Source organism: Rhipicephalus microplus, unplaced genomic scaffold, assembly GCF_043290135.1.
Source record: "Rhipicephalus microplus isolate Deutch F79 unplaced genomic scaffold, USDA_Rmic scaffold_18, whole genome shotgun sequence".
Classification (NCBI taxonomy): Eukaryota; Metazoa; Arthropoda; class Arachnida; order Ixodida; family Ixodidae; genus Rhipicephalus; species Rhipicephalus microplus.
In genome coordinates, this window is record NW_027464591.1 from 634,255 (window position 1) to 706,343 (window position 72,089).

The window sequence follows — 72,089 nt, forward strand, 5'->3', positions numbered from 1 at the left end:
ACACGATCCCCGTAATCGTGCACCACGTATATCCCAAAGTCTATAACACTGATCTACGCCAGTACTGTAGCTGCAGAGCCACTCTTGACCATATCCTATGTAAATGTCCAGCATTATTCAGCGATTCTTAGATGGCGACCTCCAATGAAGACATTCGGGCGCATTGGCAGAACGCGCTGCTAAGTGGGGTCTGGAGGAGCAACTTTGGGCGATCGAGCCGGCCAAGAAAGCTGCCGGGAGGCACGGCCTCTTCGTTAGCTCCTATATAGGTGGGAGCCCCACCCAGAAATCTGCCGGAAAATAGTAAACTGTACTTCTCTCTCTATAAGAGTGTCTTCTACAAGCGCATCATGATTTTGGGAAGTTAACCTTGATCAATTATTATGATTCAGAAGCAAACAAATAGCCTTACTTAGCATTCATTGATGTACCTGTGTGGCAAACATATTCTCGCTTTGCAGGGGTTCGCACAAGTTAGAGAAGATGGAGTGTTCTACGTCGACCACATATTGCCCTTATTAAGGCCAGGTGTAACCACCGTCGAGATCATCCTTCCTGACGAAAACGTGGACGAGTGGCTGCTCCAGTTGGCTAAGGACGATTTGCGTCATTACGTTTTCATGACGCACTTTGGCGTGCAACTGCTGGAACAAGGAAGGTACCACCGTCAGGTCACTAAGCTACCACTGCGAAAAACTGTTGAGAATAAGTGATAGGCACGAATGGGCAAAGCGAAGGACGCTGAACTTCAATAAGTGTTATTAGGTGTAGCGGCAGCGAGTTAGATTTTTTGTGTGCTTCTTCCAAACACGCCAATTGATAACTTACTTCAGGTTTGGCGGCTATTGACGAAATGCGCTTAACAGAAGTAAAATTGCTATGAAATCGATACCTATACTTTATGTTAAGGTATTTTACATAAATATGATATCGAAGCCTATGTCTCAGTACTATAAGGGCCAGTTAATTGTCAGGATACTTGTTAAACTCATTGAAACAGCAGGTGGGTTTCATGACAGCAGCTAGCGCCGTTTCGCCTCCTGCAGGCTGAGATGGCAATCCTGATCTTTTTTCTATGTGGCTTCTGCAGTCCGCTTCGGCAGTGCGACGAATGCTGAAGCACAAAATTTCAATATAAGCGTATCGTGTTGTGTTTGGCGTTACTAGTATGTGATTACACCCAGAAACCTGTAAGTTTTTCGCTAGCGGCGTATCTTGAAAGCAGTCGCTTAGTATTCGTTTCCATTGAGCCCGTCAGCACACCACACCTCCATTTGTATTTTCATTTAGGACACTAATTATTGAGGATTCTGATCACCCAAACGCTTCGTCATTTCATGATCCTCTCAGAACGGTTCTCTGGTACAACGGCGAGATCCAGCACATGGCGCTATTGGTACTGACGCTGTTCAACAATGGGCGCCTGCACTTCATCACCGGTAAAACTGACGTGCTGTTCAGCTTCGAGGTGACTGTGCTCGACAGCGCCAATGTGGGTGGTGAAGGAGAGCACGGGGAGAGCCATGGCGCCTATAGGGAGCTGCTGCCTCAGATCCTGCGCTCCATATTTCTTCCCATGGTGTCCAGCCTGATGTGCAGCAATTTTGTGCTTTTTCCAATCACCGAGCGGGCACTGCAGGTATAGCTTGCCAAACTTTTATTTTTTTAGGGGGAACGTGGCAATAAGAATGATTAATTTGGTCAAAATGTACAGTTTTTCAATTTATCTTTTTCTGCAATCCTGAGACCATGTTTGTTTATTGCATGGGGATTTATTAGACCAACGTAAGTAAGGTAAGTCAAGAAAAAAAAGCATTTTATTAGTGTGCTCTCATCAAAAACTATGACAAAGTGGAGCTTCAGAAAATGAATATCTGCAGCTTTCCTTTAGCACACAGTCACCATACTAAGCATAATTAACACAATTGTAGAGAGGAGATATTCGAGCTCCAGATAGCATTAACGCTGCATTTCTACAATAAAAATAGTCCCTACTTTTTTCCTATATTGGTTTTCTTAGCCTCTAGCTCCAATTTCTGAGACCTGCATTTTCTCAGCTTCCATTTTCTGAGCAGTTTCTGTCAATGAACTCTGAGCCATTCCACATCATATGAAGATATAGCCATTTTGTTTTCTTCACCTACTTCCTAAGACATTTGTGAGTACCATAAAGCTTCCCACATATAGGTGTACATTGTACAGATTTTTATATTTGGTTTGTTGTGAAAAGTCCGAGCAAGAAAATATGTAGAAGACAAAAAAAAATTTATGTGTCTCTTTGAATATAAAAAAAGCAATAGCATCATGGCACAGCACAAGGCCTTGTGAATATTATGTAAAAAGTTCATCACATTGTTTTCATAAATGATAAAGACCTTCATTGCAGCTTGCCCCCTAATTTCTACCATCTTACAAGATAATGCGTGTGAGACACTGCTGAACACATGACTTTTTTATATATTGCTTGTTCTAAGTATGAAGTGGACACAATATTTTTCAAGCAGCGCCTTCCTAGTAACGCATTTCAATTTCGTTTGAGATAATGAGTATTAGTATGTAGTGCTTTACACGCCTTTAGTAGGCCTAGAAGACGGGAACAGAAACAGTCTTCTACGGCACAAAACTCATATGTCCCCGCAAACGTTAAAAATGAAGAACACCTTGTGATGATGGTTATTTGCAGGCGACGAAGAAGCGTCTTATAAATGCCCGAAGTATTTATTTCGAAGGGCAAACCACACCCACCGCCACCACGTTTCCGAAGTTCGAATAGTTTTACGTCCGAAAACCATGGTATCATTAAGACGAATTCTGTAAAGCAGGGCTCTTTCGCCCAGAATATCTGGACTTCCTAAAGCCAAGTGCATGGCCCTACGGCGTTTGGACTTAACAGAAATACAACTACAGCGGGTGGAATTCAACCCTCACGTTTTCTTCGCCTGCATGAACGCAGTTTATTCGGGATGCAGAATGCTAATGGGACGTGACCGAAAGGCTGATTTTGGACATACCACTTGTATTCAGTGTGCTTTACTGGTGAACCAGCGATCAGTCAGCTGCATTAAATTACAAGCCTCGGTAATGCGGGCTGTAAACATTAACTAACAAAAGAGTGCTCTTTATTTTGTGCATCTGCCATATTGATGTCCAGGTGTGGCTCGGCGTTTTACTCTATGGATACTCTAAAGAACGAGGAGCAAATGCACCTTAATGAAAAAAAGTACTGGAGGTCACACCTTATATACACCGATTCTATAGTGTTTGACTGAATGGCTGTATTAAGGGAAATCGACAGGGTGTGGTGATTTGTTGTGGCTTGGCTAGACATGACGAGATTACGTGATACCACGCGAAATTCTGAAAGAAAACTTTGCAATAGCATTGATTGCTCCGACTTTGTGGGATCTCCGCGCTCAAAACACGTGCGTTCGGGATGCTGAATGTGGATGGGACGGGACCGAAAGGCTGAATTTGGACATACCATTTGTATTCAGTGTGCTTTGCTAGTGACTGATCGGCCAGCTACATTAAATTACAAGCCTCGGGAATGCGGTCTTTTAATCCATAATCTGTCCAGATTACTGGAAGGGTAAATTAGGCTACTTGTTTAGGAGTTAAAGATATGTCCCTGCGTCAAATTATGTTTAGAGGTTCGGATGAGCAGCACTGCCAAAAATGTGGGATAAAGAGCGTGCAAGTAAAATATAATCGGATTAATTTAGCGTCAAGCGCGTAAGCTGGCCCCCAAGGACTACGCTAAATAGTTTTAAAAGTTTAAAAATTCAAAAAAATATCACAGGTTCACCCGTGTGGTGCAGACACAAAGAAGCTCTACACTGTATGTTGGTCATATTTTCTAGGTATACTTCAACGTTTTGCTTTGCGAAGGACACAACACGCACTTTCAAACTTACAGAGCGTTCATGCTTAGAGAGCGGTCATACCCAGCCATAGCTATGAGGTTCGCAGTTACGGCGAACTTGAATACGTGCCCATTGTTTCCCACTTACAACTAATTCTGCTAACAGGGTGTTTCGCTCGGCTTCGGCTACACTGTATAGCTCAGGGCGTGAAGCTTTATGCGTTTCTCCTCGCTGGAAGAGCACTTAAAGCTTGCTTCATTGTTTTTTACTCTCAGGTGAAGCACCTGCATATCATTACGGGAATTGGGCCGTTCCTCTACTGGATCACCAATTTCCTCTGGGATTTTATGTTTTACATGGGCACCGCCATTTTCATCTTGCCGCCCATTGCTTACTTCCACGCCGACTCGCTGGATTTCAACTACATTCGTAAGTCCTCGAGTTACGTAGGTTAGGGTACTCCTTCGCCCACACGCCCATAGGGCGTCTTCGCTCCTCTTCATGTCTTTGGCAATAATTCAAATGTAGTCTAGATAAGCAGAACCTCCACATGAAAGAAACTTTCGTCGATTATGAGTGGTTGTTGGGTCTATAAGTTAAAGGCGGTTGCCCGAGTCAAAGGCAGTTGTTGTACCACACACGCTATGATGTTTTGTGCCCATATTTCCGGGTAGAAGAGAGTTAACGTACATTTGCCTTTCAGAAGGTTCGTTTATTTATTTGTAGGTATTTGCGCACAGTGACATTTTGATTATAAGGCCAAATAGCATTATATTAAATGCGAAGAGTTTCTTAGCGAACTTCAGCGACTTTAAGCGAATCTATCTATCTATCTATCTATCTATCTATCTATCTATCTATCTATCTATCTATCTATCTATCTATCTATCTATCTATCTATCTATCTATCTATCTATCTATCTATCTATCTATCTATCTATCTATCTATCTATCTATCTATCTATCTATCTATCTATCTATCTATCTATCTATCTATCTATCTATCTATCTATCTATCTATCTATCTATCTATCTATCTATCTATCTATCTATCTATCCGCTTACGCTGGAGGGCACTCGTGTTCACCCCCTTAACTTGGCGTGAACCAAAATTAGCATGGAAGGATAAGATGGTTTGACGAATAATAGGCGCTGCTGAGGACCTCAATAAAGTCACAATTTTGTCACGTACGTCGTCAAAAACGTCCCGCCGGACAGTGGCACATTACCCACGGGCGGGTATGTGCCGCTGGTGTGTGGGTTTGTGCCACAGGTGATTGACACTTAGTGTCTACCGAGGAACGACGCGAACACACATGGGCAATTTTAACGTGCGAGCGTTAAGAAATACCCGAAATCGGTAGCGTCAACCCCACAAATGCAAAGAATAAATGTCAGTGCCCCAGCTGGAATCGAAACCAAGCATTCTGCGTAGCAATGAAGCATTTTACCACAGAGCTACGCGAGTTCTCGGAAATACTTTTCAAATAGACGTTAATCTTTATGAAACGTCAATAGTGGTTGCAGTGCTGCCTACCCAATTAACATTACACATTTGCTCCTTTCACCTCTCCATCACGTCGGGTCAACGTTAATTGTGGTTGCCATCCGCTGAAGTTGATTCATGTGGCAGTGTTCAGGGCCAGCATCCTCGCGAGCATCACCGCTTCATATCAGCTTCTGGTGTTGCTAATGCGTATGTTCCAGTTGGCATCGTTGCGCAAGTGCAAATAACTTCTTATATAAACATCTGCAACTGTTCAACATATGTCTGTGCGTGCAATGTTTGCACATATATTTAGCGTCACTTCATGACGTGTCACACAATAAAATTGCAACGCAGTCACCTTACCTCCACATGCTTCGCATAACGTTGATTCCCAGGTGCACGAGATCTGCCATATTTTTAATATTAAAATGTAGATGACATTGCTATAAATAAATATTAAAAAAGAGACCTTTATTCAGGCTACCCATTGAGGTCATTGTACACATACGTGGTCGTAAGTTCATTTTGCAATTATTTGCACTAGTGGCCAAGAAAAAGCAAGTTACATTGTGCAAAAAGATGAAACGCACTTATTGCGTAGCCATTTTTCTATGTGCTTCGTAAGCTTACAACTGACCACTTAGGATGTTCGACAGCTATTTCGCCGTGACACGTTCCAAGACCACAGTCAAAAGTTAAGCTCAAATGAACACAGCCACAAAAATTTACGCACGTTTTCAAAACCTAAGGTATGTGTCTATTCATGTAATAATAGAATATGACTGGCTGTAGAGAAAATAAATATTTATTTTAGGCCAATGAGCAATAATTACTGAAACACACACAAAGACATATCAATTTTTTTTCTTCAGTTATAATGTCCAGTGCTGTAGAATCCGGCTGTATGAATTTGATTCCTTTTCGTACAGTTGATAATTCGCGTCCGAAGAGGCTGCAGGGCTTTCACCCTCTGCGGCCTTTACTGTAAGCACACATATCAAATTGCTCTCGGTTTAAATAACTTCCCAGGGTATTGCGGCGCATCCTCCAACCAGTACTAATCAGTGTTGTTATCTTAATCTCTCTCTTCTTGGCTTGCAGAACTCATATTTATATTGAATATACTGCATGGCTACGCTGCGCTACCGTTCATCTACATATGTTCCTTCTGTTTCGACAACCCTGGCTTCGGATTCTCTGCGCTTGCCATCTCTACGTTTATAATATGTGAGTAGGCAATTAGCTTTGCACTGTCGCAATGTATGGGGCATAGCTAGCCTCAGTTTAAGTTTATTTCACAAATCAGGCACAGCTAAGCTTCAACTAATCCGCGAACACTCCTTTGATTTGAAGTGTACCATGGGTTCACGAGAACATTTATGCTGCTTGTGATTATTCTCTTCATGCTAGAAAAACTTGCATATGATTGAAGATGCGAGCTCCACTATACTTTGAGAAGAACATGGTGTGCCTAATGCCCACACACCAATAACGTTAAACCAGTTCTCTTTCAATTAGGCTTCTCTATGTATAGACAAGAATTTATGGATCCACCAATTAGCGGCCATATTTTGCCAGGAAATCCGGTTAAGCTAGCCGACTGCAAAGAAAGTGTTTGGTTCAATTTTTTCTCATGATTACCAATGGCCGCCAATTTTGAGACGTTCTTATCAGCTGTTAGGCCTTTTTATCCTAAAATACACACTAACAATACGACCAGTGGAAGACGACGGTGAATGGGCATTGGTATTGAGGTATGGTCTATGCCACAAACACGACTGCGAAGTGACCGAGGTGATTAATTTGTCTGCGTGATTTCAGAAAACAGAATTCTCCGCTTCTGAAAAGTATTTCTTTGGTCGCCTGCGAAGACACGAACCGATCTTATGGTGCCAAAAGGGTTCGTATTTTCGATGAGTGCGCGCCTACTTTTGCGGCACAAAGCAAATGCAGTGATATTGTGCAGCTGGCGTGCGTCTCCGTCGGCCTCACCAGCCTGAGTTAAAATGATGCGCTGTTTGGGTTTCAGTGGTATTTGTATCGTCACCGTAACAGTGAATACTGCCAATCTCGCCTCTCCACCGAACAAAAGTGCCTCTATGACAGGGTTAAGCCGGCACATAACTGTTCGCGTATGATCGGACGCCTGCAAATGTGCATACTTTGCGTGATCGCGGAAAACGTGTGGATTCCAGACTTACTTTTCAAGCTTTTTGATATTTCTGTTTTCTTTTGTTGTTTGTCACACTGACTTTGTAAATAACCACAGCTTTAATCATGGTGTTCGCTGACAAGATAAATTTCGTCACACTCGTAATTACACACATATTGTGTGCAAACAAATTGTTCACGTCGAACCGGTTAATCAAGAATGCTCATATCTGTCTATCGTTCATGTCCAGCGTCACTTTGCTGCACGGGTGCCGTGTTCATGGAGCACTACGCGGAAACGCTGAACAACGTCCCACTCGTGGTCTTCATCGAGACGATACTCCAAATGGCGCGGCTTCTGCCTTCCTACTCGTACTCGCGTGGCATGACCAAAGTGCTGCAGTTGGCCACCGAAAACGCGGTGTGCCAACGCGGTGGAGAGGACCTCGAGACTGCCTGCCAAGAAAAGTCTGTCACCTTCAAGATGTCACTGCTGCACTGCTGCAAGCGTAAGAGATTTCGCACGTCACGCATAAATGAAATATAGGTCTTGCCTTTTGTTTGCACATTCTGGAAAGTACACTGTGCAAAAAAGTTTTGTAAAGAAAACAAAAGTTTCAAGAACCCTTTACTAGTGGAAAATTTAAGAAACTAAGCTTGTCAAGTGCGTGCCTCAAATACAGCTTTTTTTGCAGCGAAAGCTGTATGTATGGCTAGGAGAAATGAGAAGTCATCTGGAAGTGGGGTCACAAGCGTCCTCCATTGGCTGTATTATCAGTTACGCCGTTTGCAATCACGTGCGCCATTGGCTGGGTTCCGAGTGACATCGTTGCAGCCGTGGTGCCAAGCCCACATCCAACCGTTTCTCCTGAAACATCCGGTCGACTTGGTTCGCGATGTCAGATGCTTGCAACAACGTGATGTTTCGGCGTCAATGTGATGATAGCAAGAACACGTTCACTGCTGCAAACGCCGCTTTCGGCGGGAGTTTCTCCTGCGGCACATTGGCTTTGGCTGCGACGTCTGTGACCGCCTGTGGTTCAAGAACTACCACTTTCGTTAACGCATAGCGTAACGAATTTACCAGCTTATTACATTCCACCATGACCGTCATCGTGCGAGACACAGTATGCCGCATGTGAGATAGACACTGCGATGAACCCGAGCGAAACGCGTGTTGAATCTCATGAAGCTGCACGAACATGTAAACTATATTTGTGGAACTCTTCAATGTCACGTCGGGTTGAACCCATTGCTAAACACAGGGGCCGCACGTTTCAGGTTTCGCTTGTTAACCATTTGCATGGAGTGCTGGGGCTGTGATTTTTTATTGCTTCCTGTCATTTTAGGGGTAAAGCTCCTTAAGGCGTAGGCCGGTCGTCACCTGTATGTTTGCATGTGTGTAGTAACCACCTCACACCATACCCACGGAGTGAATGATGATGAGTGGGGCGAAGCTTCGGAGGTTTTTATCGGGAAACCATGAACCCTCTGCTGGCCGCGTCCGTCCGTCATCTGTCTGTCTGTCTGTCTGTCTGTCTTTCTTTCTGTCTGTCTGCCTGTATGTATGTATGTATGTATGTATGTATGTATGTATGTATGTATGTATGTATGTATGTATGTATGTATGTATGTATGAATGTATGTTTGTATGTATGTATGTATGTATGTATGTATGTATGTATGTATGTATGTATGTATGTATGTATGTATGTATGTATGTATGTATGTATGTATGTATGTATGTATGTATGTATGTATGTATGTATGTATGTATGTATGCTTTACGCACGGATGGACGCATGGATGGACGGATGGACAGACGCACAGACGAACCCATGGAAGGACGCATGAACGGACGCACGGAGTACAAACGGATGGACGGACACTCAGAGGGACGCATGGATGGAGGGACGTATGGACGGATGAACACACAGATGCAAGCACGGACGCGCAGACAAACGGACAGATGCTTGGACGGACGGATGGACGCACAAATGGATGGACAGATGCACAGACGGACGTAAGCGAGAACAAACAGATGCACGGAAGCGCGGACGGACTGATGGACGCTTCACCCCACTCATCAATATTCTCTTCGTGGATATACTGTGATTTTTTTCGTCACATTAAACGCGACGGTAACTGCACGTAATCGTGACACAAGACTCACGTTCCGGTGCTGGCCCCGAATGTGAGTCTTTTGCCACGATTGGTTGATATGCGTTCAAATCAGTGAAACATTTGAACAATCTGCATATAAAAAACGCTAATAATTGATAAGTTCAGCATTGAGTGAGCATGAGGTAATTAAAAGTAGTACATGCAAATTCACATACGACCGGCGCACCTCTGAGGGGCACTTATGTAGGGCTGCTGACACCAGCTCCTTCCTACTATGACGATGCCACCATTTAAATCTTAAATGAACGGATGTTAGCGGATGGATTTATGCGCTCCCATAGTTGAGTACTGAGTACTCTAAATTGTTAACCACTACTAATAAACACGCTTTGGATAGATACAAGTTTATTACACCAGGGACGGCTTTATGCTCTCTCATGGTAAAGTATCAAGTGCTCTTTTGATACATATTTTTTTTTTCTAAACACGCTTTGCTTTTGTCCATAAGCCACCGTCAGAAAAATGAGCTAAGGCCGCGCCTCTATTTCTTTCAATGAGGTGCTGGCTAAGAATAGCTAAAGAAATCTCTTAACATACTGAATTTCTTCTCTTTTTCTATGCGTGCAGACATCGCTGAACCTGACCCTTATCGTTACGCAATCAGCCCTCTGGACGTGCACTCGTACTCTGCTTTTTACGAGGGGCTCACCTTGTTTCTGGAAGGGCCGCTGCTTTTCGGTCTGCTAGTGTACGCCGAATACTACTTGCTGCGCCAACTCGACCGACACTTGACTGCGCCTGAGGCCGAAAACAATCTGCGCCTCCTAGTCCCGCCTGCAGAGCAAGGAGTCATCGGAGGATTATCGCTCTCCAAGGTATATATGAAAGACGTTCTGTCGGGTGCGTTACGCTGGAAGTTCTCAAAACCGTTCATTAGTGGCATGAGTACCGAGCAAAGTTCGTGTTCCAACTCCAAGCACTTCTGGTTGGGTGCGGGCTTGTGGTTTTGAGAATAATCAGAAGTCTCGTAGAACACAAAACTGGAACGAAGGTTATGATGCTGGCTGAAGGGAGCAGTAACTATGATACACGCTGTATCACAGTACAAGTTTGCTTAATATGTTGGCCAAGTCCCATTCGCCCTTAAATAATGTCAATGTATTTAAGGACTTCATTAATAAAGTGCACGGTTTTTTGTTATGAGCATCTGGGATTTTCGAAACACCAGATGAGGCAGATCTGAATCGCGAGATTTTTGCGACGTGAGTTCTGAGATCCGCTTCCGCACCACGATCAAACGCTAAGTCGACCACGAAAATACAACAAGGCCCTTGAACGCCACGGGAAGTTTCACTGCCGGTCAGCAGAGCCCATGATTAGGGACGTCTGCATTTTTTAGGGATGAAGCTCCTTAAATTTTGCCTTGTCTTCTGTTGTGGTCGCGGCATGCAATCGCTGCTATAGTCAGATTATGTGAAACTAAAAAGAAAACTTTTACAGTGGACGGCAAGGTAAAAGATCACTGTTACCAGTGAAAATAACCTATCGAGAAGAGTTGATTTCTTGTAAATTGTGCCTAAACGTCGAGGCTTCTCAAGCAAACCTGCCACACAAAAGCACACGTCGAGAACTATACATCTCTCATTAATTTCTCATATTTTCCATCATTCTGTATATAAGTTTCCATATTTAAATAGTATAGAGCACCGGGTAGTCTAAATCGCTAACCACGTTTTCTAAACACAAATGTTTTGCGGGCCTCTGCCAGCAGCGGTGGGACGGCCTTTGCTCTCCCATAGAAGAGTACCAAACACTCTGAATAATGAAACACTTTCGCCATACACACATCTCGGCACCATTAAGATGGCGCGTTCTCGTATTCGCTTTCATGCACCCTACACTCTAGCAATTTCCCAAATCATCCTTGAATGACCTAATACAACTAGAAGGCGAAATAAATTTACACTTATATAATAATTCACTGATGTATCTTTACTTACATTACATGAATAGATGCTCGGGTAACGTATGGTTACTCACACATACGATGCCCAGAGCTTCACTGACTGGCCATTATTCATTTCGTGGAGATGGCGCTGTCTCCGTTTTTGGGAGTGGAAGCTTGCCAACGCTGGTAACAAACTCGGACTAAGCAGAGATGAAGCACACTGGTCATAATTATCGCATGGGGGCCGCATGCCAAATCATGGTCACACTGTCGCCGGTGTACCGATGCCAACTAGGTGCTTGGTTCATGACACCGAAATTCCGCTACGCCACTTTTAACAACTTCCATTGTCAACAGCAGATGTCCATTTTCAGTCTTTCGGTTCAGTAGTTCTTCCACTTCGTGTACGTGCTTCGCGTCTATCACTTTGTGTATGCCCTTTTGGTCTATGCTTCACCTCCGGTTTTATACGTGCTAAGGTAAGCATCGTCGTGCCTGCCCTTTTGGTCTATACTTCACTTCCGGTTACAACTGTGCTAAGGTAAGCATCTGAGAGAACCTCGGTCAAAAATTGTCGACATCACGGGCCTGATGCACTGGAGCGAAAAGTATGTGTAAGTGGTCCAAGAAGACACTTCTTATCATGCGGATTGCTGCGTTGTAGAAAAGAGCAGGGGCCGAATTCACAAAGCTTTCTCTTTGGCTACGCATTTTCTTAGCCAGAAATTCTCTTATCTGGAGGGATTACTATAGCGCGGGTATGAATTTAACTTATTCGGCACTTAAGAGGGCAAGGAGGACACACGATAGGCGATGAAACGACAAGGAAAGAAAGAAGCGTGTGCCGATAGTATCAAGGTAGCACGCAAAGCGTCTAGCATCGAGAGTATACGATGATAGCCGAAGATTTGCTGCATCTAAGTTTCAGTTCCGCGAGCGTCTGCTACAGCGCTTACGGGATGCCGCGTACGTTGTAATAGACGTTTTGGTGGGCTGTGCAAAGCCAATCACTCGCCTTTAATCAACGACTGTAGCTAAAGAAATAATTGCTCGATGGCCTTAAGCCACCGAGCAATCCATGAACTATCTCGCCAAGTACAAGTAAACAACACTCCAGGTGCACCACATAAATCAAACAACACATAAATCGATGCATGCAATGTATGAAAATGTGCCTCGAATGTCTTCCCCTATTTAACGCGACCAGTTACCTTACATTTCATTGAAGCTGCACTGCTACTTAACTAACTCGGTGCAATCTAGCCCGGTATAGTGGTGAACGTAAGGGTGTTTTGTACCTATAGTCAAAGGTAGCCTTTGTTACAATATTCTTATTACAAGACACATGAGCAACTTTGGTGCCTGCAGACGAATTGTGCGGAAATAGTTAACAGGAGTAATCAAATGAAATTGTGAGCGCGATTTCGCTGGTTTCATGCACCACAGCATTTCTATAAAGCCGGAATGCGAGAACGTGCATACGCTTACGCTTAGGTATATGTCTACGTAAAATGACGGAGACTCGTCGGGAGGTGTCTCAGTGCTAATGCTTTTCACAAAACACGGTGCAAATATTTCGTCCAGCGTTGTTTGAGTGCGCAAACAAAGCAAGGGACGTGTATACGAGTCTTGAGGTCGAGAGACGTTATCACACGTGCGAAAAGAACGAAAAGAGGGAGAGAGAGACTCTCGTTTCGGCTTCGCGAAAGCTTGAAATTGATAGATAATAAAGACAATTGATAGATAATAAAGACAATTTTCTGGCCCAGCAGACGTCAGGGAAAGTCTCTGCAAAGCAGCGTCAGATGCTCGGAGAGCATAAAAAAGTGGAGTACGCGTTATATGGGAGTGACAGCCACTCAGAAAGCGAGATGAAGTGTGACTGTCCTTAGGTGTGAGAATCAATGCTAATTAAGTGAGTTGAGTTAATGAGCCAAAACTTTCCTAAATAACGATAATGGAAGCAAACTGAGCATTCATCTAGTGAAAGTGATACTAGTGACAGTGAACTCACAATAGTTGATTAGCGCTGTCACAGGCCGATATATATTTTTATTTTCTTATTTATATTTGGCAAACTATGAGAAGGTAGCCTACGTTAGAGCCGGCTATCCCAACGTCATGACAGTAATGTACAAAAATAAATAGCGCACGGTTATACAGTCACACGTGGCGGTTTCTATCTTCTAATAACCATGGGCAAACGCATTATAACTATTTTTTCCATTTTTGACAAAGTTTCACCAGATGTTTTTGCATTTGGCTTCATTCGAAGGAATGACGATATATAAGCAATATGGCGAATGCAAGCACCGCTGCAGTGGACGAGCGGTTACAGCGCTCAACTACAATCTAGGGGGTACTTGGTTCGATTCGCAGAATCACTGAGCACTTTTTTTTCAAGAGGTTGCCCGGCCTGACAATATGCGTGCTGCCGGGTACTAATTTTTTGAGAAGTAGGCTTTCGCACTTGCTTCTTTCACTCCCCTTTTGACCCAAAAGCGCTGTACTGTGCTCCTTAAAAAATTAAACAATTCAGGGTTCATAATTTTCTTCTCCATCCTCTCTTATCGCAAAAGTGTCCAGGGCTTAAATACCAATATCATATCTGGTATATTACTTTTCACGTGTTTGGATATTCGACCAGCAATCAGTCTTCACGGCGTTTTGAAGAAAATCTACACATGCAGTGAGCTAACTGCTTGCAGCCAAGTTGACTGCCTTTGTAGGGACACGCTTTCGTGCTAATTTGGTGGGCATCATCACATGCAGCAAGACCAAAGAGCACGGACAGTTAGAGCTGACGCAAACAGAGTGATTAGTTTGTGCCTTCTCTCCCGCTATTTGTCATGCTGCACGCTTCAGTGTAATGTCGCTGTGAATGGTTAAAATGAACTATAGCAGTTGATCGAGTTTTGCTGAGAGGGTCTCCTATTGTCCAGAATCGAACAGAACAATGACAATTTGGTTTGTGTGATAAAGAGATACCCTGCTTTTGGTTACTAGAATAAATTTCTAAACTGAAGTTTATTTTCTATTAACAACAGTTCTAGAGCAGATGAAAGGTGCATGGACAAAATTCGTGTATTCAGCTTGACTAGGTTTGTGACCTTAAATGTAATTGCGAACAGGTATCACAGTATGCATAATTATCACACACATATACAACCACGGGTGATAGCTTGCTTATTCTGATTAAAATTTAAAGGTTGAAATCGACATATTCAACAAACGCAATGTGTATGAGATATGCCATGTAGAGTAGCTATGCTCTAAACTAATCTTCGCAGGTTCGTTCCATTTTACCCAATTTCTTGCCCATGACTGTAGGTTGGTAAATGAAACAACTTCTTCGAACACACATATTCTGTGTAAGGTTACATTTATTTTTATGCAGTACAAAACAAATTGAAATGTATAATGGCTCAAAAGAGAAATAACTAGAAACAAATTCCAAATCATTACCAAATTTACCAATGATAAACGGATTCTCATTTAAAAGATACATACATACATGCATACATACATACATACATGCATACATACATACATACATACATACATACATACTTACATACATACATATACACACACACATACATATGTACACCCATACATACATACATACACTCAGGTGTAAATATTAAAATGAATGGCTATAAAACAACAATTCTAATACACTCATTTTGAATATACTACAGAAAGTAACTTACGAGAGAAATCCACCGGCACTGTTATGTCTGAACACCGTGTTTCTCGAACCATCTCGCAAAAGCTTGATGCATAGCTTTCTGCTGCTGCCCAGTGACAAGCAGTTTTTATAAAAAACACAAGAATAAAGCCCTTGACAATGTCATGCTAGAGAAAAGGGCTGTGCATCAATATTTTGTACATGTCTGCGATATCACTCTGTTTATTTACATAGCTTGGCTCATTCAAAACCCACTAACAAAGCATGTTAGGATACTTGGGCTGAAAGTTGGCACAGCGCGAGTAAATTCTAGACAATACTTGAATAATACAATTATAAGCTACTAAGCTCTTTGGTGCAAACAGTGTTTATATTGACAGCTATAGGTGCCATTTCATTTCCCCAAAACACTTCTCAAAAGTAGAATCAACTTTATTTAGCTAAAATTTTCTATTCTGGCGCGTCGTGGTGGCTCAACGAAAGAAGTGACTCTTTCGGCCAGGAAAACGAAGACCAATTATTTTTCCAGTTCGTGAATTCACCCCATGCTAACATTGAGGCAGCTGGTAAGAGTGCTTTTGGAGAGAGGAAACCACCACATTCCCACCAGTTGTGGCCTTGGGTAGCTACTTCACTTGGACAAAAATGATGAAAAACACTCCTCAAGAAGACTTCAAAGTTTGCACATCAACACAGTTCGCATACAGCTGTCTATTAGTCTGCTTGAAAAATAATGAGTTTACTGGTGGGCGAAGACTGTACACTATGTGAGGTGATGCTCCAGTGCACTGCATGTATGTCTTGCTGCTGGCCTCAACTGCGATGTTGCTCAGCACATATGTGTAAAATAAAAACTAATACTATGCCACTGCAAAGTAATTATGTGTGAATTGCATGAAACAGGGACCACAATAAAAGAACATAACAACATTTGCCTTCACAAAGTTCAAAAAATGTAAATAAATTTCCACATAGTTTTCACAGTTCATCTGAGGATAGTAATATTGGTTGTAAACACATTCTTACTTCCACTAACAAACTATTTTAAGATGCCAGATTCAATATTAGAGTATACCAGCACTTTTGTTGGGGTAAACAATTGTACAGGCACCTAGAAAAACACAAGTGAATGCATGCTATAGCTACATATAAAAATAAATACTTTTATTTCTAGTCTGAGTAGAGCTGCATAGATGATAAGTCACTTGCATTACATTAAGAACAAACCTATCCGAGCAAAGTATACATTAAAAAAGTTACACTTACACAGTAGATAAGTAGACTGTTGAAGGACGGACAGGCAGTGGGATAATACCCAAGCACTAAAATCTACTGTTAAGATATACTAGGAGTAGTGATGATCCTCTTCCTTCCAAATAAAATAATCCACATAGATTCATTTCCCAGAGCTTATACACTCATGGCATCATTGGTGCTATACAAATGAGTGTACACTGAAGGATTAAATCGACTAAGTACATGATTACTGCATCCAAGGCTTTACTTCTTGTACTACAAAGAATGCAAACACAGTTACCTTTGGCGACCATGAATGCTGTGGTTTCTAGCATGTAAATGTAGAGGCACGCAGGAAATAACACACATGTTAAAAACTTCAGCTCAAAAATATTTGCCCACTAACACTACAGCAGCCTTTGAATTAGTGTCATAGTTTGGTATCTTCCATTCAAAATTTAAATAATTTCGAATGCAAGCAAATGAACTGCTGAATAATGCACTGCTAAGAAGTTAAGCAGCAGCTGCTCCTGACATCACAATGTGCTCTTTCTGCTGTTGTAAACTTTGCGCAGGAGAACAGTGACTGGCAGTCCCTTTATACTTGTTGGTCTTCTGTGCTCTGTTCTTGATACACTGTACATGACCGTGGAGCACCAAACCCCTTGTTACTGCTGGAACTTAGAAAAATACAGATTATTGTTACAACCATGCTACATGCAAGAGTGTATAGTTGTCAATTATGTGTTCATATTTACAGATATTGTATTTTCAGAAGCCAATGACAAGCCTCAACACACACACACACAAAGAGTGAAGACTGAAAATATATTAAATATGATACAAGAGCAAAACTACAATGTTATAGATGAAGGCATGAAACTTCTGCCAGACATAAAAAGCCAATAAAATTTCTTCTATTTCGACTTTACACTAGGTGCGAGAAGCAGACCACAAATAAGTTCATTAAGAAACACAAGTTAGACTGCATTACAACACAACAGCAAATGTTCATAACTTTAAGGCTGTCTAACATAGCCAGCTCACCGTACTGCGAATAGGAGCAAATGGGCAGTCTAGAAGACACAAATAACTTGTATATTATGAGTGTGCTTGTTGCTGACATCTATTATTCTAAATGAAGAAAACCTTTCAAAAATGCACTTCATCATGGGAAATAATCATACGCAACAAACACAACGGGCTCCTACAGGTGCCACCAACACTCACCATTATTGTTGATACCAGTGTCTTGCCGGATGGATATGCTGCGTCCTGCGCAGAAGACCAAAGGAGCACTCCATGACTTGGATTGCATGTGTGCTAGCTGCATCGCTCTGCTGCTGAAATAGGCTAGCCACAGACAGAGAAATGGGAAGCCATGGCTTTGAAACACACTGAACGTCACCTTTAGCGATCAACAATGCATACTTAGGTCAGGTACAATTGGTAGAAAAATATATATCACTATGCAATCGTGGTGAACATGTTCGGCTAAACACAAGCAACAGCACTGAGAGAGAAAAAGCTACATTAAGTAAAAGATGCAGTTACTGGCCCTATGTCATCTGAGGGTTCTGCAATAGGTCTTTCTCCTTGGAAGTTGTGAACAGGCAGGCGATTTTCACCCACTTGCTATTTTCTTCCAGAGCACTTGATCCACAGAGGGAGTCACAAGCTCGAGAGCTCAATAAGGAATCAAAGTATTTGTGCTCGTTTTAAAGCACACGCTTTTGAGTCTCAGATTATTGGAGTTTCATTCATAAGCTGCAGGCTTTCAGCTTTCAACCTTCTCAATTATCTTGCAATTTAGTTCTATAAATGTTGAATAAGAATATGTGTAAGAATATTACAGGTATCCACTGAAAGCAACCATGCTTGGGTTTTCAATTTGTGCACAGTAAGTGGTGTTCACGTAATCGTATGTATTAAAGAAAAACTAACCTTGCAGCCAGCCGTTAGGCAGTTTTGTGCCCTCGAAGCTCCCAAGCAGATCGCAGTCCTTCCAGATGAGGCTGCCATGCATGCTTCCACGCCACATCCGCTGAATGATAACAGTCCCAGCCGTGACATAGGCTTGCATAGTTGGGGAGAACGTGTCCTTCCTATTTTTGTACAGGTGCTCCAAGTAATGATGAGGATTGATGTGCCAGAATGTGCAACAGATGCATCACAGGACATTAACAAACCAATCTCTGCGATCTGTGAAGAGCCAAAAACGAGATATTTAAAAACAATCATTAAAAGCACTCACTTCTAATACTTATTTGAGGGAGCTATCACTTCGTTAAAGTGACCGAAATCTGCTATAATCACTTTGAAATAAACTGAAGCCTCATATAAAATTTACGCACCCCAATATATATGTCCTACTGAAGTATAGTACTACCACAGTGGTAATCATCTAATGAACTAATTTTCCAAAATAACATAACATTTTTAGGTGCAACCTGGCTCCTGAAAAATAAATTCACATTAACTTTCCAACTATCAAACGTGGTCAATCGACAGGCCTAACCTCATAATCAAACAAGAGCTCACTTGTATCAAATCACAAAAAACTTTTTATGTATTTGCTCCATAATATATGTATGTATATAACAGTAGTAGTAAATTTTTTATGCTTCAACTTACCATAGAGAAACATTACATCTGATGGGCTTAAAAACTTGCACACGTTATAGAACTGCGTGAATTATAGTACCGGTGAAATTTAGTTCTGCAAGGTGAACTCACCGATGGCAGAATTTAGTAGCCGTAAGTGTCATGACGAACCAAGTACGGCCAACAGGCAAAGGGCATCTGCAGACTGGAAGTTGCCAATGACAGCAATGAAGGGCTGGCCAGGCGTGCACGTCCATTGATAAAATGTAAGAACTGGCCACGACCGGCTGTTGTCAAGGCTCTAGTGCCGTGCAAAACGATGGCAAGACGAACTCGGAAACCTGTAGTTAGGCGACATCGGCCTACAACTTCATCCAAAGCAAGGCACCTGTGAAATCTTTGCTTTTTCTGGGGGCCGGAGGGAAAGCTTGACGTTCACGGGCTCTCGCCGCCACATAGAACTCTCTAGTTGTTACCGAAGAACAGTCTAGGCGTGCTTCCAAAGTAACACGATCCACAACAGAATGTAGCATCTCGCAGCTTTGGTTGATCACATCACAGCGCTAGGTCTGGGGGCCGGAGGGAAGCTTGACGTTCACGGGCTCTCGCTGCCACATAGAACTCTCAAGTTGTTACCGAAGAACAGTCTAGGCGCGCTTCCAAAGTAACACGATCCACAACAGAATGTAGCATCTCGCAGTTTTGGTTGATCACATCACAGCGCTAGGACTATGGTTGTCAGAAAAAGGAGAAGTGACGACTTAACAAACAAAGGCGCCAAGCTGCCCTACCACAACTTCACAGGGCAAAACAGTTATCAACGCTGTCTTTCAATTTTCGGTCACACGTGCACATATTGCTCACAAGTCTTGGAACGTCAACACAGCACCACTGTTCACAACGAACATCGTTTCACTCCCGAACAGTACATTGCTCTCAAGTAAATAGAAGCGTACGGGCTAACTAGTGGCGAAGCAAGAACCGAGCGCGTAGTTCATACGTTTCCGTACGTACTTGTGGTCACTCAAGTAACGTGTCAAAACGCTGTCAATCCGAAATGTCGCACAGCACCCAACTGAGAGACTGGAAAGTCAAGCGAACGAACTGTTACCGGCACACAAACACACATTGCAGGCTTCTCGAGTGTTAGTTGCCGTCGATACATCGACGCCGATCCCCGCTTGATAACCACACCAACGCACAGGCTTCGCTGCGCTTCACCGTACACCATTGCACTGCCACAGCTTTCCGCACTGCTTACACGCACCGAAAGAGCTGCTGTAATCACAACACATCCGGTCAAACGCTGAAGTAACTCGTGCGAAAGCGTTTGCTGAAAGTCGCACCGACCGATATGCTGTTTACGACGCCATGTTGTTTTCGACAACTGCGCTGCACATAAGAGAGCTTTTAGAAAGTACTTGCACTATTTTCACGGCGTGAAAAAATTTTCTCTTATATGCGAGGGGGGTGATATGAAGAACAGGACAGGCGTGCCAGATGAAAGAAGTATTTTGGCAACGTCACGGAGTGAGCTGATGTAAAGGGTATTGCTTCACAACCAATCACAAGCTGTGCCTGTCGGCCAAGCCGTCGTCTGCTCGCGTTTGTCGTCTGCTTCGATCAGAGCATGCGACAGAAGACTTGCCTTCGCAACGCTATTATTCTCAGGTCAAGTGGTCGCTGCGTCGCACAAAATACATGTCAGTGGCTCGCTCTACTTTTGAATGATGTTCGTGCGCCAAGTTAAATGGCTGGTAATTGACGCAGGGATGAATTCAGCCAAGGTTTGCTCCAGAATTGTGAGGGTTTGCATATTTTCGGTGTCACAAAAAGTTACTAGGGTCATTTTATTCCGATTGCTTGCCATATTATCACGGTCCATATCGGTGTCTGAACAGTGAGGGTGAAGATGCATGATTTGTTTGTAGTTCCATGCGTAATCACGCGCACCCCTAATACGCTTTGGTTTACAGAGTACGCTTTGTTCCAGATCGTCCCAAAGTGTATCGACAGCTGTATTTCAGAGATCGCAACCTTTGGACAGTTAGAGCCAATGAAAGTACACTAGAGCACAAACTTTATGAACCACTCACTGAAAACTTCCTCTCATTTTTATTTCCAATAGCGTGCAAAGAATGTGCTCCCATTAACCTCTTTGGTGGTAATTTCCACCAATGAGGCAAGGATCTCGAGTCGCACTTTTAATTGGATGAGATGGGGCGCAACACAACAACATAACAAATCAGGTTGATCCTATGCCATGCCGCGTTCGAATCCACCGACCATTCACGTATCACATTGGTTTTCATCCAACCACAAATCTTTACATGCGTAGTTTTATGCCATTGACGCCCAATAGAATTCTTCAATTACTGCGACTTCGAACTTATTGGACGATGGTGGTTGTCAACACCATCCACTGCGTACAAGGGAAACAACACGCGAAGCTCAAAGCGCCGAAAGAAATAAAAACGCACCAGCAGTCATCAGGCAGCCCTTAATGGGCGTGAATTAACTCAAAACCAGCCAGGGCACCAAAGTATACCGCCGCGGCAGCAGGTTCTAAGTAGCCTCATTGTTCCTAAGAGTGGTCCGGACCACTCTTAGGATTTTCTCTCAGCCATGCTGTTTTTACGCACAATTTCGCTTCGTGAATCCACTTACGAGCACTTTTTGGTGACGTAAGCAAATATAGCAACTGCATCACCATCGCTGACATGTTCCCGGGCAGTCACAGCACGCTTTATTTGCAGCGGTCGATGTGACAACGATGGCCTCTTACGACGTTTTTTCGTTTCGTGAATCGACTTACGCAGCAAAATCTCTCTTGCGCAAAAATGTTTTCGTAAGTGAGTTTTGTGAATCCGGCCCCTGATGGTTAGGAGGTTGGCTGCAAGCGAGTGCTGACTGGGTGCGTTGAATCTGCAGCAATTTTTGTCCACGGGGATATTAATGTATGTCACGCGGCAGGGACTCATATACATGGAAGACCCCATCTTGGCAGGGCTGTGCTACCCCACTTCTATCGTAGGCAATATGTATTATGACGCAGTAATATTAAAAAACCTCGGGAGCTTACTAAAATATTCCTACAACCTGACCTGGAAGCGCGCATATAGCGGTAATACAGGCCATTTTGTGTTATGTTCTGTAGAGACAAAGATTTAAATTGCAACACTTTCCGAATGATTCATATACCCTTGACGCAGGTTGTACTCTCATAATCATAGATCTCTGCTATTCTGAACTGAACTTGTGAGCACACATGCAGCGTGGAATTTGAAACTTCGACACATCTCACTTGTGCAGAAACTACCCGCAAGTAAAGGGCCCGAGATGCTTCCTTAAAGTACCGAATTAGAATTTCATTGCTTACGTGATTTCGGGTTCTATATAAGCTACACTGACGGGTCTATAAACGTTATGCCGGGAACCAGTAATGAATACATCAATAACACGAGCAAAATCTTGAACCGACAAATCGGTCGTTCCTTTCGGTTTGATTAAGCCTTTTGGCATCTCACACAACGTAAGAATGTCCATTTGCTGATATTATGAGGAGGAGCTTTATTCGAGGTGAGCTCGAGCTGGCACACACTGATGATGATATCTACAGATGAGGAAATTATACAAATGATGATGACATGTACAATTGATAAAGAAGAGTCGGTGACTGCGATCACACTGATTCCCAGTCACGCTGAAAGCAGCCTCCTGGCTGCGCGAGAGACAATATTAGGAATTGCGTCGGGTGTACAGTTTCAGCCGAGAAACGTGCACAATTTCTGTCCCATGGCAACGGTGGTCAGAGGGAGCGTTAAGTGGTGAGATACGGATATTAACGGGGGACGTTTGTTCAATCACCGTATAAGGCCCTTTAAAAGGACTGAGGAATTTTTCACATAAGCCGGGCACACGCACGGGAATCCACAGAATAACTTCGTCTCCTGGGGAAAAGGTGACAGCACGGTGTGTTGAGTCGTAGCGAGACTTGCGAGCTTCCTGAGAGATGCCGGTGTTGATTCAGGCCAGATGACGGCAGTGCTCGAGGCGAGACAAAAAGTGTGTGGATAAAGGGCTTGCTGAGGTAGCAGGAGCCGAAAGGAAGGAGACGTCCAGAGTTACACTTGGAGAGCGGCCATGAAACAGAAAATAATAGGGAGAAAAGCCGGTTGTGCGTTGCGTAGCTGTATTGTAGGCAAACGTTACGAATAGCCAAAATGGCGTCCTAGTTCATGTGGTCAGGGTTGACGTACATGGCAATCATGTCCGAGAGGGTACGATGAAAGCGTTCAGTCAAGTCATTTGTTTGAGGATGATAAGTAGAAGTTGTTTTGTGGATGGTGTTGGCGGCTCGTAGAACCATGGCAACAATAGAGGAAAGAAAGACCTTGCCGCGGTCACTGAGCAGAACACGTGGAGCTCAGTGGCGTAAAAATATGTTACGCAGAAAAAAATCTGCTACTTCAGTGGCTGTACCAGCGTGCAGTGAGGCGGTTTCCGCGTAACGAGTGAGGTGATCAACAACCGTTACAATCCAACGATTTCCATTGGAGGTCACGGGAAGGGGGCCGTACACGTCTATCCCGACGACTTCGAATGGCAAAGTGCGACAAGGAAGAGGTTGGAGAAAGCCAGAAGGAGCAGTAGTGGGTCATTTTCGCCGTTGACATAGGGCACAAGAAGAAACACATTTGGCAATCGCGGATGAGAGGCCAGGCCAGGTGAACCGACTGCGTATTTTGTAGTACGTTTTGTGATAGCCGAGATGCCCAGCAGCAGAATCATCGTGGAATGTCTCAAGAACTTGACGTTGTAGACAACTTGGTATAATGGAGACCCATTTGTTTCCTTCAACGTGGTAAATATAGCGATGTAAAACACCACCGTGAAGCTTGAATTGTTTCAGTTGTCGGCGAAGTCAAGCGTTGGGAGGAGTGGATGTACCTTCTAAGCGTGCTAGTATGGAGCGGCAGTAAGGGTCAACGCATTGACGCGACACAAGGGTAGAAGGGCGGCCGGATCTTAGCCAACTGAGACCTGCGATGAGTAATGCAGCGGTGGAAATTAGTGACGGTGGGTTATCATGGTTGGGTAGAGGGCAGCGAGAGAGAGCGTCAGCATCTTGGTGCTTCTTACCAGACCTGTAGACGACATCAAAGTTGTGCTCTTGTAAATGAAGCACCCAGCGGCCAAGACGACCCGATAAGTTCTTTAGCGACGAAAGCCAGCACAATGCGTTGTGGTCGGTGACGACTGTGAAGTGGCGGCCGTGGAGGTATGGACGAAAATTTTGTACTGCCCATACAACAGCAAGGCACCCTTGTTCGGTTATTGTATAAATTTTCTCGGCAGCAGTCAAAGCACGGCTGGCGTAAGCGATGACACGTTCGCGTGCGGTGTTTTCACGCTGCAATAGAACGGCACCGAGATCATGACCACTGGCGTTAGTGTGAAGAATTGTGGGTGCACCTGGATCGAAATGACATAGTACCGGGTCGGATGTCAGGGCTTGCTTCAACGCCAGGAAAGCCTTTTCACAGTCTTCAAACTAGACGAATGCCATGTTACTTGCGAGCAGTTGATGGAGCGGAGAGGCAAGCCTCTCGAAATAGCGTATGAAGCGCCGAAAGTAGGATACCAAGCCGAGAAAACTGCGCAGGTCTTTTTGACACAACGGACGGGAAAACTCGAGGACGGCGGCAAGCTTTTCAGGATCCGGCCGAATACCGTCTTTGCTGACTAAGTGCTCTAGAACCTTGATCGTCTTGCTTGCGAAGGTGCATTTTTTCGTATTCAGGTGTAAACGAGCTTCTGCAAGGCAACCTAGGACTTCTTCGAGACTTTGTGAATGTGGCGAAAAGGTACACGAAAACACTATGATGTCGTCTAGGTAGCATAAGCAGGTTTTACACTTCAGGCCACGCAGTACGCTGTCGATCATACGTTCTAAGGTAGCAGGTGCGTTACAAAGTCCGAAAGGCATTACGTTGAATTCATATAGCCCATCTAGGGTAGTAAACGCCGTCTTCTCTTTGTCAGATTCAGACACTGGTATTTGCCAGTAGCCCAATCGCAGGTCAAGGCTCGAAAAATACTCTGCGCCATGCAACGAATCTAGTGCGTCATCAATTTGTGGGAGAAGGTAAACATCTTTGCGCGTTATTTTGTTCAGTGCCCGGTAATCAACGCAAAAACGTACCGTTCCGTCTTTCTTTTGCACCAACACAACTGGCGAAGACCGCGGACTCAAGGAAGGACGTATGATATTTCGTCGAAGCATGTCTAAAATGTTTACCTCGATTATCTTCCTTTCTGCGAGAGACACGCGGTATGGGCGCCGGTGAACTATGCGGAAGCCGTCAGTCTGAATTCGGTGAGTCGCAGAAGTTGTCATACCAAGGACAGCGGAATGAACGTCAAACAAAGGGCGATGTCTGTACAATAAATTCAGCGATTTTCGACTCTAGGCTGCTGTCAAATCAGGGCTTATCGTCACCGATAGAGGAGTGGGAGAGTTGAGTGGCGGCGTGCTTGGCTCTGGTAGGTCTTCTTGACTTGGAAGGGCAACAATTGCAACAGGATGCGGGTCAATAGCGCATGTGACTGTTGATCCACAGGGCAACAATAAAGGTTCGGGGGTCTGATTTAACGCAGTAATAAAAGCAGACCCTTCAGAAAAACGAACAAGGCCTGGAATGATCAGAATGTCTCGATGTACCGTGTGGCCGTAAGATAATAGAAGCACGTCGCCATCCACAATGTTGCTGCAATCAACGCTAATTACTTCTTTTCGGAATGGCCAAAGAACATAATCTGAAGCGGTGACGAGACGAATGCGCTGTTCGGGTTCCAATACAGAAGAGTCGGTGGGATTGAGGTGGATGAGGCGCTGACGACAAGATATAGAAGCGCGTGCAGACGACAGAAAATCCTACCCCAAAACGAGTTCGTGGGTGCACTCACGGAGAACTGCAACAGCAATATGATGACGAATGCCGTCTATGAAAACACGAAATGTACACTGGGCGAGTGGACGACAAATGGTGTTCGTCGCAGCACGGAGAAACGGGCCCGAGTAAGGTGTTGTTACTTTGCGGAGACTGGAGCAAAGGTCAGATCGAATAATGGAAATAGCAGCGCCGGTATCCACTAGAGCTTCGACGCGTATACCTTCGACTAACACTGTCGATGGTCTGTCTGGAGAAATTGCTGGCTGTCCGGTGGATGCAGTTTCCCCTCCTAAAACTGCATTGGGGAGTTTTCCGAGTGGGCATTCAGAACATTGGAGGCGGGTCGCAGAGGCGACACGGAACGGCGATTGGGAGATGGTGAGCGGCGGCGAGACTCACGGGAGTTCATAGGCAGAACACTACTGTAAGGTGGAGAGGGCGAACGCTGAAAAGAAGACCGGTAAAGCGTGCGCTGGTAGTTCGTGAGTGAACTGAAGCGTCCGCGTTCCTCTGGAGCGTAGCCACGTTGCTCGTCCTGTTGACGCTATCGGCAAAAGCGAGATAGATATATGACCGCTGAGCCGCACTAATAACAGATTGGGCGTTGAGGACGCGGCATAGCGTAATACAGCTGTGGGTGCATCGGTGGTGGCACTGACGCCACAGGTACATGGTCACCTGGTGTAGCCGCAGGGATAGCGGTGGATGCTGAGAGTGCCGCGACTTATGCGTACATTGGTACCTGATGAGGTCTGGATTCGGCGGAACAAGGTGAATGTGACGCAGATGCAATCTCTTGCCTAATGATGTCCCGCAATTTGGTTGGAGCTGAGGCTAAAGTAGACGGTGGGGCGCAGGAAGAGCAGCGCCCATGAAGCTCTTTACGAATGATGTCACGGACGAGGGTACGGATTTCGAGGGCCGCAGAAAGATGAATGTCCGAGGCATCATGGCAAAGACGAAGAGACTGAAGTTCTTCTAGTCTCTGGCAAATGGTGACGACATCTTGAGTCGTGGTAGGGTTTTGCGACGCAAGGGCGTCGAATGCGATAGTATTTATGCCTCTGATAATATGGCGTATGTGTTCGCTTTGAGGCATAGCTGAATTTACACGCTTGCACAAGGCAAGAACATCCTCAATGTACGAGGTGTATGATTCACCCGCCAGCTGAATGCTTTCAGCAAGCTTTTTTTGTTGCTGCTTCGGCGCGAACACTGGGGGAATCGAAAATCTGAAGGAGCTGCCGTGCGAATGTGTCCCAGTCGGGAAGATCTTCGAGGTGGTTTTAAAACCAGGTTTCGGCAACATCAGTTAGGTAGAAAGGAACCGTACGCAACTTGTGTAGAGTATCCCACCTGTTCAACTCGCTGACGAGGTCGTAGGTGTGTAGCGATTCTTCAACGTCACCCCCTTTGAGACCCGAGAATACTGGCGGATCACGCTGGTGGCTGTGGATGGCCAGGGTCGACGGCGGAGGCTGCACTAGGCTGGTGGTGTTGGATGGAGCAGGATTGTCTTGCACTGCCATGGCAGGTGGTAGTAGACGACGACCCGAGCGGAGCTCCAGTGGTAACGTGCGAGAGGACTTGGAGATCGAGAAGCACCTCCACCACTTATGAGGAAGAGCTTTATTCGAGGCGAGCTCGAGCTGGCACACACTGATGACAATATCTACAGATGAGGAAATTAAACAAATGATTATGACGATATCTACAGATGAGGAAATTATACAAATGATGATGACACGTCCAATTGATAAAGAAGACTCCTGTGGGCATCGTATGCGCATGACAGGGTGCACACATACGGAATTAAGAATAAACGGCATTAGTGGTGACAAAAGCTGTGAAAACAATGCAGCTATAGCAGTAATAGGTATAGGAAGGTTGTTCACGCTTTAAATTATTCGTTACACTAAGATTAATCTCACAGTGAACATACGATTCTTGTAAGAAAAAATTATTTTGCAGAAACAAAGGTAATAGCAACCGAACGGAAACGTCATCGCACGAATCAGTCTCTGCTAACCATGGCAAACCAATGACAGAATAATTTAAGATTTTGCTCCTTGACATTCTTTTGCACACACTACATCTTTATTTTAGCCAGCTAAATGTTTTTCACTTGAACTCAAATGCGGCTGAAAGTTGTTTTTTTCTTGAGATAGTTTGGTGCTGTCATAAACGTGATCACATACCGTTTTTTCTTTCTTTGCGATTTCAATCATACTTTCAGCCGGCCGTCAAGCACCACGAGGACACGGATGTTGTGGATGAAGACAAACTTGTAGCGAATCTTGTCCAGAATCCGGTGACGCCTTCGCCAATTCCACGGGCGTTGACAAACCAGCCTTCCGAATCACAGACCCAGTTGCAGGCTAAGCAGCAACCAATGATGCCGTCCCAGGTTCCAGACAGCACGCAGCCGGCCATGGTGGTGTACCGCCTCCACAAGGCTTACGGTTACCTGGAAGGCCACATTGTGCTACAGGTGAACATCGTTCTATAATTGAAACTTGGTGCCACGAACTTCAGCCTGCACAGAGCGCTCAGCTTTTAACACAAGTGATGTATCGGATGCAACAACGTTCGGTTTCAACGCTCACACAAAAGCTATTGTAATTGCTAAGTACCGCCCCAAAAATTTGCGTGTGAAAGACTGTAGAACATACAAAAATAAGCATAATTTGTCACGTTTCGGTCAAGGAGCTTTCGTAATTGTCTTACGACTTGAACCAACTCAGAGCTCAACTTATGAGTCAACTAGTTTAGCTTCGGGGCTTATCTTGCTGCATCGTCATTGAGACTTGCAACGTTGCAATTAGAACTGCAGGTTGAATAAAATTTTTATGAGTGTTTATTAAGCAAGAATTTCGTGAACAATATTTTGCCATTGCACGTGACAACCACATAGAGTCGCACTCATGGCCCAAATAAAGTAATAATGAGGTTAGCTGCACTTAAATTATTTGTTAAACGACGAGTTGGGCCTTATTATTCTGCTTGCCAATGATGCCGAACTGCACTCTGATCAGCAGACGTGACGTGCTTAGAAAAAGTTGTTAACTATTTAACGAGTACTCTACTTAGTGTTAGGGTCTGTTCGATCTGTTAGGTCTGAATCGACCTGTTGCAACCAAAAATAAAGCGTTGCAGTACGGTAATCGAACCGAACGCTTGCCTCCGGGCTCCATAAAAGCCCCGCTAACTGCGGTACGACTAGTGGAATTCGCGTATTACGTACTTCAGTGGATAGGGAAGTTATGCTACTTTTTTACATCATCTTGTCGCTGAGAGAAAATTTTATGTGGATACACAATATCTTGAGTGCTTACTCGTCTCATTCTTAGCAACCTCGTGGTTTATGGGTGAGGTAAATTCGTAGAAAAGACTGTAAACCAAATTACACCCATATAGGTGTTTATAGTGTCTATAACTCACACCCCTAATTTGAGTGTTACCCCTTTCCATAATTCGAGTGTTACCCCTTTCCAGTAGGCCCTTGTAGAAGCGCGTGAAAGCTTACCCTTTAGCTAGACCTTTCATGTGCAGATGTCCTATTGTAGTAGCTCCTGCCGCCGTGTGGTAATCCTGGCCCTAGCACAGTTTTTATGGTGCATATATGAAGCACTGCATATAATGCTCTCACATATAACATGTAATCCTAGCTGAATGCGAAGGCATCACTCAAAATGAGCTGTCCCACATAACAGAACGTTCACAAAGTCATGCCATAGTGCAAAATGAAATCAAGCTTTATTTTATTAGACACAGAGCACATACAGGCTTCATAGACAAATTGTACCTTCATCAAAAACGCTTTTCAGCTGTGCAGAGCCGAATGCCATTTGCTACAAAGGAAGACCGAAAATCAGACGTCAATGGTACGGCATGGAGCTCTAACGACCGATGCATGTATATCAAAGTACAACAGAAGAGCCTTTATTTGCACTTAAATATGAAGAACTAATTGGAACACGCTTCAATGCAGCACAAAAGCACAATGCAGTAAAGCATACAAACAGCAGGAAGAGTAGTGCAATGCAGCATGCCTTATTTCTCCAATATACTCAAATAATATATCAATGCACTTGAACTGGTATAGCGCATTACGGGAAAGAAGAAACGGCCGAGCAGACCGACACAAGAGGACATAGCACTCTGTCCTCTTGTGTCGGTCTGCTCGGCCGTTTCTTCTTCCCCGTAATGCGCGATACCAGTTCAAGTACGACGAACCAACTCACCCAATCTTCAACACTCGTGATATCAATGCACACTACAATTACCACATTGATACGCCACAGTTTGCATGTGTTGTAGCATGCCTTATGCATATTATGCAAGGCTAGTGGTATTCTAATGAATGTAATGACAAAACAGTCTTGAAATGGCATTTTCATTTCACAATAACCCTTGTTTGTTCAGACATTCAGAATACTGGAGAAACAATAATACAGGAGTGAAAACAATAGGCAAAATTACAATAGCTTAACAGTGTCACTAGATACTAACCACGCAGAACAAGTGATTTAAAGATGTAAAATTTGAAGCACATCACATAATATGTCCCCCTGAAACAATGCAACATCAAAGAACATAAAATGGACACACAAAAGCAGGGTGAAAGAGTAATCACTTACAGCTGGCAGAGGTGGAGCAGCCAAGCTATCATCTGGAGCAATATTTTGGAGCATTTTATCTTGCTTTTCCAGGGAGAAAATTCAAATTTGGAGCAGGTTTCAGGAAAAACAAACAGCATTTTTGAGCTTGAAATTTCAAATTTACAGCATTGATTGATATGTGCAGTTTAACGTCCCCAAACCACCATATGGTTATGAGAAACGTCGTAGTGGAGGGCTCCGGAAATTTTAAACACCTGGGGTTCTTTAATGTGCACCCAAATCTGAGCACACGGGCCTACAGGTTTTCTTCCTCCATTGGAAGTGCAGACACCGCAGCCGTGATTCGATCCTACGACCTGGGGGTCAGCAGCCGAGTATCATAGTCCCTAGACCACCGCGGTGGGGCTCCAAATTTACAGCAGTACAGCAAATTAGACTGAATCACATAAAAAAAGTATAAAAGTATATGTAGAAATTATTTGACATACGCTAATTCATTCAAAATACACGAGAGCGCAGCTATTTCAACAAAGTCACTCTTGAACTGTCCCACAGTGCAAACAATGCTATCCTCCCTATATACGAACGCTCCTCGACACGAATCTCATCCTTCACTTGTACTAGCTGAGCACAACGCCACCGCTTGTCTAAAAATCACGCTGCGTTTCTTGAGAATCACAGCAGATTATCCCTGATATTGAGTGACTTGCTCTGTCTAGAGATGGCGCTAGAATCAATTTTTTCAAGTCAAGGTGAAGCATTTAGTGAAGGGACATTCTAAAATACGGGTGTAAAACTCGCAGTAGCATTTGGCGAGCTCGTCAAACTGTTTGACAGGCGACCCAGAAATTCCAGATATTCGTAAAGGAGGAGCTCAAGGGGATGGCGAAAAGAAAAAAAGTGGCATACGATTTTCTTTATCGTCGCTTAAGGCTGCAAAAACTTCATAAATCACTCTGAAAGACGGCCAGCACTTATACTAGTACTCATTATTGAATTGCATCTGCATGGCAGAGTAATATAGGAAAAAAATTTTTTGTGTCCTGTGACAGCGAGCCACTTCCAAATCAAAAAGCACTTTTCCGCAGAGCGAAAGCGTACCCTAGCAAAAGCGACTTAAAAAGCGTTATGGACATCATAGAAAGGGGGGAGGGGAGAACTTTCTTTTAAACCGTTCTACTCTTTTCTTTTGCTGTGAGGTTAGAATATAGTCAATTAAAAGCTATAATTACGGTTGGCACATCTGTATTAGTTTGGATGATGATGACCCTGCCTCGGTGGTTTAGTCGCCAAAGTACTCAGCTGCATTTTTCATGCAGGCAGAAATGCTGTAAGCCTATTTCTTTAGATTTGGGCGCACAAGAACCCCAGGCGGCCGAAATTTCTGGAGCCCTCCCCTAAAGCGTCTCATAATCAAACGGTGGCTTTAGGACATTAAACTGCACACATCAATCAATTGGATGGTGATGCGCAAACTTAAGTTGAATAATGGATTTTATGTTTCTTGATAAAATTAACAATACTAAGAAATAATTGAGGGTGGTTGGGCATTTCATAATGGTTTTGTGCAGAATTATGAAATAGTATCCAATCGACAAAATTGGCACGGCTTCTGTTCTCTTGAACATGCGAATATGAATACAAATACATCATGTAATATTGTGCTACAGACATTAAACATGTGCTGTAAATAGACATGAATGCCTGAATTGAATAGTCAATTTCACGTCAAAACCACGACCGCAAAAAAAAACACATGGACAGGACGGGTGCTCACTAGCAGCTGTTTGTACCATATATTCACAATATACCATATATTCATACGTACAACCGTAAAAAGGTGGCGAGTCGGCATGAAGTACTGATGGTGTTGGTGCCCCTAACAAACTAGCAAAATTGCGCCGGTGCATCGCTGAAAATCATGCTGAGCAGCTGAAAGGCTGTAAAAAGAAGCATACGTGGCCATTCACGAAGTCTGCCACTGAAGTGGTTTACAAGATACCCCTATCGTGCAGAAAGAGACATGTTAGCCAGACGACGAGGCGCTGCGTCAATGATCGAGCGAGGGAACACGCCCTTACGGTAAAGAATAACGACGGTGCCCGTTCAAGAGCGTATGTCACTTCATGTGGATTCACACCCAGAGCAATTTCGAAGGGCTTTCACAAAAGAAACGGGGTATCAATTGCGTTAGCAAAACTTCACTCATCGTGTATGAGCTGAAAGCACGGTATCTAGCGTTCATGTGTCCTATAGCGTCATTAGGTAAGGGACGGCCCGAGTAGGTTGCACATGCGCTGGCGAAAAGTGGGTTTATATCAGCCTGTTTCCTCAAGAAATATACAATTGCAAATGAGTGCCCATCCTGTTTATGTGTTTCTTTGTTTGTGTGGTCATCATTTTGGCGCAAAAATTGACTAATATTTAATGCAAACATGCACCAACTATCCCAACAGCAAGTTCTACTAGATATGAATGCCGCTGCTGCACATGTAAACAACAATAGCACGTGCAGTCGCCTTAGAACTGTGAAAAAAAGCAGCTTTATACAGTGCCTGAGAGGAGGCACTTACAATATATTTCTTGGTAAATAAAGGGTTTAATAAGCATAGGACCTTTTTTTGTGTTCACGACAAGCTGTTAGGGTGATTTTATGCCAAAAGCCCAGCCATTTTGCCGACCATCTCAGATGCATACGAAAATTATTGTGCTGATTAACTGTATTGAAAGCAGTGAAACGGTAGGATATTTCGGAGAGAAAAAAATGTTTGGTCACGTGGTTGCCTTCGGAACTTTCCGGAATGTCGTTTGGGTGTTGTTTATGAAAAAAATTTATTTTAAAAGTACGTTCTATACCAAATTTTGTCTACATGTTGAGTAAAGATTCTTGTGTAAAGTGTTTGAAGCTCAGTAATAATATTGCAATAATACTGGCACATATGCTTCTAAGAATTTATCCAAAATGTGTTATGTTTGCAATTTTCTATTGAAGTACTGCAGTTTGTATGAATATCTGAGTAGTGAATACTTACTCCACGCAATGTATATTTTGAGAAAAAAATAATTGAGACCTCTCAAGTTGGTAAAATTTATGAGAAAAAATCATAAATTCTACAAAATCGTAATTTTTGTCCATATTAGGATGCAATTTACGCCATGTGGTGGCTCAACTAAAAATTACCTTTATACATAAATTGAAAGCAAAAAAAACAGTTCTTCTCCTATACCATCATTACGTTTTTTTGTTTTAAGGAAGAAAATATTTTTTTAGCATTCTTATTGGCGCCTATCTTCCCATTTGGTCATACGACAGCTGCCGCCTTGAAACTCCCTATTTTCATCAATGGGAAAGTTCAAAACCTATTTTCTTCCTTAAAACAAAAATATGTAATGATAACAATTGGCATATGAAAATACCTTTTCTTTCTCTTCCTGTTTAGGTTTGAAGGTCATATTTATTTGAAACACTCGACAGTAAAAATCACGTCTCAATATAGACGAAAATGACGATTCTGCGAAATTTGTAATTTTTCTTGTATTGTTTAGCAGCTTAAGAGGTCTCATAATATTATTTCCTCAAAACATACCTTTTGTGTAGTTAGTATTCATTACTCAGACATTCATAGAAAGTGCAGTATTACAATAGAAAAAAATGCAAATATCATACATCTTGACTAAGTTCTTGAAGGCGTGGTAGACGAAGAAAGTGCTTAAGAGCGCAAACGACAAGAAGGGAAAGAAGAGACGAGAACAGAGCCCTGAAAAAACAATCAAAGTTTACGGCAAACTAACTGCAATATATAGAAAACAGGATCTGCACATAACCACGCACCATAAGCAGAATTGCATACATTCACCATACGGCCTACCTTATCAACAACCGGTCATATAAGTGAACCCCAGATAACTAACTTCATAGCAGTTAAGAAAAATTGAGGGTACGCTAACACAGGAAGCACCAAGTTGTTGAATATAGAAGGCTTCACTAATCTCGTGCTCGCGCCGATTTTTATATCCCCCGTGATCAAACACTTGTCAAGAATTGGCTGACAACAAGACCTATTACAATGATCTGCCAAGTGGCTGGGAAGAAAACCTTTTAGAAAGTTAGCGTGCTTCCTGAACCGATCATTCATGCATCGCCCTGTTTGGCCATTGTCCACAAGTAAATATTATCTTGTAGAAAATCGCTAAAACACATTCAAAATGGCACATAGCATGTTTCTTAGTGCCTGCTTCTTTCTTAGGTCCTTCACTGTTGGCTCTTCGACATAGGCCAGCGAGCATGTCGCGTGCGCAGAACGCAACACTTACACTATTTTGTAGCGTTAGGTACAATGGCCTCGCTGAGCCAAATTCCCGTGACACTGGTCTGCGCACGCGCAATGATGCTCCGCCGCTGCCACGCGCAATTCGATGCGCTGCGCAGACGATCAGTCGTGTTACGCACCGGAACCGGCACCTTTTCCAGCGACCTTCTTTAGCCTATGGGAAAATTCGTGTACGTAGGGAATAACAGCCTTGCTATAATGAGGCTTATTGAGTTAACTGTTGCTTTGTGCCTTATCAGGCAATCTTAGTAACGTTAGGAGAGCTTCGGCAATAGAAGTTAGCAGAGGATTAGAAAAGCCTGCTTGTTGAAGGCGGTGAACTAAGAGCGAGAAACTGCACTCTATCTGGCGGTGACAAGAGCCAGTTAGAATTGCTCTTAGACAGGAAAAAGCAATGCTTCAATTGACTAGCTTAGAATGGGTGGACGTAAAAAGAACAAGGCTTTTCCTTGAGCAAGGTTCCTTGAACAAGGAACAAGTCAACTGTAATGAAAAAATTTCGTTGCATTCACAGCCTCACACTTGTGTCAGGCAACGTGCACGTGAGGTGAGAAATTTTTTTCATTAGGACACTCTTACTCGCTGCAATTGCAAGGTCAGGGTGCTACGCATTGAATAAGGGAACAAATAGTATGAATATGCGTTGAATGTTCACAAGGACTGCTGCATGAAACCAATTTCGAACGTCATCTGCGCTGATGCAGGGCCTGAGCTTCAGCGTGCGCTCGGGCGAGTGCTTCGGCCTTCTCGGAGTCAATGGTGCTGGAAAGACCACCACCTTCAAGATACTGACGGGCGAAATCCTGCCGCAGGAGGGTGATGCATACATTGGTGGCGTGTCCGTCGTGCGTAATGTGTACGAGGTAGGTTAATGACGCTGGGCAGCTGGCTGCACATAGCTGCACAATGTAGCGTTCAGTCGCGTCAAAGATGAACTCCGGCAATTTTCGACCAAGTCGTAGTCGCAGTGATTCTGCGTTCCTGAGACGCTCCTTTCACAGGCCTGATAGTAGAAATACTCGGTAAGTTTAACAATAGGTTCAAGTAGGCATGGAAATGCCCCACCAAAAGGAAACTTAACCAAGCAGTAGTTTCTATTTGTCCCGTAAAATATGGTAAAAAGTGGAACTATCGCAACATGCCGCAGCGCGGAGTATGAAATCTTTGAAAGTGGCGTAGAGCAAACGCTCAATGGAAAGGTGACCACGCCGCAACACACGTACCACTATACCGTATTGTTAATTAGCGCGTTTACAGGGGCGAAGCTCCTTATAGCGGCGCCCGTTCGTCCCTCGTAGTCGTAGTAGTAGTAGTAGTAGTGCGTAACCAGTCTTACATTTTGACCTCCAAGGTGGTGCCGGTGGGAGATTTCTTTTGTGCGTTCTTGAACAATAAAAAATTCGCAGTGTGCGCGTTATCTAAAAGCCGAATTCTCCTCTCTCTCTCGTTTCCCCATAGCCGCCATTGGCATGTACATTGAACACTATCTGACAAGAAAGGGTTGCTACGTTATACTCGCTGGGCGTAACCTCCTTGGTTTTAGAAAGGTTTAGCGAGCGTTGGACCGTAGTGCCATGAATACAGTGAACTAGTATATACCATGAACTCGAGGAGGTTAAAGGTGGAAAGTAGACATGAAGCGCAAACCGTAAGAAAGTGTGTGTGTGCCTCCTCTCGTTCAGTCCTTGGAATGTCTGCTGGATGGCGGTACGTCTATATGAGAAATATATGACGAGAAGATGCGAGATGGTGGTACTAGGAGTGTTGAATAGGTGGACGAACGGACACACAGACAGGTGCACGGACGGACGTACAGATGGCTGCACGGACGGATAGACGCATGGACGGACGCAGGAGCGGAATCATGAACGAACGCATGGACGGACGCACAGATGGACGTGTGAATGCACTAACAGACGCACGCACGGACGGGCGGATGGACGCACGGGCGGCCACACAAACGCACGCATGAACGGACGGAAGCAAGAACAAATGGACGGACGGATGCTTCGCCCCACTCTCTATCATTCACTCCGTAGATATGCTGCCATTTTTAGAGAGACAAAAGAGAAAAGACACGACATTCGCCACAAGTGTGGTGTCTTTCTTGTCAATTTTGTCCCATAAAAAGGGGGCTTCTAAACCATATGGTATAATGATCAGTTACCAACTAGCTCAGCTCTCAAACTTATTGAATTAGACGTACCAATTAGACGTCGGACAATGTCAACTGAGATTCGGACACAGTTGGTGACCAACTGGAATCGCCATTCCTCTTCGGTAAAGTATACCTTGTAGTGAATAAGAAAGACGTTGATACCATCAGCTCAGCTATCATCAACACAAGAAAAAGGCCCGAGTGCGGTTCTCGCGCAACGCAATCCTGGATTTGCCAAGTATGTCGTCGCCTACGCTAGCAGAACTCTCACCAAGGCTGAATCAAACTACAGCGTCACCGAGAAGGAATGCTTAGCGATCGTTTGGGCGCTTGTCAAGTTCCGCCCATACCTTTATGGCCGTGCTTTTGATGTAGTAATGGACCACCACGCATTATGCTGGTTATCTTCGCTTAAGCACCCATCGGGTCGTCTTGCCCGTTGGGCTCTTCGGCTTCAAAAATATGACATTCGCGTTGTATATTGTTCCGGCCACAAGCATACCGATGCTGATGCACTGTCACGATCTCCCCTATCCCCGGACATTGCATCTGTTTCCTCGGACAACACGTTGTCAGCTCTTCACGAGGACACCATCTCTTCTGCACAACGCAATGACCCATGGATCGCTTCACTTCTTTACGCGTTATTCTAGGCACCGACACTTTCAACCACTCGAACCCTTCGCCGCCAGGCTCCGCACTTCAGTATCCGGGATGGCCTTTTCTACCGGCGCAACTATTCAGCAGATGGTAGGAAATGGCTACTAGTCATTCCCCGAACGCTGCGCTCTACCATCTGCGCGTCATTTCATTCCGACCCGCAATGTGCTCACGCTGGTGTTCTCAAGACCTACGAGCACCTACGAAAAAGTTATTACTGGCGCGGAATGTTTACCTTCGTCCTCCAGTTCATTCGCGTCTGCCACGAATGTCAGCGGCGGAAAAGCCTGCCACATCCTGCAACAGGTTCATTGCAACCGCTTCCATGCCCAGACCGCCCATTCGACCGTGTAGGAATCGACCTCTATGGACCACTACCGTTAACAACGGCAGGCAACCGATGGGCTATTGGGGCAGTGGATCATCTAACACGGTACGCTGAAACTGCTGCTCTCCCCACAGCTGCAGCACAAGACGTCGCAACTTTCATACTCAATCGTTTTGTGCTTCGTCATGGTCCTCCTCGAGAACTCCTCAGTGACCGAGGGCGTGTTTTCTTCTTCGATGTAATACAAGCACTTCTTCAACAGTGCCGTATTGTTCACCGGAAGAGTACAGCCTACCACCCACAGACGAACGGCTTGACTGAGCGGTTTAATCGTACTCTGGGGGACATGCTCGCTACGCATATAGCTTCTGATGAAACAAACTGGGACCTCGTTCTCCCATTTGTGACATACGCGTATAACATCGCTACGCAAGTCACTACCAGGTTTTTTCCATTTTTTCTCTTGTACGGTCGCCAACCATCGCACACCATCGACACTTTACTGCCATACTCGCCAGATCCCTCCGAATTCAAGCCTGTCTCGGAAGCCGCTCGTTACGCAGAAGAGTGCCGCAAGCTAGCCAAGCGGTTTACTACATCCAACCAACAGTGCCAGAAGGAGACCCGTGACGACGACCATCGTTCTGCACCAACGTTCGTTCCTCGAGCACTTGTATGGCTTCATGTACCGCCCTGCGCCCCTGGTGTATCACCCAAGCTACTCTCTAATTATCATGGTCCCTAACGCGTGGTAGAGCGTACTTCACCCGTGAACTACGCCATTGAACCCCTCACGCCACCGAGCGACCGTCGTTGGCGTGGACGTGATATCGTTCACGTAAACCGTCTGAAGCCCTACTTTGACCCGCTTGTCCCCACGTGTTAGATTGCCAGGATGGCTTCAACTTTTTCGACGGGGGTAATTGTAGTGAATAAGAAAGACGTTGATACCATCAGCTCAGCTATATCAACACAAGAAAAAGGCACGAGATCGGCGATCAAGCACCGTCACCTGGGTTCGCCAGCGTTCCTTTAGAGCTACCACCCGCTTGCTCAGTCCTTCAATAAACCACCTTTACAACCTGCTCAGTTATGGGCTCTCCTGGTTGTGTATTCCGTCGCTAGATGACATTGCTGCCCAGGCAATCCTAAAGGCCCAATTGTGTAGCCGCAGCACTCGGACAAAAGCCAGATCTAAAACTTTGAGGATGGGAAAAAGCTGGTTGTGATCGCTATGGAAAGAATGCATAAACTTGCAGATAATGGCGTTTAACTCTGCATTGGTAGGGTCAATGAACCATAAAGCCTGCCAGTACAAGCCACGGTAATCGTTTGGTGCGAGTGTTTTGCGACTGCTGACTGCCAAAGGTATTCATGCGTCGCCCACAGTGCGACACTTGGCGCTCATCGCAAGCACACTGAGATTGCGCGGAAATTCACATGGACAACCAACTAAGCGCTGACCAAACACGTGTGCTTGTTGCCTTGCAGAATGCGGACGCTTTAGTGGTACGTCGGTTCCATCACTTCCGTCGCTTGGTTCTGAATGACTTGACACACACAATGTTGCCAAGCAATGTGAGAAGCAAGGTGGCAGAATCAGGGCAATGAATATAATTAATTTGCAAAGAATGTGCGCATCTATCCAGTCTGTAAACCCTCCACGGTGCTCGAGTGCTGACTATAGTAGGTTGGGGGATCAAATCCCGTGATAATTTTTACGAATGGGCAGCCGAGCTTTCATTAAAATTTACCATTCTACCTGAAGGCCTAAATTCTGCCGGAGTAGGATTCTTGCGATGAATAAATGAGCATAACTTGGATGTTTCGTCTATTCCGTGATAGAAATAACAATCAGCTATTTAACCCAGGCGACAGAAAAGAAGATACACAAACGGCGCTGAACATGCAACGTGAACTTAGAGTTGCAATTTCTGCGCCGCGTGTGTTTCTTCTTTCCTGTCTCCTGTGTTGAGATACGGTTTGAAATTTTTATTATGAAACCTCATTGACTCGCCCAATCTGCTTGCCTTCAGTTCGTTTCTTCGTTTGGCACAACCTTTATAAAAATGAAACTATAGGAGATAAAGATGCCAAGGAGGGTCATAGCGCGGGTCGCGTTTCAGCAGATATGATGCGGAATGCGAAGCCTTATTGATAGGTCGGCTGCCCATTCAACAAAATGTTCACTTTCTAAGTGACGCACGCTGGCAAACTAGGGCCCCAACCTCACCGTCATGGCTGCAAGCGGCAACACTCCCAGGGTGTGCATGCAAATTTATACCCCTCTTCCCCCGAACACACTAAGTACCACTCTGTAACACAATGACTAAGAGCATTGGGTGCGTAATCCATAGGTTCCAGCTCGGTCCACAAGTGTTAAAGTTTGAGCAGGTCGGTTGTTTGTACTTGAACAGGTGTAGCGCATTACGGAATACAAAAAAAAGGGGCTGAGCTGACCGACACAATAGGACAGAGCACTAACGGCCAAGGGACAACTTTCCACCCAGCCGGTGGCAAGTTGTCTCTTCGTCCACATGTTTTCCCGCATCTTTGTCACAACCTATAAAGATCACCTCAAACAGTACCGTTAACGAAATTGTAAAATCATTGCTTTCATTATTCTGTGGTTTTCATCAGAATTTTGTCAAAAAGCATGGCTGATCCATCGTTTTAGGAATCGGTATAACACAAAAGTGAGACATGTCGTCACAGAGGTAGTTGAGCGTTTAATGTGCATTATTTCGCTAAGGGGTGAATGACTGAATGCTACAGCAACGAATCGCGAAGTCCCGCGTAGAATGGCAAGGAGCTTGAAATTCGCAGCGCCCTCCTCCACAAAAAGCACTCATGAAATGAGCATGCACAGGGCAAATGTGGACAACCAGTTTTTGGAGATCTACCCTTGAAGTGCGTTGTTCAAACAGAAAGAAATACGTACGAAACGAATACACAATTTTACACAGAACAAGCGCGAATAACTGCCTCAATTCATGATTCTTCGTGTGGGAGCAGCGTGCTCTTTTCGTAAACGCGGCCGCGGCAGCAAAAGAAATGACCTTTGTGTCCTCCCGAATCACGAGTCTCATAATCGCGTGTGCTGGACAGACCACGCTCTGTGCAGGCGGCGCTCAACAAAACGCAAGAGGCGACAAGCTTAGCGCGCCCAACGCGAGCGCGTCGCACTACTGACGACGACAACTCGCCGAAGTTAGAGCTCCAAGGTCTACTAAAGGGCTTCCCATTAGCAAGCTTGACAACGTACGTTCTGTGGCCGAGTGGTTAGCGTCGTACGCTGCAAATCGGAAGGTTGCTGGTTTGAGGCTCCGCAACAGTGCCTTGTGCTCTCCTTTTTATTTTAGGAGAGATGCTCCTTAAAGCGTGGGGTAAGCGTCCCATCGTAATCGTATGTAGCCACCTCTCGTTAGTTCTTGATTCGGCCGTAGTGGGCGGTACTTGTACATTGTACGAAATGCATATGCGCTGAAAAATGAAAATTGTACAATACTAAAGGATGTTACTTGTAATATGATAATAAAAATCGCAGCATATCCATAAAATGAATGATGATGAATGGGGCGAAGCGTCCATCAGTCTGTCCGCACTTCCTTTCGCGCTTTCTTCCGCGCTTCCGTCCGGCCATGCATCCATCCCTTCATCCGTACGTCCGTCCATTCGTGCATCCGTCCATGCGTCTGTGCGTCCATACATCCGTCTATCCGTGGGACTGTTCATCCTCTCGTGCGTTCATCCGTGCGTTCATCTGTGCGTCTGTCCATCCATCCGTCCAAGCCTCAAGCTCTGTGTTCGTCCATGCGTCCATCCGTCCGTTCATGCGTCCATCCATCCTCTCGCGCGTACATCCATGTGTCCGCCCGTTCATGGATTCGTACATGCGTCCGTTCATTCTTCCTTGTATGCGTCAGAAACACAGACAGCCAGACGACGGATGGACGCGGCCAGTGGATGATTCGTGGTTTGCCGAAAAAAGTACCATACGCGCAAGGCGCGATGTGCGAGCGCGCCTTGCGCCCTATGTGCGAGCGCGCGAGAAAATAGGAATGACGTTACACGAAGACGCTAGCGATCGCGTGTTTGTCGGCGGTGCCCTACGCTAGGGGGCGTGGTGTAGCAAAGCAAAAGCTGTTTTGGCGCACGTGCGTGTTGAGAAGGTCGGCGGATGGGCCAAGTTGCAGAGCGGCGTGCGCGCAAGGCGGCGGTGGCTCGCGCTCGAAGACAGAATCCCAATGTGCGATCGCGTGAGGCGGAAGCGTGCCGTGAAGCTGTGAGGCAGTGCCGACAAGATCCCAGCGTACGACAACGGGAGGCCCAAGCGATGCGGCAGCGGTGTGCAGATCCAGCTTCGCCCCTCTCTCTATCGTTCATCCCGTGGATATGCTGTCATTTCTTTTTTGAAATGTGTCAGTACATTATTTTTATAACATCACCTTCATGACAGAAACACGCCAGTGGAGGGACCTAGGGATTACATATTTTTGTGTTAACAAAAACAAGCTCTCCAAACTTCCTTCCTTCACTTTTATCAAGTTTTTCATTTACACCTTTATTTTAGTAAAAGTATTACTCGAGAATAGCCTACGCCAGTTGATGCGTTTTTTTGTTTTCTTTGCACTAAGGCGCAGCACGCTTGCAGTAATTTATTATTCTGGGCACATACCTCGCAACTATCGTTGAACAGCGCTATGCAGATAGATGTACGTTCAAAAATTCGGGTATGTGCGTCAAAGTCACTCACGCTGTTTCTCGTCCCAACAGTTTCAGAGCCACCTCGGCTACTGCCCGCAAAGCAACGCCCTGCTGGATGCTCTGACAGGCATCGAGACATTGATGCTGTACATCCGGCTGCGCGGGATTCCGATCACCATAGAATACGTGGAGGCGTTGCTGGAGATTTTCAATCTGAATGACATCGGAGATCATCTAGTCGGCACGTATAGGTAGGCACAATTTTCGCAAATTACGGCACTAGATTGTCTTATACTTACACCACGTGGTCGAGTACTCACGCTCTTAGAAAGAAATGAAAACTTGGGCGTTGCTTGAGCTTCAACATCAAGAGCAGAATGCCACAGCGTAACTGAGCCCAGTGCTGATCGCTTTCAGTTGCACCACAAGGAAAGGAACATTTGTGCTCGTAACATATTCTGTTTGAAGGTAAATGCAACTGCAAGTGGCGCTGCGAAATTTCCACTAAACTGAATCCTTCATTTTTTTTAAATTAAAGTGCCGCTACACGTTTGTATGAGGTGGCGAGTGCACCTGCCGAGTTACACACTCTGTGCTGGGTTCGCTGGTGTAAACCACCCACTCGCTGCGCAAGTCAAATATTTAGACACCTTGAAGTTTTGCTACAATTCTCACATGCAATATATTACATGCGTTAAGGAGACTCCTCTCTCTAAATTCTTATAGCGCTTTCTTACGAAAATGACATTAGCCCTGCAATCGTAGAACATTTGCCTGCTATGCAGCATGCCCGGTTTCTATGTTCACTCAGACCGAAGATCGTATATTAGTTATTTGCCTGGATGTTCAATTTTTACGGTCGTAAAATGCCAATTTTCGCCTCACAATCAATGAAGGCGCCGCCGACTGCGATGAACACAGCTGGATTTCGGTGAAACAAGCTGTTTAACGCTGCCGCGTTAAAAAGAATTGGCGTAAACTTAAGATTATACTGTTCAGCTAATCATGACACTGTCTGTTTTCTTCCTACAAGTTTCTTCTGCGACGCTTTTTTCTATCTGCCTGTCACAACACTAAATATCTCGGGCCGAATTCACAAAGCTTTCTCTTTGGCTACGCATTTTCTTAGCCAAAAGTTCTCTTATCTGGAGGGATTACTAGAGCGCGGGTATGAATTTAACTTATTCGGCACTTAAGAGGGCGAGGAGGACACATGATAGCTGATGAAACGACAAGGAAAGAAAGAAGTGTGTGCCGATAATATCAAGGTAGCACGCAAAGCGTCTAGCATCGAGAGTATACGATGACAGCCAATGATTTCCTGCATCGAAGTTTCAGTTGCGCGAGCGTCTGCTACAGCGCTTACGGGATGCCGCGTACGTTGTAATAGGCGTTTTGGCGGGCTGTGCAAAGCCAAGCACTCACCTTTCATCAACGACTATAGCTAAAAACGAAATTGCTCGATGGCCTTAAGTCATCGAGCAATCCATGCACTATCTCGCCAAGTACAAGTAAACAACACTCCAGGTGTACCACATAAATGAAACCACACATAAATCGATGCATGCAATGTTTGAAAATGTGCCTCGAATGTCTTCCCCTATTTAAAGCGACCAGTTACCTTACATTTCATTGAAGCTGCGCTGCTACTTAACTAATTCGGTGCAATCTAGCACGGTATAGTGGTGAACGTAAGGGTGTTTTGTACCTATAGTCAAAGGCAGCCTTTGTTACAATATTCTTATTACAAGACACATGAGCGACTTTGGTGCCTGCAGACGAATTGTGCGGAAATAGATAACAGCAGTAATCAAATGAAATTGTAAGCGCAATTTCGCTGGTTCCATGCACCGCAGCATTTTTATAAAGCCGGAATGCGAGAACGTGCATACGCTTACGCTTAGGTATATGTCTACGTAAAATGAGGGAGACTCGTCGGGAGGTGTCTCGGTGCTAATGCTTTTCACAAAACACGGTGCAAATATTTCGCCCAGCGTTGTTTGAGTGCGCAAAGCAAGGGACGTGTATACGAGTCTTAAGGTTGAGAGACGTTATCACACGTACGAAAAGGATGAAAAGAGAGAGAGACTCTCGTTTTGGCTTCGCGAAAGCTTGAAATTGATAGATAATAAAAACAATTTTCTGGCCCAGCAGACGTCAGGGAAAGTCTCCGCAAAACAGGGTCAGATGCTCGGAGAGCATAAAAAAGTGGAGTACGCGTTATATGAGAGTGACAGCCACTCAGAAAGCGAGATGAAGTGTGACTGTCCTTAGGTGTGAGAATCAATGCTAATTAAGAGAGTTGAGTTAATGAGCCAAAACTTTCCTAAATAACGATAATGAAAGCAAACTGAGCATTCATCTAGTGAAAGTGACACTGGTGACAGTGAACTTATAATAGTTGATTAGCGTTGTCACAGGCCGATATATATATTTATTTTCTTATCTATATTCGGAAAACTATGAGAAGGTAGCGTACGTTAGAGCCGGCTATCCCAACGTCATGACAGTAATGTACAAGAATAAATAGCGCACGGTTATACAATCACACGTGGCGGTTTCTATCTTCTAGTAACCTTGAAAAAACGCATTCTAACTATTTTTTCTATTTTTGACAAAGTTTCACGGGACGTTTTTGCATTTGGCTTCATTCGAAGGATTACGATATATCAGCAATAAGGCGAACACAAGCACTGCTGCAGTGGACGAGCGGTTACAGCGCTCAACTACAATCTAGGAGGTACTTGGTTCGATTCGCAGAATCACTGAGCACTTTTTTTTTTCAAGAGGTTGCCCGGCCTGACATTATGCGTGATGGCGGGTACTAAGTTTTTGAGAAGTAGGCTTTCGCACTTGCTTCTTTCACTCCCCTTTTGACCCAAAAGCGCTGTACTGTGCTCCTTCAAAAATTAAACAATTCAGGGTTCATAATTTTCTCCTCCATCCTCTCTTATCGCAAAAGTGTCCAGTGCTGAAATACCAATATCATACCTGGTATATTACTTTTCACGTGTTTGGATATTCGACCAGCAATCAGTCTTCACGGTGTTTTGAAGAAAATCTACACATGCAGTGAGCTAACTGCTTGCAGCCAAGTTGACTGCCTTTGTAGGGACACGCTTTCGTGCTAATTTGGTGGGCATCATCACATGCAGCAAGACCAAAGAGCACGGACAGTTAGAGCTGATGCAAACAGAGTGATTAGTTTGTGTCTTTTCTCCCGCTATTTGTCATGCTGCACGCTTCAGTGTAATGCCGCTGTCAATGGTTAAAATGAACTATAGCAGTTAATCGAGTTCTGCTGAGAGGGTCCCATATTGTCCAGAATGGAACAGAACAATGGCAATTTGATTTGTGTGATAAAGAGATACCCTGCTTTTGGCTATTAGAATAAATTTCTAAACTGAAGTTTATTTTTTATTAACAACAGTTCTAGTGCAGATGAAAGGTGCATGGACAAAAATCGTGTATTCAGCTTGACTAGGTTTGTGACCTTAATTGTAATTGCGAACCGGTATCACAGTATGCATAAATATCACACACATATACAACCACGGGTGATAGCTTGCTTATTCTGATTAAAATTGAAAGGTTGAAATCGACATATTCAACCAACGCAATGTGTACAAGATATGCCATGTAGAGTAGCTATGCTCGAAACTAATCTTCGCAGTTTCGTTCCATTTTACCCAATTTCTTGCCCATGACTGTAGGTTGGTAAATGAAACTTCTTCGAACACACATATTCTGTGTAAGGTTACATTTATTTTTATGCAGTACAAAACAAATTGAAATGTATAATGGCTCAAAAGAGAAATAACTAGAAACAAATTCAGCCAAATCATTACCAAACTTACTCACCAATGATAAACGGATTCTCATTTAAAAGATACATACATACATACATACATACATACATACATACATACATACATACATACATACATATACGCACACACACATATACATATGTACACCCATACATACATACATACATTCAGGTGTAAATATTAAAATGAATGGCTATAAAACAACAATTCTAATACACTCATTTTGAATATACTACAGAAAGTAACTTACGACAGATATCCACCGGCACTGTTATGTCTGAACACGGTGTTTCTCGAATTATCTCGCAAAAGCTTGATGCATAGTTTTCTGCTGCTGCCCAGTGACAAGCAGTTTTTATAAAAAACACAAGAATAAAGCCCTTGACAATGTCATGCTAAAGAAAAGGGCTGTGCATCAATATTTTGTACATGTCTGCAATATCACTCTGTTTATTTACATAGCTTGGCTCATTCACAACCCACTAACAAAGCATGTTAGGACACTTGGGCTGAAAGTTGGCACAGCACGAGTAAATTCTAGACAAAACATGAATAATACAATTATAAGCTACTAAGCTCCTTGGTGCAAACTGTGTTTATATTGACAGCTATAGGTGCCATTTCGTTTCCCCAAAACACTTCTCAAAAGTAGAATCAACTTTATTTAGCTAAAAGTTTCTATTCTGGCGCGTCGTGGTGGCTCAACGGTGGAAGCGACTCTTTCGGCCAAGAAAAGAAAGACCAATTATTTTTCCAGTTCGTGAATTCACCCCATGCTAACATTGAGGCAGCTGGTAAGAGTGCTTTTGGAGAGAGGAAACCACCACATTCCCACCAGTTGTGGCCTTGGGTAGCTACTTCACTTGGACAAAAATGATGAAAAACACTCCTCAAGAAGACTTCAAAGTTTGCACATCAACACAGTTCCCATACAGCTGTCTATTAGTCTGCTTGAAAAATATTGAGTTTACTGGTGGGCAAAGACTGTACACTATGTGAGGTGATGCTCCAGTGCACTGCATGTATGTCTTGCTGCTGGCCTCAACTGCGATGTTGCTCAGCACATATGTGTAAAATAACAACTAATACTATGCCACTGCAAAGCAATTATGTGTCATTTGCATGAAAAAGGGACCACAATAAAAGAACATAACAACATTTGCCTTCACAAAGTTCAAAAAATGTAAATAAATTTCCACAGAGTTCTCACAGTTCATCTGAGGATAGTAATATTGATTGTAAACACATTCTTACTTCCACTAACAAACTATTTTAAGATGCCAGATTCAATATTAGAGTATACCAGCACTTTTGTAGGGCTAAACAATTGAACAGGCACCTAGAAAAACACAAGTGAATGCATGGTATAGCTACATATAAAAATAAGTACTTTTATTTCTAGTCTGAGTATAACTGCATAGATGATAAGTCACTTGCATTACATTACGAACAAACCTATCCGAGCAAAGTATACATTTAAAAAGTTAAACTTACACAGTAGATAAGTAGACTGTTGAAGGACGGACAGGCAGTGGGATAATACCCAAGCACTAAAATCTTCTGTTAAGATATACTAGGAGTAGTGATGATTTACTTCCTTCCAAATAAAATAATCCACATAGATTCACTTCCCAGAGCTTATACACTCATGGCATCATTGGTGCTACACAAATGAGTGCACACTGAAGGATTACATTGACTAAGTACATGATTACTGCATCCATGGCTTTACTTCTTGTACTACAAAGAATGCAGACACAGTTACCATTGGCGACCATGGATGCTGTGATTTCTGGCATGTAAATGTAGAGGCGCGCAGGCACTTAACACACATGTTAAAAACTTCAGCTCAAAAATATTTGCCCACTAACACTACAGCAGCCTTTAAATTAGTGTCATAGTTTGGTATCTTCCATGCAAAATTTAAATAATTTTGAATGCAAGCAAATGAACTGCTGAATAATGCACTGCTAAGAAGTTAAGCAGCAGCTGCTCCTGACATCACAATGTGCTCTTTCTGCTGTTGTAAACTTTGAGCAGGAGAACAGTCACTGGCAGTCCCTTTATACTTGTTGGTCTTCTGTGCTCTGTTCTTGATACACTGTACATGACCGTGAAGCACCAAACCCCTTGTTACTGCTGCAACTTAGAAAAATACAGATCATTGTTACAACCATGCTACATGCAAGAGTGTATAGTTGTCAATTATGTGCTCATATTTACAGATATTGTATTTTCAGAAGCCAATGACAAGCCTCAACACACACACACACACACAAACAGTGAAGACTGAAAATATATTTAATATGATACAAGAGCAAAACTACAATGTTATAGATGAAGGCATGAAACTTCTGCCAGACATAAAAAGCCAATAAGTTTTCTTCTATTTTGACTTTACACTAGGTGCGAGAAGCAGACCACAAATAAGTTCACTAAGAAATACAAGTTAGACTGCATTACAACGCAACAGCCAATGTTCCTAACATTAAGGCTGTCTAACATAGCCAGCTCACCGTACTGCGTATAGGAGCAAATGGGCAGTCTAGAAGACACAAAGAACTTGTGGATTATGAGTGTGCTTGTTGCTGACATCTATTATTCTAAATGAAGAAAACCTTTCAAAAATGCACTTCATCAGGGGAAATAATCATACGCAACAAACACAACGGGCTCCTACAGGTGCCACCAACACTCACCATTACTGTGGATACCAGTGTCTTGCCGGATGGATATGCTGCGTCCTGCACAGAACACCAAAGGAGCGCTCCATGACTTGGATTGCATGTGTGCTAGCTGCATCGCTCTGCTGCTGAAACAGGCTAGCCACAGACAGAGAAATGAGAAGCCATGGCTTTGAAACACACTGAACGTCACCTTTAGAGATCAACAATGCATACTTATGTCAGGTACAAATTGTAGAAAAATATATATCACTATGCAATCGTGGTGAACATGTTCGGCTGAAACATAAGCAACAGCACTGAGAGAGAAAAAGCTACATTAGGTAAAAGATGCAGTTACTGGCCCTATGTCATCTGCAGCTTCTTCAATAGGTCTTTCTCTTTACAAGTTGTGAACAGCCAGGCAATTTTCACCCACTTGCTATTTCCTTCCAGAGCACTTGATCCACAGAGGGAGTCACAAGCTCGAGAGCTCAATAAGGAATCAAAGTATTTGTGCTCGTTTCAAAGCACAAGCTTTTGAGCCTCAGATAATTGGAGTTTCATTCATAAGCTGCAGGCTTTCAGCTTTCAACATTCTCAATTATCTTGCAATTTAGTTCTATAAATGTTGAATAAGAGTTATGTGTAAGAATATTACAGGTATCCACTGAAAGCAACCATGCTTGGGTTTTCAATTTGTGCACAGTAAGTGGTGTTCACGTAATCGTATGTATTAAAGAAAAACTAACCTTGCAGCCAGCCGTTAGGCAGTTTTTTGCACTCGAAGCTCCCAAGCAGATCGCAGTCCCTCCAGATGAGGCTGCCATGCATGCTTCCACGCCCCATCCGCTGAATGATAACAGTCCCAGCAGTGACATAGGCTTGCATAGTTAGGGAGAACGCGTCCTTCCTATTTTTGTACAGGTGCTCCAAGTATAGATGAGGATTGATGTGCCAGAATGTTCAACCGATGAATCACAGGACCTTAACAAACCAATCTCTGCGATCTGTGAAGAGCCAAAAACGACATATTTAAAAACAATCACTAAAGCACTCACTTCTAATACTTATTTGAGGAAGCTATCACTTCGTTCATGTGACCACAATCTGCTATAATCACTTTGAAATAAACTGAAGCCTCATGTAAAATTTACGTACCGCAATATATATGTCCTACTGAAGTATAGTACTAGCACAGTGGTAATCGTCTATAGAACTAATTTTCCAAAATAACATAAATTTTTTAACTGCAACCTGGCTTCTGAAAAATAAATTCACAATAACTTTCCAACTATCAAACGTGGTCAATCGACAGGCCCAACCTCATAATCACACAAGAGCTCACTTGTATCAAATCACAAAATCTTTTTATGTATTTGCTCCATAATATATGTATGTATATAACAGTAGTAGTATATTTTTCATGCTTCAACTTACCATAGAGAAACATTACATCTGATGGGCTTAAAAGCTTGCACACGTTATAGAACTGCGTGAATTATAGTACTGTTGAAATTTAGTTCTGCAAGGTGAACTCACCGATGGCAGCATTTAGTAGCCGTCGGTGTCATGAGGAACCAAGTACGGCCAACAGGCAAAGGGAACCTGCAGATTGGAGCTGCCAATGACAGCAATGAAGGGCTGGCCAGGCGTGCATGTCCATTGATAAAGTGTAAGAACTGGCCATGACCGGCTGTTGTCAAGGCTCTAGTGCCGTGAAAAACGATGGCCAGACGAACTCGGAAACCTGTAGTTAGGCGATATTGGCCCACAACTTCATCCAAAGCAAGGCACCGGTGAAATCTTTGCTTTTTCTGGGGGCCGAAGGCAAGCTTGACGTTCACGGGCTCTCGCTGCCACATAGAACTCTCAAGTTGTTACCGAAGAACAGTCTAGGCGCGCTTCCAAAGTAACACGATCCACAACAGAATGTAGCATCTCGCAGTTTTGGTTGATCACATCACAGCGCTAGGACTATGGTTATCACAAAAAGGAGAAGTGACGACTTAATAAACAAAAGCGCCAAGCTGCCCCACCACAACTTCGCCGGGCAAAACAGTTATCAACGCTGTCTTTCAATTTTCGGTCACACGAGCACAGCTTGTTCGCAAGTCTTGGAACGTCAACACAGCACCACTGTTCACAACGAACATCGTTTCACTCCCGAACAGTACATTGCTCTCAAGTAAATAGAAGCGTACGGGCTAACTAGTGGCGAAGCAAGAACCGAGCGCGTAGTTCATACGTTTCCGTACGTACTTGGGGTCACTCAAGTAACGTGTCAAAACGCTGTCAATCCGAAATGTCGCACAGCACCCAACTGAGAGACTGGAAAGTCAAGCGAACGAACTGTTACCGGCACACAAACACACACTGCAGGCTTCTCGAGTGCTAGTTGCCGTCGATACATCGACGCCGATCCCCGCTTGATAACCACACCGACGCACAGGCTTCGCTGCGCTTCACCGTACACCATTGCACTGCCACAGCTTTCCGCACTGCTCACACGCACTGAAAGAGCTGCTGTAATCGCAACACATCCGGTCAAACGCTGAAGTAACTCGTGCGAGAAGCATTTGCTGAAAGTCGCACCGATTGATATGCTCTGTTTACGACGCCATGTTGTTTTCGACAACTGCACCGCACGTAAGAGAGCTCTTAGAAAGTACTTGCACTATTTTCACGGCGTGAAAAAAATTTCTCTTATGTGTGAGGGGGGTGATATGACGAACAGGACAGGCGTGCCAGATGAAAGAAGTGTTTTGGCAACGTCACGGAGTGAGCTGATGTAGAGGGTATTGCTTCACAACCAATCACAAGCTGTGCCTGTCGGCCAAGCCGTCGTCTGCTCGCGTTTGTCGTCTGCTTCGATCAGAGCATGCGACAGGGGATTCGCCTTCGCAACGCTATTATTCTCAGGTTAAGTGGCCGCTGCGTCGCACAAAATACATGTCAGTGGCTCGCTCTACCTTTGAATGATGTTCGTGCGCCAAGTTAAATGGCTGGTAATTGACGCAGGGATGAATTCAGCCAAGGTTTGCTCCAGAATCGTGAGGGTTTGCATATTTTCGGTATCATACAAAGTTACTAGGGTCATTTTATTCCGATTGCTTGCCATATTATCATGGTCCATATCGGTGTCTGAACAGTGAGGGTGAAGATGCATGATTTGTTTGTAGTTCCATGCGTAATCACGCGCACCCCTAATAGGCTTTGGTTTACAAAGTACGCTTTGTTCCAGATCGTCGCAAAGTGTATCGACAGCTGTATTTCCGAGATCGCAACCATTGGACAGTTAGAGCCAATGAAAGTACACTAGAGCACAAACTTTATGAACCACTCACTGAAAACTTCCTCTCATTTTTATTTCGAATAGCGTGCAAAGAATGTGCTCCCATTAACCTCTTTGGTAGTAATTTCCACCAATGAAGCAAGGATCTCGAGTCGCACTTTTCATTGGATGAGATGGGGCGCAACACAACAACATAACAAATAAGGTTGATCCTATGTCATGTCGCGTTCGAATGCAGCGACCATTCACGTATCACATTGGTTTTCATCCAACCACAAATCTTTACATGTGTAGTATTATGCCATTGACGCCCAATAGAATTCTTCAATTACTGCGACTTCGAACTTATTGGACGGTGGTGGTTGTCAACACCATCCACTGCGTACAAGGGAAACAACACGCGAAGCTCGAAGCGCCGAAAGAAATAAAAACGCAACAGCAGTCATCAGGCAGCCCTTAATGGGCGTGAATTAACTCAAAACCAGCCAGAGCACCAAAGTATACCGCTGCGGCAGCAAGTTCTAAGTAGCCACATTGTTCCTAAGAGTGGTCCGGACCACTCTTGGGATTTTTTCTCAGCCATGCTGTTTTTACGCACAATTTCGCTTCGTGCATCCACTTACGAGCACTTTTCAGTGACGTAAGCAAATATAGCAACTGCATCACCATCGCTGACATGTTCCGGGGCAGTCACAGCGCGCTTTATTTGCAGTGGCCGATGTGACAACTATGGCCTCTTACGACGTTTTTTCGTTTCGTGAATCGACTTACGCAACAAAATTTCTCTTGCGCAAAAATGTTTTCGTAAGTCAGTTTTGTGAATCCGGGCCCTCGTTCATTTCTCTGCCACTGGCCCTTTACCTGAACTTCATTTTTACTGCGCATACATATTCAATTGTAATTTACACTTCTGCCAGTCTGTTTCGTTAATTAGGGAGAAGCGAAGCTTACTTTCAGCCAAGTCAATGTGCGTCACCTTTAATTGGGAAAAAGTAGGTCAGTATGCCGGCCAAATTAGGGCTGTGATCAAAGTGCCTATTTGGAGTTGGTAGCAAGACATGATGTGTTGGAACAAATTTGGGCCATCCTGTTCTGTAATGAATGATACAGCTTGCCAACTATTCAGGGGAAATTTGTAATTCCTTTGTGTAAGCCGCAGGAATGTCTGAAAATTGAATTAGTCCAATACTTACAGCTACTAAATTTGGCGCTATAGGTCACCAATGAGTCTACTAGTGGCATAAAGTAAAACGCGAACAGCCGAGTGCGTGGATATGAAGCGAATATAGAGCTGCGTAGGTTCGCGTGTCGCCTTACGGAAGCATAGTGAGCCCTTCTATGTTTGTAAGAGGCATAGTTTATGGGGTAGTGGAGGCCCAACAACTGAACTGGCTGTATACCTTCAAGGATACTTTGAAACGACCAACGTTACACGCATAGTCATTCATTTTCTTACAGCATGGTTCTGGCATGAGCCGAGAACTGATGCTAGCACAGCACGACGATAGTTATAGCGCGAGAACAGAACGACGACAAAGAGACAAGAAGGACACGAAGGACACGAGCGCTCGTGTCCTTCGTGTCCTTCTTGTCTTTTTTGTCGTTCTGTTTTCACGCTAAAGCTATCGTCTTATCATACCAACTAGCCCAAACTGCCACACTGCTAGCACAGCGTTTGAGAAGGCAGTGGTCAAGGGAATCCAGTTTTCCTATCGCGTTGCTCTTTTGAGGGTGGGGCTCAAGCGTTCTCCAAGCTGTTTCTTTTTAAATGCAGCCGACCTCGTGAAATGTTCGTCAGACTGCAGACTGAAATCTCTTGTTTTTCGCGCCCAATAATTTGGCCAAAAGCACCTCATTAATTTATTGTTTTCTTAAGAAACAATATAGACAGAGCGGCTCGTCTTACCACACCCCGACTGGTGAAGAATATGTCTTTAGAATAGCACTAAGCCTGCTTATGAAAGTGTGCAGGTGCCTACATGCGTTACTGCCACGTGCATGTGCAGCGCAGGGAACCGGCGCAAGTTGTGCCTGTGCGTGTCGCTCATCGGAATGCCGAGGATGCTCCTGCTGGACGAGCCTTACTCCGGAATAGGAATCCTTTCGCGGAAGCGAATTGTCAACTACATCAGCTCCCTGCAGAGGCGCACGAAGATTTCTATTGTGCTATCCTCTCACAGGTAAGAGACTCGAGCTAACCCATACATGGCGAAATCGAGTAGACTAACCAACGAAAGTCAACATCTTTGAAAACGGAAGCGCTTTGCGCCAGCGTTCCGCGAATTTTTCGGACGTCGTTTTTTTCTCACAGAAATGATGTCAGCAAAACGCGGGCGAAAATGTCACCGAAATAATTTTAAGTATTCTTTCCGATGAACTTAAGGTGAATAGAATTAACTTGTACAGCTGGCGATGTTGCAAAATCCGGCCTCATCCCCAGCTTGCGCACAGAAAGAAAATAGTTCACGGCGTCCTTTATGTATACACCTGACCCTACAGAAAGGCGGAAGCAATATTTTTCTTCTCAGTCGAATAATTATACCAGTTCCACCGCCCGCCAAGGGATTAACGCAGTAAACGCAGTTATGCACTGCCTCCAAGATGGGAGCGACCCACCTAGTTTAACACTGCCTCCATGATTGACCCACCTTTGCCCAAACGATGATGTCATGTAATGACGGCACCATTCGACGACCTAGTTAAGTCATAATGACAAAATGTGGTTGATCTCGGACATTATGCTCACCAAGGAACTTAGGTGGGAATGCATAGAGTTTCCTAAACTTAACCCTATAGGGGAATGTACCCATCACGTGTGACGTCATCGCGTGGGCATATTTTTGTAGGAATTATCTTGACACTGCCAACGCGGGACGCTGTTGAAGTTTCATGTTTGATGACGTATATGCCCTTTGCTTTACTAATAAATAAAAATATTTTGTTTTTCTGCGGCTAAGCTCTGCCTGCGGGTCTCTGTGGTTCAATATAGCGAGTGTTTTTAACAATGGATCACTAGACCTTTCTCTTCTTTTCTTTTTAAGGCCGTGCACAAACTTATTTAATGTAAACTGAAATGAAGTCCGAAAATTCATTTTACCTACGATGCGAAAAACAATTACGAGACACCACACTTGCTGTCGAAGCTTCAGGGAAGCATTTGGTGTTGGCGGACTAAATCAATCTGTTAAAAACTCGCTAAGTATATAACGAAGGGCACAAATAGAACTGCACACATGGAGTAATTGCCAGCACGGAGCTGCCCTCACAACACACTGCGAAAAGGATTAAGCCATGGCTGAGGCTTATTCGCTGCCACCCGCAAGGTGGCGGTAACACGCCCTACTTAGACGCACAGGGCATCGAAGCCACAGACGACACGAAGGTCACCTCGTTTACTGTAGCACCCAGGCTTAGTAACTGTGCGAGTGGTTAGGCTGTTTTCATATGACAGTCTAATTTGCTGTTATTTCATTCACTGATTCCCCCTTGTGGCGAAACTGGGACTTTTCTGTAAATTTACGAAGCAATATTCTTGTTTCGCTGTAATGAATAACGGGCTCTGAACTTTGTCATCTGTAGCCTCGCAGATGTGGAGTTTCTATGCAATCGCATTGCCATTCTTGGAGACGGAAGGCTGCAGTGCCTGGGTTCGCTGGCACACCTGAAACGAAAGTTCGGCCAGGGCTACACTATCACCGTGAAAACATACCCGGACCGCAAACAAAACATCTTGTATCAGCGAGATGTGGCCCGGGAAGTCAGGAAGAATTTCCAAGACGTGGAGCTTATGCACAGCTACGAGGCAAGTTTCGTTAAAACAACGTCTAGAGTTACCCTCTCAAGCTCCTAGTCATTTATGTCAGGATTGCTAGACACTAAGGAGCCCCACTTCTGATTACATGCGGACTCAAGTCAACTGTACAAGGAGAACTTGCCGCCATTTCATTGTGATTCTGGTGACCAGGATGAGAGCATAAAATTGGTAAACCTAATTCGTTGTGGATATGCCACCGTCAAGATAAGGTTCCGCTTGACATTCTCTATGAGTATAAAAAATATGTGCGTGGAACCCTTGCAGAGCTTCGTAGCAAGGTAGTCAAGGATGAAACTTAAGGACCACAAACTACCCTATTACGCTTGTACAGCCGTCAGCACCTTTAATCTGAACGCTCCGACGCGTGGTCTCGACTCGCTTGGAAGTCCACGTCACCAAGCGTTGAAAGTGATATGCTTCCTGCAGTTAAGGATAGATGCAGCGCGCGTCTGTTTCACTAGTAAATTTCTGTTTCCAGTCTGCCTGGCCAGCGGGTCGAATGCACTCACTTAGCATCCAGTTTTTGCCACATATCGCTCGTGGCCACGCTATCACATGCCCATGGCGTTCTTTCCTGCACGAAAAGTGCGTGATCTGTCGCACGCAATGGTTCATTGTCGAGATAAATATAAGACAACAAACGCCATGGGTGCACGCGATAACAGAGACACGAGCGAAACGTGGCGAAAACGGGATGCGAAGTGAATGCATTCGACCCGCTGGTCAGGCAGACTGGAAACGGCAATGTAATAGTGAGCTTAATTGATTTACACGTCCCGGACGGCTGCGTACGGCCCTGGACGCCGGCGCCGCATTCGTTTTTCTTGGGGACGACCTGGAATCTCCACCCACTGGTCCGGGATCGCTCGGGCGCATGTTCGCTTTTTCGCGTGCCTGGCGGCCTGCGGGCGGCCCGGGACCGTGCGAATGTTTTCTTTCAGGCAGCTGGCAGCCGACAGCGCTGGACGCATGCCAGTGCGGCCACCTTAAGTTAGACACAGAAATGTTTGACGTGCTCTTGCTCTCTCTTTGCTTTGCTGTCCTCTTCTTGCATGTTTCTGGATTTCGCATTTTGTGCGCACACAGTTCTTGTCATCGGTGTTCTGAGCCACGTCGAGGATGTGCGTATTCTCGAAAGTCGGGCAAACATGCGTTATACTCGCTAATAGAAACAGCGGTAGAACTAATGGACTGGTCTATGGTGCACACGTGCTCGAGTAGTTCACTTACAGTAAGTTGCATCACAGCAGAAATAGGTATTATTCACTACCTAACTGCTGCTTAGGTTGGAATTGGGTAGGCGTTGTGGCCTGTGTGACAGCTATGGAGGGAGCAGACGGCATAGCCTGACATAGCAGATGCCACAGCGGATGCAGCCAGCATGAAGCGCGCAGATGGCCCGAGGCCGATCAGGCCCGTTCGGGACTTTAAGATCACGTGCTTGTGACGTAGCCGCCTATGAGCCGAGGCGTCTGCGGGCCGCTGGCGAGTGATCCGGGAATTGGTAAATCGATGAAGCTCAGTGAAACATACGCGCGCTACATCTATCCTTAACTGCAGCAAACATATTGATAAGAAGTATCACTACCAGGAAAAACAAGGGAAGCGCGGGTAGGAAATGAAGACAACGTTGCCTCCACTGCGATCCCTTTGAGTGGGTACGAGCCATGGCGGTGGAGATAATCTTCATTATACGGTGATCGCGGACTCAGGGCCCATTAAAAACCCCCATTATTACCTCGCCTTGTGTAACAATTTGGTGGAGGTGCTGGGTAGGACGAACCCAAAGACGGGAGCTTCACTACCAGGACTTCGTCGCAGCCGCCGCCTCGCCGGACTTCCACCTTCACCGATCGTAATGGCCCAAGAGCAGCCATCCAACGCTTCGAGGCCAACTCCAATGGGTTCCGCGCCGTACTACAGAATGCCGCCAAACTTCGGTGGAACCTCAGGAGAAGACGTCGACGTGTGGCTCAAGAACTACAAGCGGGTGAGCAGAAGCAATGGCTGAGACTCGAACGAACAGCTCAATCACGTCGTATTCTCGTTAACTGACACCGCCCTCATGTGGTACGAGAACCACGAGGACATGTTCACTACTTGGGAACGTTTTGTTGAAGAAGTGCAGAAGTGTTTCGGTGATTCAGATGCAAAGAAGAAACGCGCGGAGCAGACATTGTCTCAGAGGGCACAGCTTCCAGGAGAAACATGTACGACATACATTGAAATATTGAAGCTGTGCAAGATCGTGAATGGGAGGATGTCTGAAGAAGACAAGGTTGGACACGTTCTCAAGGGTATAGCCGAAGACGTGTATAATTTCTTAATTAGGAAAGACTGCTTGAACTCCGTGTCTGACGTGATGAAGCATTGTCGTACCTTTGAATCCCTCAAGATGCGACGAATTTCTCCTAAATTCGGCCGTCTGTCCAACGTCCCCACTGTTGCTAGTGTTGAAACAGTGCCGCCTAACTAGCTTGCTTTGACCATACGGCAGATTGTCAGAGAAGAGCTGCTTCAATCTCAGCAGACCTATCATCGCCCCAGCGATTTTCAGGATGTGTACGTAAACGAACCAGAACGTGTGCGGACTCCTGTTTCTCTTCCACCATGGCAACCATCGATCAACGCTGAAGACGCTTATGAATATCAAGGCACACGGCAGGCTCGATTCCCCCGTCATCCAACTCCCAACTACGAACGAAGTTTTCGCCCGCCTGTTTACCCAACATCGCCTGCCTACAGTGCCCCTGAAGGGCGGCACCACTATCCCATGCCTTCCGAGAGGAGTCGTTACTCTGGGCAGCCACGTGCCCTTCGACCGATTCCGGTATGCTACAACTGTGGCGTCCCGGGTCATATCGCACGTTTTTGTGACCACCGCCCATATCAGCGACAGTCTTGGCCTTTGTATCACCAACATTTCGACTATCCGCACTCCACGTCACGGAAACCACGCGCACCTACCGGGTCACGCTACCCCTAGCCGGCCTCTGATCGAAGTTGGACGCCACCTCCCGCTCCCCGTGCTCCACGATCACCGTCGCCACGGTGACGCGCACGTACACCGCCGCCGGAAAACTAGTCGGTGCGGCCAGTGGGGGTGAAGCCGCAAGATCACAAGTGCTATCTACAGATATACCCCCGTCAGCGTTTATGTTGAAGAACAAAGTTCGTGTAGTTGTCGATGGAGTGGCTACTATGGCACTTGTGGATACAGGCGCGACAGTCTCGACGATGAGTGTAAACTTTAAGAACCTGCTAGGACCAAAAGTGATGTTTTGCCTGAACCGTGGGGTGACATTTCGTGGTGTAAGTGGTGACGTGTTGTGTCCGGTGGGATATTGTACTGTGGACGTCTCGCTGTGTGGCGAGGTGTTTTGCGCAGAATTCGCGGTTATTCCGCGGTCTACACATGACGTTATCTTGGGTATTGACTTCTTGTGTGAATGTGGGGCAACTGTAGACTGCAGAAGCGGACATCTTTCTATACACGGTACTTTCCCAACGGCGCTCTTGGAAAATTCTTGTCCGGAGGAATGCATCTTTTTCGTCTCCGTGGATACAGTCGTTCCTGCATTTTCTGCTGTGTGTGTTCCTGTGACATGTTCCAGTAACAACTGTGGCACGTCTGACGCCACGCTCGAACCAATTCCTTCGGCATGCCTGAAAAAGAACATTCTCATTCCCCTTTGTATAGTGTCAGTCGTTGATGGACGGGCAGGTGTGTGGACTATGAACAGTTCCATGAAGCCTGCAATTCTGCCAGGTGGCGTGAAACTTGCAGTATTTAGACCCGAGTCATGTACGACGCTGGTTGCGCTTGTTGATGCTACAAGCCAAAATGAACATCTAGGCTTAGAAGGTTCAGAAGACGCCCAATTGCTACATATGGTCAGCAAGTCACTTGACCAAAGCGAACGTCATACCCTGCTCGACGTTCTCTCTAAGCACTCGAAAGTGTTCGAGTTTTCTAAACACAGCCAAAGGCCCTTAATCCCAGCGTCCCGGATACGTCATCAGATCCACACCGAATCGGCGCATCCCGTTAGGCAGAAACCTTACCGAGTGGCATCATCGGAGCGCAAGATCATCAACGAGCAAGTTCAAGAGATGCTGGAAAAGGGAATAATACAGGAATCGGCGAGTCCGTGGGCTGCTCCCGTCATTCTAGTGAGGAAGAAGGATGGTACGTGGAGATTTTGCGTTGACTTCCGCCGACTGAATTCTGTTACCAAGAAAGACGTCTATCCACTGCCGCGCATCGATGACGCTCTAGACTGCCTGCATTCCACATCCTACTTTTCATCTGTCGACCTGAGATCAGGTTACTGGCAAATTCCGATGCACGCAGCTGACAAAGAAAAGACGGCATTTGTTACGACCGACGGACTTTACGAGTTCAGCGTTGTGCCATTCGGATTATGTAATGCTTCTGCGACATTCGAAAGATTTATGGACTCTATATTGCGTGGTTGAAAATGGCATATATGTATGTGTTACCTTGATGATGTCATAATTTTTGGCCGTACGTTTGAGGAGCAAAACACTCGCCTAGACCTCGTGCTCAGCTGCATTGAAAAAGCTGGCCTTGTATTGAATTCAAAAAAGTGCCACTTTGGCGAGCGACAGACATTGGTGTTAGGACATCTCGTCGACAAAGATGGCATTAGACCTGACCCGCAAAAGACAGCGGCCGTTGAATCATTCGAGCGTCCTAAATCTGTAAAACAACTGCGTAGCTTCATTGGGCTCTGCTCGCATTTCCGCCGGTTCGTACCCAAGTTTGCGGATGTCGTTCACCGCCTGACGAGCCTTCTACACAAGAACAGCCCATTTCAGTGGACCTCCGAGTGCGATGCCGCTTTTCACAAGCTGAAGTGTTTGTTAACTTCGCAGCCAATTCTTCGGCACTTCAATCCTTCGTCGCCCACGGAAATTCACACAGACGCAAGTGGCATCGGTATCGGTGCTGTTCTCGTTCAGCGTTCTGGCAAGAAGGAACACGTTGTGGCGTACGCAAGTCGTTCTTTAAGCAAGCCTGAACGCAACTACACAGTGACCGAACAGGAATGATTAGCGGTAGTCTTGGCCATGCAACGGTTTCGCTCATACATCTATGGTCGCCCGTTCACTATCGTCACAGATCACCATTCCCTGTGTTGGCTGGTCAACCTTCGTGACCCATCCGGCCGCCTCGCACGATGGGCCATTCGTTTGCAAGAACATGTCTTCACCATTTCATACAAGACCGGCCGTCTACACGCTGATGCGGATTGCCTCTCCAGAATGCCGCTACCATCGACAGATTGTGAAGGCGATAACTTTGACCACCTTATCGCTTCGCTGTCGTCTGGCTTTCCCGATGCCGTGACCTTCGCCGCTGAGCAGCGTAATGACCCAAGCTTGAAAGCTCTCTTCCCTGGAGCGAGAAATTCATTAAGCGAAGGCCGATTCTGCGTCCAAAATGGTCTTCTTTACCAGAGAAACTTCTCTACGACGGGCGCCCGCTTTCTGCTAGTTGTTCCTGCGTCTCTCCAAACGTCTGTTCTGCGTCTCACGCATGATGACCCCACCTCTGGCCATCTAGGCACCGCACGAACACTTAGTCGCACGAAAGAGCGGTTCTATTGGCCGAAAATGAGCAAGACAATTAAGAACTACGTGGCCAGCTGTATGCAGTGCCAGAGCCACAAGCGGCCCTCCTCGGATCCAGTTGGTCACCTGCAACCTGTAAAGCCTCCCGGTTCCCCTTTTGATACGGTCGGCATCGATCTGATGGGACCATTTCCACGCTCCTCAAAAGGTAACCGGTGGATAATTGTATGCGCCGACTACCTGACGTGGTACTGCGAGACGGCTGCCTTATGATCCGCCACGGCAGTCCAGGTTTTGGAGTTCCTGTTGAATTCAGTCATCCTCCGACACGGACCTCCTCGCGTGATAATAAGTGACCGTGGACGACAATTTACCGCTGATATTGTCGAATCATTACTTCATTTGTGTGCCTCAAGTTCCGACACTCAACTGCGTATCATCCACAAACTAACGGCCTCACCGAGCGCACAAACTGAACGTTGATCAACATGTTGTCAATGTACGTCGCCTCCGACCACAAAAACTGGGATGAAGTTTTACCATTCGTCACGTACGCCTTCAACACGTCGAAACACGAAACGACAGGCTACAGCCCTTTCTATCTGCTCTACGCTCGCTCACCTCGACATACGCTGGACACTATCTTTCCTTTTGTCGTCCATGACGATTTAACAATTGCGGAAACTTTGTGTCGTGCGGAAGAGACACGTCGACTTGCCTGCCTACGTACACTGGCAGCGCAAGAGTCCTCCAAAACTCGCTACGACAGTCAACACAGGCATGTAACCTATGCCCCCGTTGATCTAGTGTGGGTGTGGACCCCAATGCGCAGACGTGGCTTGAACCAAAAGCTACTGGCACACTACGCCGGTTCTTTCGTGATACTTCATTGTTTCAGCGAGGTCAACTATGAAATTGCACGTGTCACCACTAGTGGCCGACGTTCAAGCAAGACAAAGGTGACGCATGTTGCCCGCCTGAAGCCGTTTACACGGAGGATGCAAGAATGACTCGCCCAGAGGGCTTCGTCTGAGACCGGAGGAATGATAAGAAGTATCACTACCAGGAAAAACAAGGGAAGCGCGGGTAGAGAATGAAGACAACGTTGCCTCCACTGCGATCCCTCTGAGTGGGTACGAGCCATGGCGGTGGAGATCATCATCATTATACGGTGATCGCGGACTCAGGGCCCATTTAAAGCCCCCATTAATTCACCTCGCCTTGTGTAACAATATCATTTTCAACGCTTGGTGGTGTTGACCTCAGTCCAAGCAAGCTGAGGACACGCGCCGGAGCGTTCAAGGTAAAGGTGCTGACAGCTGTACATGCGTTCATGCAGAAAAGCTGGAGAACGCTGTATAGCTTTGCTTCAGCACACTTCTAGAGAGAAATACTTGAAGGTGTATGGCTGATTGTTCCAAGGAATCCTAGAATGCCTACAGCAAATTCTGCTTCAAAGTGCCTTCTACGACATATTTTTTTCGATTTAAATTTTCCGAAATACCTGATAATAAGTCCGTAAGGTTGCACGCGTACCGGCGCAGCTGCGTACTTCTTAAATGTGCACGTTTTGACCCCTGGTGCAATTTTAAGAATCTGCCACGCATTACAAAATGCTTCTAACGAAAATGCGTTGTTTTATATTTCGTATTCTTTAAAAACCATTTTGTCATGAAGGAGCGCTTTTAAAGATTGTATGAATCAGATAATGCCACGCGATTGTGACGTCGGAGAAAACAATTATTGTTGAACTTGGGCCAAGAAAAATATTGATACTGAATGCGTAACGGCGCGCAACATCATCGATCGTCAAGTGATCTAATTAGCTCTAAGGCGTACAGTGAAGTAAAAGAGAACCAGAGGAAGGGTAGCAGGATCACTTTGTTGCGGCGGCAACGGAGGAAGTGAAGGAGCTGGTGGCAGACGCCTGGTATGCAATCGATGGTAGCGACATTTCATATACACAAATGCCAGAAGGGGGCACGCGACCCATAACATTGAGTAGCGTTTACACTGCTGCGCACCATGTGTCCTGACAACCGAGGTTACTGGTCGACATCAATGTCACTGGTCGACATCAATGTTGGGTCTGGGATCGACGTATGCTCGCGAGGAAATATTGGCGGCGTTAGGCCTTCGACACGGTGCACAACCATAATGTATTTTGTATTCACAAGCATAAATGCCTGTAAAGCAGGTCGGCATTCATGCTTGTAACCTGAAATATTCCCGGAGCATTGTTGGTGGCTGCATTAATCCTAGGATAAACTCTATCATTAGCAATGTGCGCGTAATCGTATCGCAGGATTCTAAATAATTTGGGAACTTTCCGAGATATCTCGGCACAACCTGTGCTAGGCAATTGTTAGGCGTGTAACGAACGGGTCGTTGACACAAAATCAGAAACGGGAGCACTTTTGTGCCAATAGTATCGAACTTCAAAGAGCTGCATTGCTTCTTTTCTGGAGTGCAGGGACTGCTTGAGTTCCGGGTATCCCGGATTCAGATGCTCTGGAGCGAGATGTTCACCCGCATGGCAAGGATAAAGAAGCGCTTCAAGCTGCAGGACTTCTATATCACCGACACTTCACTAGAGCAAATCTTCCTCAGTGTGACGCGCAAGCAAGTGAGCGAGGCAGCCGCTGCAGCACTACGACGGACGAACAACCCATCTGCGACATCTCTGGGTATATGACAAGGCTAAAGCTGAAGAGATAGATCCACGTGTTTCATTTATAGCCAGACCAAATGGCGAGCAGCATACTTTTACATACGTAATATCCTGCCAAAAACAGTAATAAAAACGTATATGCGGCAGTTTTTAATGTGTACTTTTGACATGTTGTTTCAGCGCATTGTCCGGGACCAGACCACTACAAAAAACAAGCGATATTTTCGGAGCGTTGACATGTACACTGATCTTCAAAGCTTAAAGCAGTGTTTAGATTCAGTCGTCACCCGGTAAAGTGTCTTTGCATCGTATCAAATGAGTTAATTGATAAATAACTTATAAACGTGTTTTTGATATCGTGGTTTAGAAGTGCCAACTTACAAGCTTGTTTTTGTTTTTGATAGACGCAGTATTATTGAGAAATACGACAGGTCAATGAATGTAGAGGGTATCTTATAAGCTGTCACATCAATGCAAATGGGAAGAAAAAGAAATGGACAAAAAAATGACTTGTCGTTGGAAGAGACCGAACCTACAACCTTGAAATAACGCGTCCGATGCTCTACCAACTGAGCTACAACAGTGGCCTCCCCCCCTCCCCCCTTCTACTTTGTGGTGTATATATGTAGAATACTGGTATCACTTTGTGTTGGTTCTCATTGATATTGTAACGAATAATTCAATGGCATATATTGCGATAACAAAGCACCCAAATTTACAGCACGAGTGGTCCACTATTAGATAAAACACTACAAGGGGCACCGTTCATTTCCCGACCCTCGCACAGCGCATCAAATGTTCATGCATGGCCCAAGTCTGTCAAAAGGAGTGAAACTCTCGATCACCGGTGGTTTTACGTAAACTTGAGCCACTGCGATTTTGCAAGATTTAAATCCAAGTATGGCGGCTACGCTAGTGTTCCCTTTAACAGTACGCGTGATATCTGTACATAAACATTGTAGCACTGATGTAGAACAAACCCAGTTACTCGCATGTGCTTACTCGTAGGCTGTCTGCTTCGCAATACAAAGTTCATAAAAGTATTAGGTAGTGAGGTGGCAATTATCTGTATTTAAACGCAAAGTTACGTACACAATTGCGACACGACACAGTGGGCTCGAGTGATTGAAAGTGGAAGTAGTCGTGCTAACAGTAATATGTAAAGATGAGTCAATGTGTTTTAAATGGACGTTGTTATTCTTTCATTCTTATCTGGTTTCTCTCTTTTAACAAGCATCGAATTTACATTTTTGTTATAAGTCAATATCTTTTAGGCAACAAAAGGAACAATGAAACGCTACCCCCGTACATGCGTTTGAATTGACAGTTGGGCGTGTCGGTGCACGTAACATTACAGTGAGAAAGTCGAAAAATATTCACCATCTCCCTGAAGGAAACCGTGATGGGATGCGAAGCAGCAGTGGTGCTCAAGGCGTTGACCCGGTTGAAACAGGCGTCGACACGGGTGCTGGAAGAACGTCCGTCAATGCGTTTGTCCATCCATGCTTCCGTTCGTCCGTACATCCATGCGTCCATCAGCCCGCTCGCACGTTCAGACACACGGACGAATGAACGCTTCACCCCACTCATTATCATTCACTCCATGCATATGCTGCGATTTTTTCATTTCGAGTGATATGGAGGACACTGGTGAGAGTGGCGGTGGACAACTACGGAGCCAAAAATGGTCAATGGTGTGGTAACGGGTTTAGTTGTAAAAAGAAACGCGTTGCCACGCTGGCGCCTCTGTCGAAAGCAAAAGGCCAGAAGCATCATAGCAGTTTTACGTAATGTTCGACAAATATTCTAGAGCTCTTCTGGGGGAATTCCACCCACCCCTTTTGTATTTAACAGAGAAACTTCCGACATATGTAGTAGCACTGCTATACTACGGTGCTATTATCAATCTCATCTCATTCAAAGTGCTCTGGGTTTCATGATATATGCATGTCTTACAGTGACAGCTCAAAAGAACGAAGACAAGTCAGAAACACAACATCACCGTTTTTAGTGCCTTCTGTGTTCATGTTTCATGATATATGGATGTCTTACAGTGGCAGCTCAAAAGAACGAAGGCTAGTCAGAAAGACAACATCACCGTTTTTAGTGCCTTTTGTGTTCATTTTTAAATGCGCAGCAGCTTTTTGACCCACGCGAGCCATGACGTACGTACGTGCGTCTGTACGAACGTGCCGCGACGCGTTCTCCTCGCCACAGATGTCGGAGCTCTGCCAAGCGGGTTAAGCCGCAGCTGCACATTCCCATCACGCTCCCCTCACATGCTTCTGTCGCAGATGCACCCTGACGTCACTCTGACCATCACACGCAGCACGCTCGCCCCAGCACACGCACCTGTCGGCTCCTCCGCCCACTCCCAACACACTTCTCTGTCGCTGCACTTTCTCCACCAACCGCAACGCTCGACTCTGTTCAATACTTTTTTCAATGTAAAAGCTAATTTTATGGTAAATGTGAAGCATTTCTTAGAGAACTTCGGCGATATTGAGCGTATCTATCTATCTATCTATCTATCTATCTATCTATCTATCTATCTATCTATCTATCTATCTATCTATCTATCTATCTATCTATCTATCTATCTATCTATCTATCTATCTATCTATCTATCTATCTAGCCGCCTACGGCTTTTAGCTCTCCTGGTCGTTCCGTTAGTGCTATAAATACCGAATTTGGCATGGCATAACATGACTGTATGGCGAGTATAACTGACTAGTCATAACATGACTGTCATGTCATGTCATAAATGTCATGATATACATTTCATGGTCTTGTTGCTCTTGCGGTGGTTTTGTTCACATGACATGTCGCAAAATTGGCATATTATAAAATGACTGCACTTTGAACACAAGTGACAGACCCTAACGTAGAAATCATGACATGCATGTCATGTAAACCATGTAAGTCTTGATTCATGACTTCGCTACATGATCATGGTACACTTGCTGTCGTTTCCCTATTCACATACAACACATTTGGTATTACGTGACGTGAATGGATGACGAAGGTATATGACTGGTGCAAGCATGATAATCATGAGACGCATGTCATGTAACAACATGACTACATGCCACACTCATGTGCTCGCGGTCGTTTCGCTAGCTTCACATGCACCAAATTGGGTATTACGGGACGGGAATGGATGACGAAGGTATGTGACTGATGCAAACATGATAATCATGAGATGCGTGTCATTTAAGAACATGACTACACGCTACGCTCGTGATGCGCTCGCTGCCATTTCGCTAGCTTCACATGTACCTAATTTGGTATTACGTTATGTCAACGGATGACATGTAAATAACACGTCCAATCATGATAATCATGACATACGTGTCATGTAACAACATGACTACATGCCACACTCATGAAGTGCTCGCAGCCGTTTCGCTGGGTTCGTATACGCCAAATTTGGTATTACGTCACTTGAATGTAAGGCGAAGGTATGTCACTGGTATAAACATTATAATCATGAGATGTGTGTCATGTAAAAACATGATTCGTGCCACACTCAAGACGCCAAAAGACTTCTACGTGACCCGGGGCGCGTGCACGTCGGCGTTCGTTTCGTCGCGTCACGCCGGCGACTCCACGCCAGGTGCCGATTAGCCTGGCATATACTCGCAGGCGCAAGGCGCGCTGCGTTGCTTTGACGCATGCGCGTTTGAGCGCGCCTGGCGTCCTTCCGTCACGAAGCAAAACAGACGCGGTGCTGTCTGGGTAACGTCGTTCCAGGCGTCCATGGTCGGACTATAGAGTTCTCGCGTTTTGCTAGAGTAGCGTCGCTGCGCGCAGCGTGCGCGCGCGTTAATGTTGCGTGTGTGCACCGCCGTTTCGCTAGCTTCACATATACCAAGTTTGGTATTGCGGTGCGTTAATGGACGACGAAGGTATGTGACACGTCCAAACATGATAATAATGATATTCATGCCATGTAAAACTTGACTATATGCTATACTCATAGCCCACTCACGGCCATTTCACTAGCACTGCATATACCAAATTTGGTATCATGGGACGTGAATAGATGACGACAATAAATGGCCCGTCTAAACGTGATAATCATGACATGAAAGTCGTGTAAGGCATAATTTACCTCCGCTTTGTAATGCTGTGCTGATTTTAAAGTGACATATCAACCTTCCTCCTTCGTGCTTCGCAAATCAGCAATTCCCACTATACGTGGGATCTGCCAATTCTTTTCTTTCTACGCAGTGTCATGCTAAATAGGTGTCACTGAAGATGAACCTTTACATTCAACTACTTCTAAAGAGATACATTTTATTTTCTGGCTAAACCGATTCCTTTTACGGAGGGATCAACTGTGTTTTTTTAAATTAAGAAAACGGTATACCCGTGAAAGGGAAAATTGGGGGACCTTAATCTACATCTTCAAGTGTTGGATGCGATATCAATATCTTGTCTCTAGTGCGTGCCTCAACGACTTTGTGCGTACTTCAATTGTTTGATGTTACAAAAAAAGTTCAAATTGTAGATTACTGCAATGTAATTCATAAAGGTGAAAGCTGCTTGTGTCTAGAAAGTATTCACAGATGGCTGCATTATGTATAACGGGTGGCATGCTTTAGATGACGAGCACTTATCCACGTGAAATTTCTTCGAACTTGCTATGGACCCACCACATGGTCCTAAGAGAATATGCGCCGTAGCGTGTGTGTTTGTTATCGGTTGCTGGCTCTAAACCATTAAGTGGTTATGTTCATTAAGTGGACATGTTCTGACGGCCGATAGCAATGCACGCTTGTACCAAGCAATATTACTGCCATATTACAGGTTTCCGTTTGAATTCTGTATGACGCGTGCCCATAAAACATGAAGGTTGTTTTCTTTGGATGTCCAAGCAGAGGAAGGTACTTTAACTGTGTATTTGAGCAGGCGCATGGCTGTGTGGTAGAACGCCTGCTTGCCACGAAAGCGGCATATGTACGATCCTCACTTCTACCCACAATTATTTATTTTATTTGCGTCCTTGAACTTTTAGGTCGCGCTTAAGGTGATTTTTCGCTCACAAACAACTACGCCCATGCAGACACTGATGCCAACCGAAGAATTTCTGTGAAACAAGCTCTTTAATTCTATAGCATCAATATTTGTTACGGTTCAACGTCTCAAAACCACGCCGCCGGAAGGTTTGACAACCTGAGATGGGGGCCCGACGTATGGTGCCAAATATCAAGGTACATTTTTCTGAATTACAGGGCCCTGTCTCACTGCGTGGTAGCTTGTTCCCTATTTACTCGAGGTAAGCTGGTTGGTACATGAACGCGTACGTGTGCAAAGGTACGTACGGCCTCAAAGCAAAATATTACTTCATAAAGCTGTGCCATTTCCGGTAATACACAGAAAATGTCAGGGCTACGACTTCTTGAGACAAGCGATACTATACATATTAGCACGGCAAATAAGGCTTGCCGGGTTCAAATCGTTGGATACCGCAGCCATAAAATGTGATTCAGGAGGCTGCGGGATCTCAATGTTTGTTAACTCTGTTCTACCATTAAACGCAAATTTCTTTCTAAATCGAGTGCTATCCTGACATATCAGATCTATAACACAACGTTTGCCAACAATGACTCCAAAGTGCCCTGCTTAGCCAACTATTCAACGTGCGGTCCTTGCCGCAAAGTGTCCCCTTATGTCTTCTACAGGACCTCGTAGGCTTTCTCAACGGAATTATCAGCGTCATGCGAGGAGCACAGATGCCATGCTCAGAGACTCGCCTACGCGTATTTCAATGACAAAAAGAGGCGTCAGTACGCATTCTAAGATGACGCTCCTTATCAGTTCGCTCTTTTTATCAATAGAACTTGCCCCAGCGTAGCAAACACCAGTGCATGGTAAAAATTAGACGTGCGTGAGGCGGCCATTCTTCATCTATCTTTTACCGTTGTTTTTTTTTGCTTCCCCAGCTCTCTCAACAATGAAATATAAATCTAAAATTAACGTAACGAGATGGTTCTGCCCGCCAACATTTGGTATGCATTCAAATTCGAAATCGACGAACTTCGGAGATCTGCGGGGTACAGTTGCGAAGGTAATAAATGAAATCGCCAGCTTTCGAAATTTCAGTATGGTAGAATAAAGTGGGGTGCGATTCGACATGAGAGAATTCCTAAACGATCTTGAAACCATGAAGGTGCTGATAAGGTAACACATGTAGGTGTTCATCAAGACAACACCATGCGATCTCAGCACTGATTTGAGAGAGTTGTTGAAGTATATGATGCGTACAAATAAACAATGCAAGCATTTTTCTGGTTCTCTTCTATAAACAATGTGGATGCTGTATTTTGCAAACTAACGGTCCTTTAGCAACCGGTAACTTTCAGAATCACCCCACGCAAAACGTTTTATTTTTTGATATGGCCGAATCAGTAAATGAAATAATCAGGTACTTTTGGTAAAAAAAAAGCACGACGTCTAATTGAAATGGCTGACTGAGCATTCCCTGAGAAAAACTCATGTTGCAATCGGCCACACGAATCAACTCTACGTTCGAAGGGGTGGTGGTGGCTGTACTTTCAAGCTCGGGACAGAGACGTGGCATCAGAGTTTCGAAGCTTTTCAACCCTGGCCAGGGTGTCATGGACGTCTGTAACATTTTTCTCAGACGCTGTGGCTGTGGCTACCTGATTCTTTTGTCTCAGTTGCGTCATTACATCGTGATTGTCCTCATCGTCACTGACAAAGGAGGCGCTACGGTCGCCAGTGGGAGCAAACGCATGTAACATAGGCTCCGTCGATTTGTGAATGTTTCCGGAGGTTTTTCGAACTCTACCCTTGAAAGTGGCACACAATCGGACAGATCAAGTCATCGCGAACCCATGGATACCAGCTTTTTGGGTGAGCGTGAGCTTTACGAGCTTTAAGGCTTGTAAACTGCAAGAACTATACGAGTGAGCGTCTAGGCCTAACGGTAGTTGAGCCTGGCGCATACCACGTCTAACTCGAAGACTGAAAGAACAGCCGAGATGAATGAAGATGAGGCAGGGACAGGGAAAGCCACGGACCACAAAACTGAACAAACAAGAAGCGTTTTCACGAGTGAAGACGATGACGCTGACAGCGTTGCAGATGGCTGGATTGAAGTTACACGAAAAAAAAAAGAGGACGCGCGAACCAAAACAAGGTGGTAAGACAAGAATACGCCCGTTCACCAAGCCCGATGCGCCAAGGCCGCCGAAGCATTGTCAGCAAGGTTCTACGAGCAAGCAAAATGCCCAGACTGCCCAGGGACGATATCAAAGTAATTGTTCGACCGAGGGATGGGCTGAATATTGTCACGTGCGTCCCGCGAAAAAGGCGAAGGC

The 72,089-nt window shown here is 44.9% G+C and overlaps 2 protein-coding genes across 3 annotated transcripts; one reads left to right on the top strand and one right to left on the bottom strand.

Moving 5' to 3' along the window:
* The first annotated feature begins 1,384 nt into the window (after positions 1-1,384).
* Positions 1,385-56,580, top strand: LOC142785157 (phospholipid-transporting ATPase ABCA3-like). Its single transcript, XM_075883607.1, has 10 exons — positions 1,385-1,639; positions 4,139-4,292; positions 6,454-6,579; positions 7,755-8,012; positions 10,255-10,502; positions 28,299-28,553; positions 35,720-35,878; positions 42,938-43,119; positions 54,663-54,836; positions 56,236-56,580. Exons 1-10 carry the CDS (start codon positions 1,385-1,387, stop codon positions 56,504-56,506), a joined length of 2,082 nt encoding a protein of 693 aa, XP_075739722.1. The 3' UTR covers positions 56,507-56,580.
* LOC142785079 (uncharacterized) lies at positions 16,881-18,946 on the bottom strand. 2 transcript variants are annotated; one of them, XM_075883481.1, is made up of 3 exons: positions 18,447-18,946; positions 17,733-17,777; positions 16,881-17,182 (listed from the first exon to the last, which is right to left on the bottom strand). In XM_075883481.1, exons 1-3 carry the CDS (start codon positions 18,583-18,585, stop codon positions 17,016-17,018), a joined length of 351 nt encoding a protein of 116 aa, XP_075739596.1. In that variant the 5' UTR covers positions 18,586-18,946; the 3' UTR covers positions 16,881-17,015. The 2 variants fall into 2 exon arrangements, with proteins under 2 accessions (XP_075739596.1, XP_075739595.1); XM_075883480.1 differs by having other exon boundaries at positions 17,733-17,855.
* Positions 56,581-72,089: the final 15,509 nt, after the last annotated feature.

What these genes read in the sequence shown, in the direction of transcription:
- LOC142785079 (XM_075883480.1), bottom strand. Translation starts at nt 18,585, where the DNA reads ATGCAAGCCTATGTCACGGCTGGGACTGTTATCATTCAGCGGATGTGG. An exon ending in GCCTAACGGCTGGCTGCAAG is followed by an intron (nt 17,856 to 18,446) that starts GTTAGTTTTTCT and finishes GTCTGTGGCTAG; the next exon opens with CCTATTTCAGCAGCAGAGCG. An exon ending in CACTGGTATCAACAATAATG is followed by an intron (nt 17,183 to 17,732) that starts GTGAGTGTTGGT and finishes TATTTTTCTAAG; the next exon opens with TTCCAGCAGTAACAAGGGGT.
- LOC142785157 (XM_075883607.1), top strand. Translation starts at nt 1,385, where the DNA reads ATGGCGCTATTGGTACTGACGCTGTTCAACAATGGGCGCCTGCACTTC. An exon ending in GCTGGATTTCAACTACATTC is followed by an intron (nt 4,293 to 6,453) that starts GTAAGTCCTCGA and finishes CTTGGCTTGCAG; the next exon opens with AACTCATATTTATATTGAAT. An exon ending in GAGGATTATCGCTCTCCAAG is followed by an intron (nt 10,503 to 28,298) that starts GTATATATGAAA and finishes TCATACTTTCAG; the next exon opens with CCGGCCGTCAAGCACCACGA.